At 43.9% G+C, this 72,089-nt stretch overlaps 1 protein-coding gene across 2 annotated transcripts; it reads left to right on the top strand.

The window, feature by feature from the left end:
* The first annotated feature begins 28,201 nt into the window (after nt 1-28,201).
* SV2B (synaptic vesicle glycoprotein 2B) lies at nt 28,202-59,295 on the top strand. Of its 2 annotated transcripts, XM_009986713.2 has the most exons (12): nt 28,202-28,718; nt 40,875-41,055; nt 41,669-41,820; nt 43,653-43,786; nt 44,513-44,602; nt 46,693-46,803; nt 51,246-51,334; nt 51,980-52,144; nt 54,722-54,855; nt 55,541-55,741; nt 58,012-58,171; nt 59,112-59,295. In XM_009986713.2, exons 1-12 carry the CDS (start codon nt 28,202-28,204, stop codon nt 59,293-59,295), a joined length of 2,118 nt encoding a protein of 705 aa, XP_009985015.2. The 2 variants fall into 2 exon arrangements, with proteins under 2 accessions (XP_009985015.2, XP_086476306.1); XM_086620180.1 differs by lacking the exon at nt 55,541-55,741.
* The last annotated feature ends 12,794 nt before the right edge of the window (nt 59,296-72,089 follow it).

Below are 72,089 nucleotides of genomic sequence, written 5' to 3'. Positions count from 1 at the left end.
TGAATATTACAATATGCTAGATGTACAGATTTTTATAGCATCCCGACGATATTTCCTGAGAGATGCAGATTTGATGTTGGGAAAGTGAAGGACGGATCCTAAAGTCTTTGTCTCTGGATGGAAACAGATTTGAATGTGCTACAGAATGAATGAATGTTGACTTCCAGTTGAATTTTAGTCTTTTCTCATGGGCATTGGAGCTATAAAGGATGGATTTCCCTTGTGAAAAAATCCCTTTGGTAAGGGCAGGGAGTCATATGAGGTCCTAAATGAAGAATGCTCCAGATCATTCCTCTGAAGACACTTGGCCTCAGTGTCATTATCTCTTCAAGACAAAAGTAATCAAGGAGATGGAAGATGAAACCTTTCTTTGCCAGAAAAACTTCCACATTATTTGATTGAAATTGGAATCCAGTCACCTCTTGCTTGTCTCTCCATATTTTTCTTACCACATCTGCTAAATTACCACCAGCTATTTGCGTTTTAAATGAGGGCTTCCTCCCGCACAACCCATCTGCTCAGCCTGTTTGTTCTTCCCATGCAGTCACGACTTCATGATCATGTTTATGTCAGTAGAAACACACTGGTCTTGGGGAGAGAAGGAAGAGGGGGAATGAAGTGGCCTTGCGGATTCCCTTGGCTGGAGTTTAATTTGGAAGAGGTGTTGGGTTAAAAGAGGGGGAAGAACCTCTTATGGAAGAGAATTAAGAGAATTAAGCCAGGGTGAGGGAGCCAGGAAGTTCAGGACACTCTGAGGACAAATCTTCTCTTTTTCTAGTACTATCCTAACAGATCCTTCTGATTAGACATCATAGACTCTCCCATGTCTAAGGTGATATAGCTTACTTGGGAAGGAAGAAGAAATCAAAGTTTTCTTGCTTGCAGATGGCCAAAATGTGAGAGAACTTTAAAGTATTTTACTGTGCCTCATTAAAGTGGAGAAGCTACATGTTTTCAGAGATGTTTTCTGCTCACCTTGATGTGACAGACCTGGGGATATGATTATAGATATGGAGGGATATGGTAGAGGTCTACAAAGTTGTGAGTGACATGGAGACAGTGAGTAGGGCTGTTGACTATTTCTTTCCATCCAAAACCCAGGCAACATCAGAAACAGCTAATAGAAGCCAAGTACAGATCCAAGATGCCTCTACCTGACCATTCAAATGTGAGGCAGTCCTGGCCCATAATTTAAATTACCATCTCCAAATAAGCACTGCTATGATCAACATCGCCTCCAGACCAGAACTGCCCTTTGTCCAACCAGCTGGAATCTATCTGTATCCTTTATATAGATCAGATATAGATACTGATGGTGCTTTGTAAGACACGCCAGAGAAAAGAAAAGCTGGATGTACTGAGATGTACTCAGCTGTGTTTTCTTCTCCCAACTCTTACAGGAGGGCAGGAGCAAGATAGCTCCCACAGCCATCAGGGTCCCAGAGACTGTGTGCCAGAGATTTGGGGTGTCATGACCTGGCTTAACTCAGCTTATATGGCAGTTTACTCATGCCTGGTGTGCATTTTCTATAATGAGAAGAATCTATAATGAGTGGGATCACCCATGGCTGAAAGCAGCTGTCCTTTAGATGGAGTAGAGCAGTCAGGAGAGCAGAATATGTTATATTCAAGAGTGGAGATGCTGGGAAAGAATAGAAAGCAGTATGTGAGCCCCAAAGCAGTACTTTTGACTGCAGAAATTGCTTGTGATGGTCCATGTGTGGACACGGCCATGTGAAAGACGCCCTCTCCCTTCTCCTGCTTCATGGTTACTGTTGTCCTGCCTAGGAGAGAGACCCAGCGTTTTGGTGTGAGGACTGCGGCAGGCCTGACGCTGTGCAGGTCCTGCAGGAGATGCTGCAGGACTGTGTGGCAGCTGGTTCTCGATGATTCAGTGTTTCCAGTCAAACTTGGTGTTCTGCTGTGATTGATGGCAGCTCTTGTGGGAGATGTGTTTGGAGGAAGCTGGAATTCACCCGCCCTCAACTGGGTGATGGATGGATTTATTCAAGCTCTGGTTCCAACTGTGCTGTCAGCACAGCAGCTGCCTCCTTGGCCTCCCGTCCTCCCAAGCCAACAGCAAGGGAGAGAGAGGGTGTCCTCAGGACAGGGCAGCCTTGGTATTTCCACCCAGCACCAGCCCTGGGCACCATTGCAACACAGAGAGTTTCCCAGTCCTGTCCTGAAGATGATCCCTGTGGGGTGTTTTGTAAAACACGAGAGGTTGAGTAAAATCCCTGCAGGAAATTTTTTGACCGTTGGGAAAGCACAAGGGGAGCCAGCCCGCTCCTGCATGTGGCTTACACCCCTCCTGCTCTCAAGGACTGAACTCTGGTACTGCAGTGGTGACCTGAAGGCAGGTCCTCTACCAACACACGAGTGGTCACAGCCAGGTCTCGGGGACTGCTCCCACCACATCCCTCCAGGCTGCAGGCAAGAAACTGCCTTGTCCTGTGGGACGTTTCTCTTGCCCTTTATGGCAGGTGGTCAGGCTGCTGCAGATTTGCCATCTTTAACTGCTCTGATTATTGCAGCTTACAGGTTCCTGACCTCCTGAGCTCGTACCCATGTCCTACTTGGGCGTGTGCAATGCTCCTGATGTTTCTGCCATGGTAACCAGAGAAAACCCCCACAGGGACAATGACAGGGGCTTCTTTGGGGGACCCCATTTATGAAGCAGTCCTACAAGTAGTGATGGTCCTCCAACAAGCTTGGTGACTTCTAGTTTTACAGTTACCACCCTCCTCTGAGGCACATTCTCAGGGGTATTAGCACAGCCAGAATACAAGGTTAGAGACAGATTGAACTGGATACCTCCATGATGATGATTGAGGGATGGGTGAGGTTTAGGGAACAAGAATGAAAGTATGTAAAAATACTGCTCTAGCTGTGCTTGGCACAGAGGATCTATTGCACTGGACACTCGTACTGATGGATAAAATCTCCTCTAGGTTTACAAGCTGTCTCTGGGTGAGCAGATCCTGGTTTTAGTCTCAGGGCTGTAAATCCAGTAAAATAAGCAAAATTCCTCTGGACTTAAACCAGAATAAAAGATACATGGGCTATTATGAGTGTTATGGCACCTCATAATGTAATGAACACAAAAAAAGTGATCATTCTGCTTTTGTATGTGGGGCCCAGGGCTCTGTCTGCCCTGATAGATGGGAGGGAGGAGAAGAGGAGATGATTTGGGCTCCTGGCTACTTGGGGCTACAAGAGGTGTGGGCTTTTTTCAAAGCCCTGTAACAACTGAGAACTGGTTCTCAAATGCTTTTGGCCCTCTACAAGGGAGGAAATCTGACCCAAATTCTTCTCATCCACTTCCACCGAAGCTCAGAGTGGGCACCAGTGAGATCAACCACTTCTTGGGGAGTACATTTGTCCTTCTGCACTCCCCCACCACATGCACTCACAGCCCAAACTCACAGATATTTTAGCAGGGCTGTCTCGTTGCAGGGATCCAGTGTGCATTAATTATAAGCCTGTGTAGATGAGATGTTAGATGACTTATGCACAGACCCAGATTGAGAAATCCCAATAGTTTCTTCTCCTGATGTGTAGCCGCTGTTGACAATTAGTCAAGCTTTCCTGGCATTCAGGAGGAGCTGAGGAGTCTTTTTGCTTGCGATACAGACCCAAAGTTGCCAGGTTTGGTGGAGGCTGAGCCTCCCTGGTGAGCCAAGGCTAGCAGTGACCCACATGAAAGGAGCACGGACCTCATTTCCAGTGGAGCAGGTACATGCATGACAAATCGTGCCATTGCCACTGCCATTCAATAGTCCTTCTGGGGCCTGTGATGGTGCTCTGACATCAGGCCACCCTTGGGAACATGGGGAATGCCTTTTGCATTCTCAGAGCCAGAGAATGACAAACAAAAGCAGAGTAATTTTAATTAATCTTGTGTTTATTATTTATCACTAATGGAATGTGCTTTCAGCACTTTTCCCCCTTCTTTTAGATGAGGGTGTTTAGGGTTGATCATTAGTATCTATTTTATAATGCTAGCAGGATAGGATCCTTTGTTCTTAGGAGCTCAGACACTGCAAATCATCAGAGATGCTGCTTTTGCTGCGGCCGTGCCTGGCATGGTGCCCATGGGTGCCGGGCAGGCCGGGCACCTCCAGCTCAGGGTGACCAGCAGCGGGGAGGGAGAAGCCAGAGCCTCGCTGGGATGCTGGGGGTCTGCAAGGGGCTGGGGAGGGTGCAGGACTCAGGGGCTCTGGTAGGAAATGCTCATGGAATGGACCATTTCTGACCAGAAAGCGTTTGGTATTTTGACAGTTATGTTTTTGAAAAGCCAGCCATGACCACTGACTGTAGCAGGACACTTCAGGGACTCCTTCTTACGGCTTTATTTTAAAGCAACACTTTTTTAGCATGGGGGCTAAAAGCAGAGTCTGCGTGGAATGCTGTAGAGCCAACCCACTGAAGGATGATGTACTTTCAACCCTCCTAATCCCCCGAACACACACAGGACAGGCACTAAGGGAATGAGGGAAGATTAGGAAAAGCCTCAGTTTGCCCACACATGCTGTAAGTTCTGCGAAGCCCTGTCTGTAGCCAAGATTTACACCCTGCCTCCTTTAAAACCAGAAAGAAGTGGGAGAGAGCTCCAGTCCTGCTGACTTACAATTGCAGGGCGCCGAGCACAGCAGTTTCCCAGCCATCAGCAGGAAAGTAAGATTTACACCTGGAAGGCAGCTGAACAGTTGAAAGAGAGGAATGAAAAATAAGGTGTTTCGAAGCCGCGCTGTTCGAAAGCTGCCAGGGCTAAAGCAGCAGCTGAAACGGGGCTGCCGTTCGGCTTCCTACTGCAGCAAGTTTCCGAAGGAGGCAAATGCTCAGGCTGGAGAAAGGCTTGGTGAGGACAGGAACACTCACCCCTCCTTGCTCACTCGGTGCCAGGCAGCTGCTGCCGGTCCCCACTGTTTCAGGCCACGCAGCTGATTAAATATTGAAAGTGTTTGGTTGCTGTTGCTTGAAAGCTTCTGTCTGGATGAAAATCAAGTTCTGAGGACAAGTTTGTGCTGGTGCATTTAGTCTCCGTTTAAATATGGCTGACCATAAACAGACCAGAAATTGCTTTGTGGGTTTGAACGTCAAGGCAGTGTTAGGACGTGGGTTTGGGTTACTCCTTTTTGGAGCCAAGGTGTGGGAGAGCTCAGAGAGGGGGGTATTGCAGAGCAGGGGTCAGGCTGAGTTATCAGAGAGACCCTGTGACATTCAGAGGCTGGTACGGGTGCTCCAGGGGTGGTTGTGATGGGAGTTAATGTCTGAGGTTTGCGTGTCTTGCTCCAGGTTCACGTCCCACATACTCCCGGCACCCTGGGTGAGACGGTGATGGATGGAAATGCAAGCAGGGAGAAGGGATTTGTTGTGAGTTATAGGATTAGGCAGAGGCATCAGGAGAGTTGGGATTATAGGTAGGGGCCAAAAGTGTATGGAGGGAGAGATGAAAACGGTTGACATTTCTGAGAAGCTGCTTATAAACAATGGGAGCACTCTATGGAGAATTGGGCAGTGGAAAAGGAAAGCCAAGGGTGGAGGAAGAAGGTCCTTTACTGACTAGTGGCACAGCCAAATCTCAAAGATAGAGAGGAACTGTTGCTTTCAGGTGGAAGTAGAAAAACTGGCTATTTTTCTGCTCCCCAGCCAGGCCCACTGTCGCGCTCCCATCTTCTGAGAAGACGTGAAGGATATTTTCTGGCTTGTTAGCTGTGCACAGTCAGGAGCTTCCTAAACTTTATGGCTTGGTGCCTTCCTGACAGAGCACCGAAGGGACCAGCCTTCATGGTCCTCATCAGTGGGTACTAGAGATTTCACATCACCTCCCTGAGATTTTGGATAACCTGGGTACTGGATCCACCCATGGACGTCCCAAAATTGCTAGTAAAACCCATTCATGCTTCCATGGGTTTATACAAAATTGCTTCTTTTCTGCACCCAGCCCCAGTGAAGATGCAGCGATTTTGATCTCTCAGTGGTCTGTACTGCAGGGAACACCGCAGCAGGAGAGCGGCAGGGCTCAGCTCAAGACATTTGGTCACTTCGAGTCGTCAGAGAAGACACATTTGAGCTGGAAAAGAAGGTTCCCTTCATTGTTTGAGTGTCCAAAATAGATGTTCAAATCTTCTGTCCTGTCACCAAGGGAAAACTTTGGAAAAATCTGTCTGATCTGGTTAAGCATAAATATACCCAGAGAACAGTTTCCCACTTGGTTTTAATGTTGCTGTAATCTGCACAGATGCCGGATAGTCTGCGACCAAAGCACCAGAAACCCAGGAGGCAGACAGGCTGTCCAGCCTGGGGGGAGAGGACGAGCTGGGTAATTAGCTGCTGGTCACATGGGGTTTTGGGCAGAGAAAGGAGAGAGCATCTCCATCCTTCCTGCAAGGGTGAATTTGGTCCTTGCATTGGACTGCATTTGTTTTAACAGATAATCATAACTGAAAATTAGTTTCTGGTTGTTTTCATCTATAAATTCAGTCAAATCCACTGTAATTTTCCTGAATATTTCTAGAGTTTGATCGTGGCATCCTATGATAAGAAGTCCCGTAAAAAAGTCTCAGTAAACTGAACACTATTTGCTAAATCCAACAAGGAATTTAGCAGCTAATTTTTTTCAGTGGTGAGAAAAAAAGAATCATATTTCTCTTTCTTCAGACTAAGATGGCATGCCTGCAGCAGAATTTGCTGTTCACATTTATGTTATTCTTTAGAGCTAATTGCAACTTGATTTTAAAAATTACATTAATCGGTTCAGCTTATAGTAGCCATTGGTCAGTTCCTAAGTGTTTTTTAATGGTGTTACATGGCAATTGTTAATTGTACTTGATTAAAAGAACGTAATCACAACAAGGCTGATGGATGGATTCTCAGCTGAGCAAATCTGGATTAATCTGAAGTTCTGATCCATAAGATATTTGAAATAAAATTAAAACTCCAGTGTTATTAGAATGGGATGTGTGTTATGGTGAAAGTCATATGATAAAATTTTGGCATTTTTTTTGTTCTTTCAGAGCGTCTAGTGTAGCTGTTCAGTTTCAATTATCTTTCCCTAATTGTTATAAAAAAGTTGTCTGTGCACTGGGAAGTATTCCATCTGGAAGACTTCCAAAACAAAATATTTCCTTTGACATTTAAAAATCAAATTCTGAAAAAGATTTTTTTTTTCTACTAGATTTAGATAAGCCATTTAATTAAAAACCATCCAGAATTTCTGTCTCCAAGCAGTGTACTGTAAAATACAGGACCTGATAGTAATTATTTAATTAACCATTGTTGGGTTGGTTTTTTTCCCCTTATACCTGCTATGAAATAATACTATGATTTTGGCAGGCTTACAACATCTGAGACCAGGTTGCTTGGCAGAAGTGTATGACACATAAGAAAGGAAAAGCAGTCTATTACATCTGTGCTACATAGCTTTTCCCTCAAATGGGAAATAACACAGGGTCTGCCAACCCCAAAAAGTTGCAAAGAAGCTCTCCATGCCAACGGTTGAGACTTTTCACAGGAGCCTTGATCTCCTGTGCATCTTTCTTGCCCAGGACTAGCTGAATGAGAGGATTTTCCCCTTCTGATGCTTTGTGAAGGCACCAGCTGGGGTCTGTGGGATGGGGGCTCAGGGCAGAAGCTGAGCTGGGCTCTGCACAACCGACTGCTCTCACCCAAAGGAGCCCTTTAACGCTGGTGGAGGATGTGGCTCTTGAATTGTAAGAGACAACCTTTGTATCTTTTCGGTTTAGTAAATCTAGTCATTATTCTGCTCCTTCCTTGCTTTCATTCCTCCTTTCTTTCTGTTTAAAGTGCGTGGGAGGGACCCACTGTGGGGGGATCTGTCCTGGGTGGGAAAGGCTATGGCAGAGGGACGGCTGCAGAAGTGATGGGGCTGGGCTCGGGGCATCCACCCACAGACATCCATCTCTCCACCAGGGACCCAGCGGGTGCTTCAGTGGCCTTTCAATGGCAGCAAAATGAGCAGCTCCTCGCTCTGCCTTTGCGGCGGGCTGGGCAGTGGCAGCTGGTGGGTCTCCACCCTGTGGGGGTACAGGAGATAATGGAGCTGCTTCCCTGATTAACTCTGGCAGCGGCTGCTGAGTTAATTAGTGGTCAAATCTAAGATGCTGGCAAAAAGGTATTACTAATTTGTCCACGAATGCAGCTTGGAGCTGGAAGGGTTTGGAGTGAATTTCATCCCCACTGTTAGTGAAAATAATTTTCAAGATCTGTTTCAAAATGAGTGTGTGAGCAGGAGATGCCATGGCTGTTTCCACTGTGAAATTCCATCATGAAATTCAATCTACGTGAGATTTCAGTGCAGAGTCTTCCTACATGGCTTCATTTTGCATCTGTCTGACCTCATTTGCTCATGTCTGGATGGTCTTGCCCTTGCCAGCAGTGGTCATTCAGGTTTCATCTTCCCATGGAGAAGGAATCTTGTTTGCTCCAAGTGAGGGAGATCAGGTTAAGCATGAGAGACTCCTGAGAGGTGCCTAGAAATAATTCATTCACTGTGGTTGCAGAAGCAGAAGCTTGCTCTGACCAGCCATGCATGCTTAAAGCACGTAAAGGCAGAGATCTCTCAGGATCCAGCTCATGTTGAAAGCACAGACGGGATCCGCGAAGCCTTTAGTAATTTCACAGGGAGCAACCATTCAGGTTTGCAGGCACTCAGAACATCCCAGTGAGCATGCCTGTCCCTGCAGCTGGAGATGAGCTGATAACAAATGTTCATGACAATAGTAACCGTTTAGCCATTGGCTCATCTCCATGCTAAGATCTGTGCATCAGTGACTCTTTGTTTACTGCTAGTTCCAGGTAGGCAGCTGTTTTCTTTGGGGGTGTTATGGAGACTGTAAATGGTTTGGATCAGGATATTGCGTCTGTGCTGTGTCTGCTTTCATCAGATGCTCTTTGTAAAGGATGTTGGAGATAACAGTCTTCTGAGCTGGTGATGGAAAAAAAAATATGGAGTTGCTTGTTCAGTTGCTGGGCACAGAGGAGGGATTTCTTTCCTTTTTCTCTTCGATTGCTGAGTCAATTGTGCACATCAAAGTTTACTGAACAAGCCCTTTCTGCATCCTTATGCAAAACATTTCTTGCTTGAAGACAGAGCCAATTACCGTGCACATATTTACCCAGCTCTAGGAGCCTTACTAGCTCCTATCTATATTTCATGAGTCTCGACACTCCCTGAGGCTGCCGCACTCTGCTCTGCCTGCAGTGAAGGGCTCGTCGACTTCAAAAGCAACAATGACTCAAGAAAAACGCACAAACAGATGAAGCTCCCTGGATTTACCTCCCCTGGCAGCCTCGGCCTTATCTCCTTAATGCTGGGTGGCATTTGGATGCTGTTTCAGAGCCCGCCAGTAGTCAGGCACATGCGGTAGCCACCAGCTGGTGCTCCATCTACCTGCCGTTGGGCTGATGTAGAAAACAAGCTGCTCCTCACACCCTATGCAAGTTGGTAGCCAAGAACACTACTAACCCCCTCCTGTCATGCTCTGGTGTCTTTTCCATCTTTAATTCATAGAGGGGCTAAAGCAAAGTCCCTGACATCTTCTGTCTCAGCTGCACTGTCAGCGTGGGGTTCACACTTATGGAATACTTCCCATCAGTTTGCCTTTGATTTTCAGCAACCCCAGTGATGAGTTTTCTGTCTTTCCCCCTGAGATCTTGTCCTTCAGCCCCATAAATATTGCTGTCAGGAAGTTTTGGCTAGACTTCAGCCTCAGTTTGAATTTCAGGCTTTCACATCTGCTGCAAATGTCCCAGCACCTGGCCAAGCTGATCTCTCATTCCGTGGAACTGTGGATAGATCAGTGGGAACACAACACTCTAGCTCAGTCCCGTGTACAGTCCCCGTGCAAACCTAGCCAGCTCTGTTTGAGAAGTAAGGTTTTTTGACTCATTTATTGCTTGGAAACTTTCTTTTTATTCCCAGCTGAAACATCTTCCTGGCCAGTCCATGATCTCCTTGTTCTTGCATTCACGTTGTATTAAAGAATATTTTTTTCCTTCATTTTCCCTTCCACTGCTCTCAGCACATCTAGGTCCAGCTGGACAGTATGGACAGTCCATTTACACTATTCAACGAAGCCAATGGGTTAATGTAAAAGAGAAGATTCCCATCTGTCTTTGGAGAACATGCTCCTTCCCTCCAATCAAAGAATGTTCATCCAAACATTTTATTCTCAAAAGAAAAAAGATCTGTTTTCGACAAATGAGAAATGTTTGAGAAGCAAATGTTCTCTTTTGTCCATTTTCACTGAAAATGACTGAACCCATTGCAGAATTCTGAATCCTTGGGGAAAACCTGCCAAATTTTGAAGAAAGATATTGGATGATAAGAAGAAAAAGTTTATTAGCATCTCTTTTTTTCATAGATAACTAGACTATTTTTGACCCTTTCTCCCTGTTTTGTCTGTCTGATGACAAGCAAGGAGCAAAAAGCACTTCAGACTCATTTTTTTAAGATTCAAGGTTATTCCACTAGTTTCTAGTAGATTCCCTGTTTCCTGGGCTCTCTTAGTCAGAATCATGTGGAAGAAACAATGTCTGTTCCTATCAGCAGAGCTGTATTTTTAGAAGGCATGCAGTAAATAGAGGTAAGGTTGGATTCCTTTAAGTAATATGTGGGCTTTCCAATGGTGCTCCCCTTTTTTTCTTATTTTGAATTTACTTTAGGATTGAAATAGTGTGGGTCTCGACTGGTATTTGAACCCAGCTGTGCCTATGTGATTTCTTTGTATTGCTTTTATTGCGGAAAGGACAAATGACACATCAGAGTTAAATCTTCAGGCGTTGATAGTGCAGCTTGCTATTCTTCCAGTTGGGATCAAGCCAAAGGAATAATCATGTTTATCTATGCAATGCATATCTCTGAAATCTGCAGTTCACATTGCTCTGGGATCCAAACCCAGGTGATTTTATGACAGCTAATAACCACTGTAATTAGGAACCTAATTAAACATCCTCTGATCTTACCCTTCTCAGAGTCGATCAGCTCAGTGGGCTGATTTGGATTCTCCGTCTCTCTTTTCACGTGATCTCATACAGTAAGTAAAGCACAGATGATTTTTAGCATCCTTTGAAGTATTAGATACTGTTCACCAGCGTTCCGGAGCTCAGGGATGAATAGACCGCAGCATGAGCCGATAGGGCTAGTAAGTTCCTACAAATTATCTTAAATGTGTTAAAAAAAAAAAAAAATCACACAGAATGACTGAGCTAGAGAGGAGCCAGGAAGGGCAGGAAAGCTTCGCCACCTTAGAGCAGAGAAAGTCAGCGTTGCCTCAACCATCTGTAGCAGCGCAGCAGGCGATTTGTCAGGTTAGTGTTAAAACGACTCTGAGAAGGATCTAATCTGTGGCTGGGGGCAGGTGCTGAGGGTGCTGTGCAGAAGGATCAGCACTTTTGCCTTCACTTGGCAGCCAGGGTTACTCTACCAGAAGAAATCAGCGCTGTCCATGAGCCAAGGGAGCTCTCTGCATGATGTCATGCTGCAGGGGAACTCCTTGCTGCAGAGACCTGCGGGCAGCGCTCCCCTCCCGCGACGCACACGAGATAGATGGGAGGAGCAGAAAGAAAAGAATTGAGTTATTTGCCAGAGAAAATCCTGCTCATCTCACAGTAAAATTTCAAGGTACATCGCTTGCAAACAGGAAATGTCTGTAATCTTCTCAACTCTGCATCAAACTCTGGTACCCCAAATTCAGGCACTGTGCAGCTGGTGTCCAACAGAGACCTGCAGAGCTTGGATCTCCACCAGCCTTGGAAGGAGAGTCTTGATGAGGACAGCTGGGCAGGTGACACTTAGGAAGCAGGTAAAGCTGTCACCTGTACTCTGTAGAGGATGGACACTGCTTTTAGCCACCAAATTTTACGAGAGGCATGGCTTTACTAAAAACAAAAAAAAAATTGAAGGATGTTGTATGTGACTTGAGTTTGTTTGGAGGTGTAGTGTGGGTTGGCCTGTTTGTTTGCTCTCCAGCCCTGCGGGAAAAATATTGTGTCTGGACCCTACATGGTGGTGAACAGACTTACATAGCAGTGTATGGCAATGGAAAGCAGTGAGCTGTGAATATCCGTGTGTCGAGTTGGGGCAGCTGTGGCATGGAGCCCACGAGTGCCTCCACTAAGGGCCATGGGCCAGTCCTGCAGGAAAGTCTGGGCACCAGCACGACAAAGCATGGAGGTCTGGGCAGGACGCAGTCACGGTTTATTAGTAACTACGGAAGCCTCCACTATCCAAGGCATGTCTGACCCTCTGCTTCTCCACAGGGACGCAAGAAATGTGTTTTATTTGGAAACAAAAGATCCCTCCACAGACCAGTTTTAAACCCATCTCATCCCAATCACAGCAGCAAACCCATTTACTGCTGAATAGAGGCAGGCAGTTCTTGGCCCTTTTCCAGCACTGAGCTTAAAACACAACAGACACGTCAATGCCATTTGCTCACAGCTCTGTGCCCATCACTAGATCCATTTGTGGTTCTCACGCACACAGGAATTGCAGAGACTCAGAGCTGTCCTCATTCCATATTCATTACCTGGATTCCTCATATCTGTGCCTTGCAGGAGAAAACTGACGAGTGAATTTAGTGTTCAGGCAAAGCACCAACTTTACAGCCCTGAAAACCAACCTCTACAGCAGTTTTCTGAAGCAACAGCATTTTGGTTGCCCTTGTCCAGCTGAGATACAACATTGTCTGCCTCTATTCCCAAGCATCTCACCGTTTGGTAGGTAGAAAGCACTCAATCCCATTTCCAAAATGGGAAATAGAGGCAGAGATAGCAGACACATGGAGCCTTACAGAAACCCTGCTGCAGAGAAAAAACTTTCTATATGAAATGTCCAAAACTGATATGTTAATCTTGTCTTCATATTCCTCTTCCTACCATCACTTCCCTTCAGGATCTCCAAGCAAGAGAGGAACTGGGCAGCTCTTGCTCCTTCTGCTTAGCTCGTAGTGACAGGATCTGTTATTGTGGGCTTCAGTGCTCTGGCTGCTTGTTCCTGGATAACTAGAAAGATTTTGCAACCACCAGCGGAGTTTGCATTTGTCATTAAAGTGCCATCAGAAAGCAGTCTTTTTTCCCAGCCAGTCTGGGTTAGATGAAAGGCTTGATATCCACCCGCCAGCTGCAGGCCATTCCCTGGGCTCCCGTCAAGTAAGTCTGATGTTACACTTTGATAAATAACTTTTGATCATTGTCTCCTCCTTGCCACTTTCTTCACCTGGGATATTCTATCCTCTTTCCCCTGAAGAGACACTAGCATGATCTGCCTTGAAGTATTCGTTATCCCCTTGAAATTTGCCAGCTAATCCCCCCAGGCTCGTCATCTGGAGGACACCTGCTCTCACGCTCCATTTCTTGCCTGCCTTCTCCCGTATATCACCCAGGATTCCTGCTTCTAGCAAAAGTCTTGAATTTGTTTATCTCAGGTTTACTCAGGGTGTGATAGACTGTACTTCTTTCTTCCCCCTCGGGAGCAGAAGCCATTGGCTGTGATAGCACTACCTTCTGGTGTCATTTCTGTGTGAATAGTCCCAATTTAGGTGGTCAAAGGAAAGCCATTTCACAGCCTTCCTGTTACTGCTACTCAGGATCGACCACCCAGGGAACCCTCTATCCTGGGATCCCCTCTCTGACAGTGGACACCAGCAAATACACTCAAGAATCTCTTCAGTGGACAGTTACAGAATAGCCTGCACCAGGGTGAAGTTGTCTTGACATTTGCCTGATGTCTTGGAGAAAAACTTATTTTTCCCAGTAGAAAAAAAGGTTGTAGAAACTCAAATGAAACTCATATTCTGCTTTCCCTTAAATACACCCAGTCCCCACTTGCAATGCTGCCAAGGCCTTGCCTTTTATTCCCAGGAGCCCCACAGGTTAGTGTGTAGGTAGGAATTTCCTTGGGCACGATTTCAGTCTCTTGCCTTTCAAATTTCCTGAAGGTCCTTTTGTCTGCTATTATGAGATCGCAAGTAAGTCCGTCTCAGTTACTGTTTTAGGACAAAGAGACTGACTTGTTCATTTTCTTCCCTATTGCTTGGAAACAGAGCCAGCACAACAGGTAAGGAAGGCAGATACTTACCAAGCCTGCTGCCTCGTCATGCCTTCCCTCCACTCAGCTGGGGCTCGGGTGCGTGCGGATCTGGCAGCCGCGTGGCCGCCAGCGCCGTCTGCCAGCGGGTGATTTCACCCAGTCCCGAGAAGGCGTCTTGCAGAAGTGTTGCCAACTGACTTGGGGTTGAAGGGAGGAACGACAACAGAGCTCTGCGCGGTGGTGCAGGACGTGATCTCTAGAGCTGGGTGGGGATGGATAGTATCAACAGTAGGAGTAAGTGTGATCAACACATTTCAGGCTGCACTGGGCTTCACACTCTGCCAAATTCAGGAGTTCCCCTGCAAGCACTGGGGAAAGCAGGAGCTAAAGGGAAGCCCGCACTCCCTCATCCTACTCGTCTGCTCATCAAAATCTGGAAGGAGGGACAGTGCTGTGGGGAGGGTTGTCAATAGGTGCACCCAAAGCCCAAATCCTGGCAAGCAGTCCCTAGCATGCTTTTCAAGAGCATCTTTCCACGCTCTTTAAGGGCCGTCGTGCCTGGTTCTGCAGGACACAGAGCATGGCTGGCTCTCCTAAATGTCAAGATTATCAAAATGACAGTGCAAAGGATGGGCAGTGAAGATGGCCCTGTGAAGCCTGATGAGGTTTGATCTCAGCACGTCAGGACGTGGACTGGAAGCTGGATAATAACATGCTGACAGATGAAATCCTCAGAAGAGGCCAAGTGCACCTGCCCACTACAATATGCCTGCTGACAAGACAAGCCATGCTCCAGCTGAGGTTTAGAGAGGCATGAAGGGGAGAGGGTGTCCCGGTGCCAAATAATGTTTTCACAAGCAGGCTAAAGAGAAATGGAGTCCAGCTGACTGTGTGGGAGCAGACAGCCTGGAGTCCTGTTGGTGACATACACTAGGGCGCCTGGGGACAGCAGTGGTGGGATGCAGTATGTCCCTGACTCCCATCAGGGAGGAAGATGCCGAGTTCCTCAATGCTTAAATCTTGATAAAAGCCATGTTTCACCATTAAAGTCACTTCCAGGCAGATTGCAGCTGGAATTTCTGCTGTATAGCCCCTTGACAGCCTTGAGCTGGGTCAAAGAGACTGGCTTTTGGGAGTTGGTAGAGGGATTCCCCTTATTTCAGTACCTGCAGGAAGGAGCACGCTTAGACAGGATGATGAGGACCAGTCCCCAGGTCACAAGATCCCTGCCCTCCCCAGCTGCCAGAGCAGCTCCTTTGCATGGGGACACCAGCGTTTCAGGATCTCTTTCCATTGCCTTTCTGATTTTTGGGAAGTCTGAGGACTATTGGTGTCTTTTGCATGTCTTCTTTGGGTAGAGCTGAAATAAGGGGAATGGAAAGAGCTATGAAACAGGCTGGAAGCACTATTGCTTCTGGTTAGAAACAGCACATTGGAGGTCATTCACAGGAGACTCTGTCCTTGCAAGGATAATTTGAAGATCGCAGTGGTTTTGGCAAGGACAATCTGAAGTCCAGAAAGATGAACCCTTAAGCTCTCCATCAGCAGTTACAAGATTCACTTTTCAGTTATGCGTGTATTTTCCCTACACAATCTCTGACAGGTAGAGAAAATAAGTTATTACAGCTATTTTGCAGACAAGGAACTAAGCCTAAGAGTAACTAAATGTCTTATCTAAGGTTAATCAAGCCATTCATTGCATTACAGAAAACTGTACAGAGTTCTTGGTGCTGCCCAAGACATCAAGCCATTTTTTCTCTAGCCAAACTTGCCCGAGTCCTGACAAACGGCTGCACAGGCACGTATTTCACAAACTGTTGTCTTACTCTTTTCCTATTTTACAGAAGAATTACAGGTAAAACATAAGCAGACGTAGCCTGAAATCAACTCTCCTGGCATCAATTAGACTGACGACAGTTTGACTTTAACTCCCATCTGTACTGTCGCGCCCCTACCCACAAGCATGAGTCACACTAACAATAAATAACAGCTGAATCCGTCTTCTGCCTCGACAGGTGATTTTGAGGATTTTCCCTCTGTGTACACTTGAGCTATGGTGCTATAGCCTGATGATCTATTGTAGCTATTAATTTTGGGAGATGAAGCTTTTTCATCATTAATGTCCAACATCAACATAGGAATTTATTAGGCTGTTTGGGAGGAAAGCGCACAGCCTTCTCTCCGCTGTGAAGTGGTATGCATAATTGTTGTGGAGCTTTTTCCCCTTTTACCGGCTCAAGGCAACATTAATTTCCAAGACTGGATTCTTCAGCTACTGTTATGTCTTTTCTTCTCCCTTCCTTTCTGACCTTCACCCTCCCGCTCCATGCCTTGTCCTACCTCCTTTGCCATATCTCATGCTCTGCTGTTGCTTTCTCCTGTTCTTCGGCTCCTGAAGTATCTGCTCCTTGTTTCATTGGTTTCCTCCTGTCCTCCTCTTCCTCTCCTATTCAATAGAGGCATGAACATCATTTCAGAAGACTGTGAGACAATAGATGACCTGTGGCACAGCTGAGAGCCACATGACTTTGGGCTGTCAAGATACTGCCCAAGCTTACGACTCTGTGCAAATGAGCTGCTCTTGCAAAGAGCTGTCCTAAAGACTCCTGCAGGAACCAGAAAGGAGTATGGGATGCTTGGGAAAAAATAAAAACCCACTGCCAAGCAATTCACCTTTCCATAATGTTAGGGGGCCCGCTGCTTGTGCTCGAATTAGCCATACTCCTCTTCTGCTGTGTAGCTCACAAAAAACTGCTGGGGGCTCTTTTGAGTTGAAAGCCTCCATATGGGTATAAAACATGAGTATAAATGTAGTGTTGCTATATGTGAGGTCTCATGTTACTGTTAAGTCAGTGCCAATATATTCCAGTCCCTATGGCAATTTTAGTTTGTGTATCTAGTCAATGAAAAAATAAAACCTATTTCTGTGATTTTCTGCAAGATGCTTGTTTCAAAAGAAGGTTCTTCACAGATCTGGGAATCTGAGATATTCAGGGTGCAGTCTCCCAGCTCAGACAGGCTTCACAAATTGCCTTCTTACAGAAAAAAACATCGCTTTTTGAGTATGTTTTGTTTGTGCTGCAGTGGTATATGTGATGCACATAGTGAATTTGATAACAAGATAATGGAATCTGTTGAATGATCCTGGATGCTGCAAAGTTCAGGTGCCCTCAGTAGTGTTTCATATCCAAAAAATGGTCAAACTAATCAAAATGCTACAAAAATGGTTGGAGCAAAAGCAATTGCTCCAGTATTTTCCCTGCTAAATAACCTTGAAAGGAGTCTCCGAGCGAACATCTCTTTAAATCTGCTGCTGCTTGCAGCAGTATTTCTCCACAGGCAAGGTGCATAATGAACACTGCATTTGCAATTTTGAAAGTGCTTGTGGCCACAAAGCAATTGTACTGGAGGGCTTATGCAAAAAAAGGAAGAGGCTGAATTCAGCTTGAGAACCACCTCTCTTATTTGATCTCAATCTTAGCATTGTAATAACCGTGCTCCTCAAACTTCATCGCTGAGCTGTCCCGAAGGGAAATGTAAGTAACAAACCTATCAAAGAGCATGATGGAAGCATAAGGTTGGCTGCGACTGTGACAGGCTGTGGCACAGGGGGTTTCTTGGAATGAGCCTGAATTCTGGCATGGCCGGTGCTTTGGTACAATTCACTGGAGTTGGCAAGCGACTGTCTCTAGAGACTGATGCCTGAGCATCCGGGGCTGGGAAAGAGCTGTTCCCGACAGCAGGAACTGTTCCCTGCAGGGAGATGTCTCAACCTGTGGAAATGTCTCTGCTAGAGCCCTTTCTTAACACACTCTGATACCACGGTGGAAAACAGGAGACAGCAACCCTGCAAGGGCTGTTGTGAGGCACATTAAGTGATTCGTCCTTCTGCCTTTGGTTTGTGGGGAGGTTTTTCGGTCCCCCAGCAATGGGAAGGTGGTCATGGACAATAACTGATGATGCTTTTCAGTACCTGAAACACCGCAGCCATTTCCCATTTGAGATAGAAGATGATGAGATGTTGCATTCTGGCCACAGGAGCGTGGTAACTCTGGGCAAGGAGTGATTTTGTGGCACAACAGATCACCAAGAGCGATTTTGAAGACACCTTGACTGCGTGGAGCCTTGCCAGGCTTCAGCAAGGCAGAAGGGTGGGAAGGATAAAAGCAGGGAGCGCTGGGTGGGGAACAGACACAGCAGACATTGGTACTGCTCGATTAGCTAGAGGCAGGAGAAAGAATGAGGTATTTAATAAAGATACTTGCTCAAATAAAATCCCTTCTGAAAGCAAGCAGTATTTAGAAATCACTCAGGGTTGAGTCTGCTTTCATGACTCTGTCACTGGAGCAAATCTATTCATCACAGCCGTGTATTAATGAATTAGTTAATTAAGTGGCTCGTTATTTAATAACACAGATTGCAAGTGTGATGAAATAAAAGTCCCCTTTGTAGCTAGAGGCACTTCTTTGCTAATAAGTGAAGCAGTTTGTAGTCAATCAGGCGTGTTTGCTGTCTGACACAGGCAGAACTTGCTGAATTGCAGGCAGTTTATTTCCAAGGTTATTGCTTACTCTCATCTCTGGGAGCTTGTCAGGGCCTCCAAGCCCAGTGAGGTTAGACCTAATAAGCTGTCCAAGGGCAAACACACATAGAAATGTTCAAACTCATTACTGGGCACCAGGGCATCGTTGTTTTTGAATCAACACTGAATTACTATTGGTTTATGCTGCCAGGTGCAATGCTGACAGAGAGGGTGGTTTATCAGTAAGCGGTAAAGCCTCAGAGACTCTGATTCTCTGTGATACTTAAAAAAATAAGGAGATAACAGAAATACGGGCTGGGCATTTGGCACTGATACGACTTCCCCAGGTGATCTTGGAAAAGCTTCTTGATTTACATCTGCACTGGGACATGTGGGATTACTCCTGGGTACACAGGTCAGAGTTGGAGCCTCAGCTCCATATTAGGAGAAGATTCGTGGGGCAGCAATGCTCACCTTCATCTTGGTCATCATGTCAAAGATATCTTAAAAGGATATCTTGGCTTACTGGTCTACAAGGGCCCACGGAGTATGGGACACAGCACATAGCATTTCCACTTCAATGCCCAGATGAAGCTATAGTCTTCCTCTGCCTGGGATCATGACGTGTAAAACAAACCTAACAACTTTTTAAAACAAACCTAACAACTTTTCCCTGCCTTGAGGGGGAGCTCTGAACACTGTAAGCTGCTTACGTACTACAGTAATGCAAGAGAAGGAGAAGAGGGAATGGATATCTAGGAAAGGTTTAGAAATCATGAGTATTTTCTCAGTTAAAAGATTGTTAATCTCAATAAGATGGCCAAATTCCAGTTCAGACATATGCATTTCTAAATTTTCTTTGGGTAAACTATCATCTCTACAAAACTCTGGCACTTGAAACCAGACACTCCTCTCCCACTAGTCCTCCTGCTGTGATTCTCCCCATCCTCCACGGTTTTGTTCTTTTCCCCTTCACCACCTCCCCTTCACTAAGCTCTCAGCTGTGATTTCTCCCTGCTTTTGCTCCTTGAAGAAAGTCTGCTCATTATTTATTAGCTACCATACTCTTATACCATCTGTCTCAACTCATTATCCATATTCAGCTTGTCAAATTGACCTTTTATGGCCTTTCTTTGGAATCCTAATGTGTAGTCTGTCCCTCCTTATATAGCTTTGTGCTGCTAAGCCATTGCTTTCCAACTCCTACTGTTAAACATTCCTCTCTATATCTCAGGAACACCCAACTTGCTAGTCTGTGTCCTTAACTTCAGAAAAGCTGTTTATTCTGCTTGACTGATGCTTGTTCCTTATTTCATCTGCTACACGTTCACTGTGCCAGCATGCTGCAGCACATGCTGTCTTAGATATGACCTTTAAAGCATCTGCACCAGCAGAGTAGCAGGCTTTAAGATATAATCTCCCCTTAACAATCTAGGGGACTTTCTGTCCCTTAGATGATAACATAACATGGTGGATTGCAAGTTCAGCCCACAGCCACTTTGTTGGGAAAGTCAGCACCACGTAAGGCAATATATGCCCAATGTGTTGGAAATGAAAACCTTCCCTAGTGTCCTCGGGATGGGTTAGTATGAAAAAGTGTAATGGCATTAGAGCAGTGTAGCCAGGTTCTTACTTAACATAAATCGAGATAGTTCAATCAAACACATCGGAACTATTCGTGTTCATGCCATGCCCAGCTCTGCCCTCAAGTTCATGAGCAATTCTAAATGCCTCATCTTCAAACAGTATAGCTTCTCTTCCCAGAAAACATGTTGCTGTAGCAAAGTAATGCAGGACTCTAGGACCACATTACACAGCAGGTATTTTTTTGTGGTGGAACAAAATATACACAGTGTGCACCTACACAGAAACGCGTAAAAACCACCACAGATCAATAGACATTATCCAGAAACTGTAAGACGACTTAAGTTCAATAGACTCTGTAGCAGAGAATTTTGAACTAAAATGCTTTCTCTGCTGAATAATTAATCTGATCTTCTGGTAGCACACTAAATTGCTTCAGCTCTGTTTTCCCTGCGTTTCTCAATATATCAGGGCTGCATGAGCACTGATGATCTTCCAGTCTACAGCATGGGCAAAGTGAATAAATGAGTCCTGTCTCAGAGACCCCAGCAGCATCTTAGAATAAATCAATGATTTTTACACCAAACAGAGGACTTTTACTCTATGTGTCCTACCTATACTACAGAGGAGCAATCATCAGGTGCCATCTGTACTGCTGAAAATCAGGTTTTTTTTGAACCAAATGATTTCAAGTCAATGACTTTCAAACATCTTGCTCTTTTTTTCACTCACAGCTACTAATACAGAATCTGTGGCACAGATAGCTGGCTTAATAAGCTCCATGGAGAGCTTTTCAACCTGTGTTACATATCTATCAAATAATTTCTTAATAGTAAAAAAAAAAAGTCCCAGGAGAAACTTGTTTTTATCTTGAGTTTTCACTTAATGCAGCACTCTCCTCTGATGCCACAACAAAAGACACCTCTTTATCCAGAGTTCAAAGCAAACTCTTTTCAAGGTGGGCCCTGCTACAGACTTTGATTTTTGAATCTCTTGTTGTTCAGACCCGGTTGGCCTCCTGTATTTGCAGCCACAGCTGGTTGTTGTAGCCATTAACGCATAACTTTGCACCTGAAAACCATATATTGACATATCTGCACACATATCATGGTGTCTTTGGCAGCAAAGCAGCTGCTTTTTGCTTCCAGCTACCATACCACTGATAAGGAAAACTCATATACCCCCCTTGATTTTTCTGAATAAGAGCAGAAAAGACACCTAAGTAGTTATATCTGGAGCTGACATTCCTCCAGATGCCAGGGGTTTCCAATGTGGGGCTGTGATATGGTCCTCTCTCAGGAATGCTTGATGTTTCAAGGACAAATTTTATTGACAATCCTGTGAGACTGGAGAGGAAATGGAAAGAATCAGAATGATTTTTTTCCTAGTGGTGTATATAGCACTCCTTTACCTGCCTACAATCATATATAAACTTGCATCCCAAGGGCTGACCTGTATTTCCAAAAAAGAGCCCAGGTCTTCAGCCGATTAAATTACACTGATTCACTGGCCAGTGTTCAGATCTGAAAACATCCTACTGGAAATTCCCCAGGGTCTCATTTCTTATCAGCACCATATGATTAGGATATTTGATGGAGAGACAAAGTAAGGAAAGTGACTGCTGAAAACCTGCAAGAGGTATGACCTATTTTGATATAATCGCCTCCTTAAATAGTAGTCAATAATTTTTATTTTTTTTTTTTTTTGTCAGTGTCATATTCACCACAGCCAGCTTCTTCTGAAAATGTTTTGGAATCCTATGCTGTGAGACTTTTCTCCTCTTCTGGTTATTACTTTGGCAGTAAAAGAGTTGCAAAAAGTCAAGTAAGAATTAGCAAGGATTAGGGCTGAGCTCTAACAGAGATGGCCTGAGATGGTTTTATAATCCTTAGGTATGAAGGTGAGAGCTGCTGTCGTTACTAACGGTATATGTCATTTTCTTCTCCCACAGTTTGTGGATCAAATAAATGTCAGGGCTTCCATCCTTCCCTGGCCATTTCGCCCCTTACTCCAAGCACGATTTGAACCATTAATCCCTGTCCCTGCTCCTTGACTCTTGTTCGCTTGGTTTCTACCTCTCTGCATTAGAAGCTCCCTCATTTCCTTTTTCTAACTTCACTCAAATGTATATTCTCTCCAGATCTTGTCACTTCTCCCTCTGCAGGATCCTTGCCAAGAACTCAGCCTTGCCATCTGTCCAGGAAAATGATGATATTGCTCAGCTCTCTTCTGGATGTTGAATCGTGTGGCTGCAGCAGCAATGCTAATGTTAGCATTAAAAAAAAAAAAAGAATAATCAGAGCCTTGTGGAAAAGCCCTTTTCTGCCTTACAGCATAGAGGTCAGATACTTTTAGTCATATGCATATACTAGCAGGATTACTTTTCCTATATTATATTTCTCTACATTGCCTTCTTAAAGATGCACCTGAGAGAATATTATATCCATGAGAGTAAACTGGAGAGTTTTGGATGCAATTTTTGTTGACAAGAAAATGCCAGTTTTTCAAAACCTGATTTTTTTCAGGAGAAAAAAAAAATCAGCTTCAACAACTGTTTCTAATAAAAAATGGATCAAGCAGCTGACACATGGCATTTCTTAAATTAAATGTTTGTTTTTCAGTTTGAAACAACTCTTCATGCACCTGATTTTTATTTTTTTTTTTACACCAATAAAAAGGGCAACCTTTTACGGTATAAGATGAAACATTTTTAATGGACCTGATCTGAAAGTATTATTTTTGTGAATTATGGAGTTGCAAGCTAATGTTTTAGATTTCTCTTTTTTTTTTAGTTTATGCTCATTGGAAATAGGAGAAGTTTCAAAATTTTCCTGAGGGAAAATAGCAGTTTTCTTGGTTGAAAAAAGGTTAGATTGCAAGAGTTCAGTGAAAACCTGACAAAGAACTTGCTTTCCCTGGGCCTCAGCTGTGAAGAAGGGAGTACAGGGATCTCTCTTCTCCAATTTCTGGTTTATCTAGGCTTTTGAGGGCACAAGTTGCCATCTATCCATATAGCCAGAGCTGCAGGGGGTTTGAGCAGCCCATCTGCAGTTCACACCAGAGGAAGGCTGTGCTGCTCCCACGTGCAGTTGGAAGGGACACAAAAACACCAAGAAGCCAAGGGACAGAGCCAGGGGTGCTCAGCCTGCAGCACAGAGCTGCGTCCCAGGCACTGAAACACTTCACCTCCATCTAGCAACACAGTGATCAGACCTAGCTACAGAATTCAGTCTGTCTAATAATATTTATATAATCGTTGGCTGCCTGAAATCCAGGATACTGCTCCCCTGGGAGCTGTGAGTTGTTAGGCATCTCAAAAATCTGTCCTTCGTGCGTACAAATGGAGCCATTAATTGCATCCTTATTAAGAGTCTGAGATTGGAACCAAACAAAAACCTATTTGCACCATTTCCTTTCTCCTTTCAGGGAGGAAAATTTCCTCTCAGGATTTTTTTTTTTTTTTTTCCCTTTCACAGTCAGCTTTGTGACTGCGGAGTGTCCTTATGGTCACTGTAGGATCTGGGCATCTTCCCATTACTGCCAGTAGAAAGCTGCTGAGGGAGTGAGGATGTTTTGCTAGAGGAGTTGTCCTTCAGGCAGAATATGCCTGATCTGCCATCTGTTTTACAGGAATTATTCTGGTGAATGTTAAGGTTCCCTTGAAAGCATTTTTACAGCATCCCTGTACTGTTCCTGTCCTTAGCATTTGTGTAACCTCTGCCTTCAGCTGTTGACTTTGAGAGCTTTCCCTTTCCAAGCATGCAAAGGCAAAAAGAAGGATCTGGATCTCAGCCTTGGCTCTCCCCACTGCATACATACATGCACCCACAGATCCCTTTGGCTCTGGCTCCCACAAAGCTGCATCTTTGCCTTCTTTTCCAGAAACACCCTCACGCCCCAAGATTCAATGTATTCCATAAGAAATCTCCTCTCTGTAACTGCCCTGCTCACTGATTTCCTATAAGGTCTGTTGCCTGCTGAAGCTCAGCTCTCTAACAAGCCCTGGACCCTCTTCATTTAGTGCCAGGTACAAGAAACTCACCCTTCTCTGCATCCCTTCCAAGCTCTGCTGCCCTTCAGCCCACAGTTTGCCACCTGAGCAAGGCAGGTACCTCCCTTATATGCTCTTTCACAGGAGCAAACACAGGTGTTCAGCTGCTTTTCTTAAAGGTCCGTTTTCCTAAAGTAGATATGGTTTCTGTCCAGAGTATATCCAAGACTTCAGGTTACTGTTTTAAGTTGCACAGCTGAAATGACTGAATTCCTGGCTGAGTATGCAACATCTGAGCAGACTAAAGAGCTAAGGAATGCAAAAAAACTGCAAGGTGAATAGAACAATTAAAGAGTTGTTGTTAAATAAACTAATGTGAAAAATGCAGAACTAAGCGAAGGATGCTTGCTAGCATTAGGATAATTGATGAGATAGACTGGTGTGGGAAGAAGATTATGGTAAATATCAAGCAGAATATAGAGGAAAAGCTCTAGTGAAAGAATTACTTGGAGAGAAAGAAAAAGCAAGGTAATGTATTGAGAAATAAGTACTGTGCTATGGAGAATTACAAGCAAGGAAAGGAACTGTGTTCCCAGGTACTTTTGTTTTTAGTGTCCAAAGCTCAGTTTAATGGGCTACTTTAAGGAGACCCAGAATGAGACTTTCCTGCCTCTACCCTTCCCTCCCCTGAAGACTCTGCCTTAGAGAGTCTTATATGTGTCATGTGCTTTATCCTCATTTGCATGTCTCAGAAAGGTAACTGTCAGGTTAAAAGGGCCCAAGGTTGTAATAGGTTCCATGAGATGTTTATATTTGTCTCAAGCTCTCATGCATCACTCTGAAGGGTAATCGTAGCAATCCAAGCCTGCAATCTTCATGAGAAGTCATGATTTTGCATCTAAATGCTAAATGAGGCTGCTAATGTGAGTGAGTGCAGCTCAGCTTGAGTGAAAGGGTGTTAAAGAATCAGCTCTAGAGTGCATCAGCCTGTGATATGTGGCAATGAATGGAAACAAGGTGTGTGAAGTATCAAAGTAAAGCACTCAAGAGTCCTAAGTTACAGCCTGCCTCTGGGCACTGCCCCTTCTCCTAGGGTGACCCCAGAAAATATCTGTCCTACCAACTGAGTGGGAACCAGTGGCTATTATGTGCCACAACCTTTTTTCCAAATTACACATTATTCTTGACACAAGTGCCTGTCACTGGTCTACAAGACTCGTCAGCTCCTGCCATTATTTCCTATGCTGCCGAAGGTGTAAGTGGTCCCATATAGTAAACAACAATCTTTGTGTATCAGTGAAAGGGCACTGATGCTTCAGTAGATCTTTTCTCAGTTTGTGATCTTCTTTGGTCCCGTTATTGTGGGAGGCAAAGAACCCAGCTTCTAACCTTAGCATCTTTTTAATAGAGAATGAAAAAGATTTCCGGTGCTTGGTCTCCAAGAACATACTTTTACCTTTTGCCAAAGCAGGTGGAAGGCTAGGGTAAGGTCTGTGGAGACCCATAATCTGATCAGTTCTGTAATTGATCATTAGCATCATTATTACTTCATTTCCTAAGATGAGTTTTCAATCCACTTTTGTAGCAATCAGAAAGAGATAAATACAATGAGGTCAGCTTTATTTTATCGGAGCGCTTCCTGCTCCGATGTTTGGGGTCACTTTGAAACAAAATCTGTCAACACATGATATTTAAAGATTTCCAAAACAAGGTCTAATGTGCCTTAGCACATATTGTTCTTTTTTCTGTTTTTTTTTTTAAAGAAAAGGCCCTTTCCCCTACTTCTCAAAAGAAAATATGTCTCTGTGGAACTACATTTTTACTGCCTTGGAGAACACGATGTTCAGTCATGACACAAATCTTTGTGTAATCAAGAAAGTTACTTCAAGACTGGGAGGTTCTGAGACTCAAAAGTGCTATTGAGTTTTTTAACCATTAGTGGTGACACTCCAGCATTGAAACAAGAGCTGTAAAACCCACTTAAGTGCTTCTGATGGCTGTCAGATGCATTATCTCCCCTGCATGTTTAACACCTCCATTGCAGATGAAAATGCTTCTCTTTACTGCCACCTGCACTGTAGTTTCCTGATCTTTCTAACCTCATCAGCATGCCTTTGGGATTTTTTAATTTTTTTTTTTTTTTTACTTTATTGATTGCTTTTTTTCAGCCCTGGAAGAATGCCCTGCTGCCTTTTTAACTTCATGCAAAATGTATTGTGTGATTCAGCATAAAGAAAGGGAAGAGGAAACATGTTGAATGCAGTGACAAATGGCAGAAGGGTCAGAGAAAAGGAAGATGCTCTGGCAGGGCCTGCAGAGACCATGTCGTAATTATATGCAATAAATATATAGGTAGATAACCAGAAATGAAGGAGAAGCTTTTTATGAAGTTTCTTGGAGCAGCTTCCATGAACAGCACAGGCAAGGCCTGGCCATGACTTCATGCAGGGAAGTCAAGCCTCTGCTCTTTCCTTACACTTGGGCTGCCAGAAAATCACAGCATTTGCAGGAGCGATGCCTTTCTGAGCATTTTGTGCCAGAGCTTCTACTGAATTTCTCCTCTGAAGTCATTTTAGCTGCATGTTGTTTAAACCCATACTGGCTGCCAAAGAAGATGGCAAAGTGCAGAGGTATCTCTGTTATCTACTGTGTGTGCATTTGAGTACACTTCTATAGGTCAACTGACTGCATAGGTACCAAAACCCACATATATACAGACGTGTGCCTGCCCATGTCATTTCCTAGCTCATTTGCACTTTATTTAGACAAGTAGCTCCAAGCTTAAAGTGCAGTCTACATTTTGTGCATGCCTACGCTGTGCTGGCTCCTCCAACGCGACTCTGCTCAGTTTCCCACGTGAGTCGCCTTTGAAACTCCTTGTTTACAGCTGTGTGCGGGAACAAACACGGGAGAACACTGGAGAGCCAGCTGGCTGAAAACCGCTTGAAAAATAATGGAAATCAGGTGTCCGAAGTGAGAATGTGTTTAGATGTGACTTGGCTTCCCTTGGTTTTCCCTGCAGAGAGCAGTGATTCCATGTCAGCTTTGGATTTTGCCCTTTGTGAAAATCATCCTCCGTTGATGGTTAGATATGGGAAGAACAGAGCTTGGTGTGACGTTCGGTGACTTTATCTTGGCAGACACTGCATGCTAGTTGTACATCTGTCATACAGATGGGGAGACGCTGGGGAAAAAACGAAGCCGTTAAATAGAATTAAGTTTGGGATGTAGAGGAAAAAGAAAATCAAGCTCATATTTTATGTCATTATGACGTTAGTCAGTTGTAGGTACCAGGGTTGAGTGTGCTCTGAGTAGATGAATAGAAACATATTTAGCAACCTGAGAGCTCTGTTCCAGCAACTCAGCCAGTGCTGTTCTGCTCTCCGTAGAAACCAGCGCCACATGCAGGAGGCAGGACTTCTGGGAATGACAGAAATTGGGACCGCACATTACTTCACATTCTCCTTTAGGTTCCCGATTAACTTGGCAATTTTTGATAGTCTTTTTTGTTCTGAGGCTTTGGGTTTTAACAATGCAAAAACATTCCTCAAACACTCTGTTGCCTGTTTTTTTTTTCAACTGAAAAGTGTGTATCGAAAATATTGGGCGTTTAACTCAACAAATGTGGGCTTGCAAGCTTGCTGCTGTCTCATTGCTACTATTTCCTTTTTCTCAGGACATGACCTTCACCATCACGATGAATCAGGAAAAACCTGTCCGATCCTCCTAGCTCCCTGGCTGTGCAATTTACTGTTCCCTTGCTGTTCACCAGACAGCAGCTCTTCCCACCCAAAGCACAGAAGAAGCCAGCAAGTCACAAATGACAGCTGAAAAGTGAAGCATTATCAAAAGCTGTGTGAGACTCTGTCAGAGAGAAATTTTATATAGTAATTCTCCTTCTGAGCCTGGGAAGCTGTTTATCCCATCAGCTCCAAAGAACAGAGAGAAGATATGTTCAAGTAACCAAACCCCGAAATTGCACAAATCAATACGTATATTACAGTATCTACACACAGTGATCTACAGCATTTAGAAATCTCTGTTCAGAATGGATGATGGATATAGAAACACAAACCTCTATCAAGGGGGCAGAGAGGCAAACCAAGTCTCAGATGACTACAGGTACCAGGATGGTAACTATGAAGGGTACGCACCCAATGACGGCTACTATCGTGGAGGGGATGAGAACGCTCATGAGGAAGATGCCCAGAGTGATGTTACAGAAGGCCATGATGAAGATGATGAGGTCTATGAGGGGGAGTACCAAGGGATCCCGCACCCAGATGACATTAAAGAAAAGCAGAAGAAGCGAGCTCCTGCCGTGGCTGATGAGTACAGAGACCGTGCTGACCTTATGGCAGAGAGGATGGAGGACGAGGAGCAACTTGCCCACCAGTATGAAAACATCATTGAGGAGTGTGGCCATGGACGCTTCCAGTGGACCCTCTTCTTTGTTTTAGGATTGGCACTGATGGCAGATGGGGTGGAGGTGTTTGTGGTTGGATTTGTTCTTCCCAGTGCTGAGAAGGATATGTGCTTATCCAGTTCGAACAAAGGGATGCTAGGTAAGTGCCGCTTGCGAACAGCCCTTCTAACGCAGTAGGCAGTAGTTAGAACATCTTTTTCTAGTGACCAGCTGATTTCAGGATCTTCTGATGACTGTCGTCTTGTGTTGTATGCCATGCATAGTCACAGCTGGGTGGATCTGACTCAAGAGGGGTTTGCATGCTGCTGAGAAGGCAGCTGCTTAAAAGCAGCAGAGGTGCACAACATCTAAGCTCACCTTATGAATGTACTGTGGCTTCAGTACAGGGGAAAACTCATAGGAGTGTTCCAGGACAGAAAAGTGAAAGGTTAAAGGTGACTTTTCCTGCTTGAGGACCTAGTGACTCAGATTTCGATCCTTTTAGAAACTGAACTGTAATGAGAAGTCCACAAAGCAGCATCATTCAAATATGATACATAAAAAAGACAGGAGTCTGTTTGCTCTGGATCACTTGGCTGTTACATTATGGCTCCTGATGGTTCCCTGCTCTCCAAAGTTTTCCACTTTGCCCAGGTTCCTCAAGTCTTTAGCCCCAAGTCCCGACTGGCAGATCAGCTGTGCAGCTGGTTCCTCCTGCACACTAACTTCTGGGTCAGAGCAGTTTGCTAATACATACTGGGTCAGAAGTAGCTGATGGAGGTTTCTTTGTAGGTCTGGAATGCAGTTAATGTGCTGCGTGAGGATTGAAGACTGAGGCTACTGGCAACATCCCCTTTGCATCACCGTTGACACCTCCCTGTGGTCAAAATACAAAGGCTTAGTTATTTTGAGTGAGACTGGATGGAAAGGTCTGGACGAACAATTTTTTCCCTTGCATGTTATAAGCCAAAGTCGGCAAAGTCTCCAAGATCTCCAAGAATCAGGAAAGCGTCCAGCATGGCCCTTAGTGAGAGCCAGCCGTGCAATAGTACTGCGCATCTGGAAGGAAAATAAAGCAGCTCTTGGAAGAACTGCTTTAGGAGGGGGATAGTATGTCTGGATGGATATGTACTGGGTTGTGGTGGAATCATCAGAGCCTGTAGTTCAAATGTTCTGGCCCAGAAGCCCTGCCTGATGCAAAGTAAATGCAGATTTTGGATTAGACCCCAGCCCTTGTCTCTGTTCTATTTGCATTATTTTCATGTGTCAAGGGCAATAGATAATTATCCTTATATAGACCTCTCATCTTGGTGTGTTGAGGTCCTAGACACTTTTCTCTCCTGTTTCGTCTTTTTTCTTCTCTGAACTTGAGGATCAGGGTGTTTATTTCCACAGCTAGCTAGGTTGGTGCTTAGTTTTGTGCCTTAAAGAGTTTGCTATCTTTTTTTGCTTCACAAACCACTTAAAAATTCTAAATTGAAATATCTCAGCTAAGATATCTAAAAGTAAATCCCTCACAATTGGATCCTGATTTCAAAGGGACTTCCACATTCACTGGCTCTCTATGGGACACCAGGCTGCGTGCCTTTTCAGTGATGAAACCGTTTTTGAAAAACAGGACATTTATTTCGGTGACTACATGAAGGCTGAAATTTTCTGAAACTCTGACCCCATAAATATCTGTCGCCATGGAGCTCAAGCTCTGGCAGGCGCCTGAGTCAGAAAACTTCAAATGTCACAAGAAAATCCATCTTTGAAGTATTTCTGGCCCAACCACAGGTAAAAATGAACAAGAAATCTCCCCAGAGAGCTCGTTCTGCTTTTTCCAGCTCGGTATTTGCAAGGCTGAAAGTTCACGGTGTTCTGATAAGCTCTGAATAAGCAAGGAGACATTTGGGTCTGTCTCCAATCCCAGATCCAGCCTCCTGCTCACTAACCAAGCTAATCTGGAACTTCTAATTAGGGGAAGAACACTTTTTCCACTGCTTTTCCTGCCTACTTCTAAAGACAACTTTGAGAACCTGGTTTTGCGGAATAATTTCTTCCATCCTTCGCTTGTTTGTTTGGGGGATCTGCTGTCAAAGCTTTTATTCACACTATTTTGTGTCTTAAATATGAGGAAAAAAAAGAATTTTCCTAAAATCAGTAAAAGTTGATTCATCTTAGTTTGAGGTAGTGAGGAAAGTGGATATTTATGGTAGCACTCAGTTGTTATCATTGGTGTTGCACCTGAGGCAAGTCTCTGAGTCATAGAATCATATCACAGAGCAGTTTGGGTTGGAAGGGACCTTAAAGATCATCTAGTTCCAATCCTCGCGCCATGGGCAGGGACACCTTCCACCAGATCAGGTTGCTAAAAGCCTCATCCAACCTGGCCTTTCACATTTCCGGAGTTCAGTCTGTCATATCTGTTAAACATACTTTCTTGCCTGGTGGATATTTCTCTGCTGCAGGTTTCCTCTTGGATCTGCGATTTGTGAGATGATGCTTTGTGAAAATGAATTAAGTGTGGCTTAGAAAGCCTTAGCACTTAGAAAGCGGTGCACTGGTACGAGTAGTGAATACCCAAAGGCATCAAGAAGTGAGGGTGTGAGGAGGCTGGAGCAGGTATGGGGCTGCTGGAGGACATGAGAGGGGAAGAGTGCAGATCTCTGGGTCTGGAGAGGAGGAGGAGGAGGAGGAGGAGGAGGAGGAGGAGGAGAGCTTTCTGCCAGACTAAGGGCAGCAGCAGGGAGGGGAGGGTGTTGGAGGTTTGGCAGGCAGCGGGGCAGTGCAGGGACACAAGATCTGGGTGCAGACCTGCCTCCAGCACAGCCTGGTGTCCCAAGGACTGCCCCTGCAAGAGGGTTTCATCCCTTTTCTGAGCAGCTGTGGGTGCACGGCATGATAAGGACAGACAGATATCAGCTCCTGGAGGGAAAGGCTGGGGAAGTGCTCTTGATGGAAACAGGAACATAATCATCCTCAAAACCTTTCCTGGATTAGCTTCAGCACCCTTCCACCTGCAACTAGAAAAAAGATACCTCCTGACAGAGCTCAGAGCCCCTGACACATCCTCGTTTCCCTTGGGGTTTTCATTCCCTCAACGGTCTATGGATTGTGCTATCACAAATTGATCTTGCTAATACTCAGGGTTCAATGATACTTAACAGGTTGACTCGGTGGCAATCCAAGAGCTCCTCACCTCAATTCCTGCCTAATGTGCAGTGACGATCTCACAAGAGTGTGTTGGCACAGAATGAACGGAGGTTTGGTTAGAGAAGGTACATTTTTGCTAAGGAAACATAATCAGGTTTCCCAGGTGGAGTTAAGGTTGCTTCAGGCAGCTGCTAACATTTGAACACATGAGAAGGTCTCAGCCATAACAAGAGAGGCCAGGAGGGAAAAAATGGGGAATAAATCAGATAAGTAATCAAACTCTTGCAGAAATAGGAAGGGACAAATCAGAGAACTAAAGTGGATACCCCCTAAAGACCAATTTAGTGAAGTTCAGCTTTTACTAAAAGGACATTTTGCATTAAGTACTCTGTATATTGCGTATTTTTCCTCCCTCGGAAAGCAAGCATGGAAAAATATCAAGCAAATTATAGCCAATTTATGCAAAAATTACAAATAAACAGATGCCCACAGTGTTTCATGAAATGTGTGAAATGAATATGACACATCTTAGAAAACGTTTACATTTTGTTCTGAAAATAAACATTTCACCATCAGATGCAAATTAACAGCTATTTTAGCCCTAAATATCCCTAGTGGGACAAACCACATATTTGGAGTTTTTTTATTATGTGAAATGCTATTTTGAAAGTGATTGCAGGGGTATTACAAAAAAAAACATAAAAAAACCCAAAACACGAAAATAACTGTATATATTTTTGCAGTTTGATTTCATCAATTTTTAACATGAGTTATTACGAATAAGTTTGGTAACTTGTAACAAGATCATTTTTCCATATTCATTTGATAAATCTGCTTTGCTGAGCTTTCTCCAGCAGTAATCATAATAATAATTCATTTCTTAAATTTATTGAAACAGAATATTCCTTTTCAGTATAATGCACCCTGTCAGAAACAGAATATTTTTTGATTTCTTATGGATAATCATACAAAGAGCCATCAATTTTCTATCCACGTATTTGCTGAAAGGCACACTGCATCATTATTTGGAGAAATATCATATAAATGTATATCTTCAAGTGCTTTTAATCACCTCTCAGAGGACTGAATGTTATATTTGCAAGCGTAAGTACACAGCAAGTATAAACGATGGCGCCATGGCAATGTGTTAAACTTTTTCACATCCTGCTTATAAAAAACTTGAGGCACAGTTAAAGCACCAAGACCTCCCAGACCCCAGAGCTGCAGTTGCTTTGTCGTCATTTCACAGTTCAGTTAACTGAGACAAGAGAATTTCTAAGGGCTTTGCCCGTAGCTGCGAAGCAGCCACACCAATGTTGAGAATAAAACCGGTCCTTCAGGTGCACAGCTCCCTTTTTCTTCTTATGATTTAATAATAATATTTTAAGGAGGATATCATCTTACAGACTCTTAGCCTCGTAGTGTCAGATCAAAAAAAAATAGAAAAAAGATCCTATTAGTAATTATGCAGTTATGTAGCAATTCAAGCTTGGCTGTGTGAGTCAGGTTAAATAGGATGTGTAACAATAACCTTGCTTTTAGTTGTGTGAAGAGGATGTTTTATTATCAGCTGGGATAAAATCTGGCCTCAGCTTCTCATTGACCTGAATTCACCTGATATGACAGTAAATCCTAATCCCCTCTGCAGAGCTCAGTGGCTTTTCTCCACTTCTTTTTTTTTTTCCTGGATGGGCACAGATGAGCCCAGCCATGGCTCCCTTGCTCTACCATGGCTTGTGGCTGCCTGTTTTGTACCTCCATGGCTGTGGACCCCTGAAACAGCAGCCAGCTAAACCCTGATGAGACCTGCCCATGGCCACATCCCCAGCATCAGGCACAAATTCCTGCCTGCAAATTTCCTCTTGGGCAGAAACACTCCTGCAGCCCAAAGAGCATCATCACCCCAAGTGATAGGGACATGCTAGAGGGAAAAACTGTATTTTTGTGATTTGGAAACCCCCTGCACCTCGTGTGAGTCTGATACGGGGATGGCTGCGTCCCCATTTATAAGCACTGCGGGAATTTCATCTGACGGGAGCCAGCACGAACAGGTTTCTGTTTAACAGCAAAGGATTTGTTTGGCTTCCTCTGCTGGAAACTTTGCTTCAGCAGAGGGGTTGGGTGGGGGGAACCAGATGGTCCCATGAATATTGTAGTGATGGACAAGTCCCGTGGGGGGACTGTGAAGCTGGCTGAGCGTAAACAGCCACCCACGCCGTGCCGGCGGTGCGCGCTGGAGTGTTGGCTGTGCGTTGCCTCGCCGGTGCTGCGTCAGAGCACCCATGGATTCACGCATCCACCTTTGGCTTTAACATGCAGAATCCCCACGATCTCAGCAGGCGCGTTCATCCGGTATCCACCTCCAGATCGCCGAAAATGGAAAGCCACCTCTCACATGCGCCATCCGCTTCTCAGTGGCAGAGCCATTAGCTGTAGATGAAGTCTCTCTGCCGGTACTTAATCAACGAGGCAAGCGCAACGAGACTGCCCTTTCCTTTGATTTCCATTTACAAGGTCAAGGAGATTCATGGGGAAAGCACTAATAAGCCTACAAGCAAAAGCAGCTAAATTTCAGGAAGAAAGGGAATAAAGGCCCCTCGGCCCTCACTTCATCCTCTGCTGAGACCATTCCCTGTTCTGGGACTGCCAGCCATCACTACAGTACAAGATAGTCAGGACTACTGGGTTTATTCCTCTTTTTAAATCACTCACGCACAATTGGATCCCGTGCATTGCTTCATCCATCTCCCAAACTATCCAGACCTATCTCACAAAATGTTGTTTGTGTCCATAAACCGCATCCATGTGTAACAGATGCTACATCGCTAAGAGTGTTTGGGTTTCGTTTTTATTGCAGCTTGGATTGCAAGATATAAAAGGCCCTAATCGTTTTCTGTCACCCAAATGCTTTCCCTCTTCAAAAGCCTTCTTTTTTTCACCATACGGCGGTACTGGTGGTGATCTGAGCTTTGAAGGCAGGCAGGAGCTTCCACGTTTCTGTGGTTATTGGCTCCGTGCAGACCCATTAGCAGAGGTGAAACAATCCTACACCTGGCCCCACGAAGGCTCCTCACCTTCCTGACAGCCCCAAGGATTTTGGGACTAATTCTTCCCATTGAGCTGTTTTTTTCCTGCTCAAATTTTCCATTCATTCCCCAAGTCCTTGTCCTGACTTGAAAGGGATTATTTTCAGATGTGCCTCATTTTTAAGAACTTTAATCCCATTAACTGTCAATGAAAGAAATTCATGCTTGTGATGGAGATTTAGTTAAACCTTGAATTTTTTGTTTTCTTTCTGAAACCCTTATGAGTCCACTTTTAATTATATTGAAATAGTAAAAATACTGTTTAGCCCACACATAGCCATGCACTGTATCCACCTTTCCTTATTCCTAGAATTTCAGCTTTCAAGTCCACAATTCCTATCTAACATGGAGCACACAACTTCAATAAAGGTTGATAAACTTCTTAGCATGAAAATCCTGTATATGTTATCTCTTTTCTAGTAGGAATAAGCCCAGTCAGCGGTCACATATTTTCCTTATAACTTCAGCATTGGATGAGTCACAACCTGAAATTTATTCTTGGAATTTCTGCGCTATATTTTTCTACTGATTTTATGGGAAGCTATTGCAGACTTTCCCACAGGCATTCATTATGCTCCGTTACTTGTGGAATAGTCTGCAAATAATGTCTTATTCAGAGCTGCCCCTAACATTTCACCCAACCACTGCATGTGTTCATTTGGAAGCTGAGACCTCCTAGCACAGTCCAGGTCTGCATGGTTTGAAGCCGAGGTTTGAAGTCAAGTTCCTGGTACAGACTGTTGTAATGTTTGTTCCCCAGAATATTTGTTGGACAGAAATAATACAGCAGAATCTTGGTCTGATTCTCCTTAAAACTTAAGTTTCCTTGATATGAGCTGGATCTCTTTCAGAGGTAACAGTCATCACTGTGTTGTCCAGAAGACTGTCTCTCCTGCATGGAGACTTTATGAGTAACTATTCCACTCCTCCCTGAGTCCCTGCCACCTTGTTCTTAATCCAGGACGCAGGAATCTGCAAAGCCTGACGTTGTTCTGCACCTTCGGTCCCAAGATCTATCAGCTGACAGAGTGTTTTATAGCAGCTGCCCAAAAAGTTTTAATGTTATTGGCCAGAACATGCAGTCTTCCCAAAAGAGACCTCTCCATCATAATAAAGTGTCCTGCTGATTTTGTTTCAGCCCTGAAGTACACATTTCTATAACCAGGATACTTCCCCTCAGAAACTGGTCAGATGGACAGTCTCTAGTCATCCCTGAGGTTTCCTTTACTACAGATTTTGATTGTTTTAAATTTCTAATGGACAATGCATCCATTGGTTTATCCCATACAATAACCAATTAAAGCTGCATCCTCTGAGTGAGTTCATGACATTAACAGCTCTGCTGTGTTTTATGTTGCTCACTGTTTGATGGATGCTGTGTTGCAGAGATATAATCTTCCCTTCCATTCCAAGTTTGGAATCTTCAGTCAGAATCTGGACGAGTTTGCCCAGAAAAGCAGCTCTGCTCTGCTTCTTGATGCCAGGTTTCACATGCTGCCACATTCCATGCCAAGCCCACCCTTCCCCTGGCCAGAGAGCCAGACCCCTGCCACCAGCCAGGGTACTCAGCTGCAACAAATCACTGGCTAGAAGATGGCAACAACTTCCTCCATCTCCTCCTGACCTGGGATATTTTCTGTTGTTAAGAGGATTTGGATGAACATCTGCCATCCAGGGATTTTGTCTGGAAAAAAAAAAAAAAAATTAACTCTGGTAGATGATTTTTTCTTCCTCGGTGGGGTCTGGCAGCGTGGGCTGAGCTGTGCTGAGAGCTGCTCCCACGGTGCTGGCTCACGGCAGTGAGTAGATACAGGGCACATCACCACTTCTGTCTGCTGGCTGCGATCAGAGATGCTCCACTGAGTGTAGCACAGGAGCCAGAGTAAAGCATTAAGCCTTACAGCACTGCAGGGCAGGGAGTGCGGATATGGATTGTGCAGGGCCACACGCTTACGGAGGAGGTACAATCGCCCCGGCAAAATCCTGTGCCACAGCTCTGGTACAAAGGCTGTTAAGAGGGAAAAACAGAGTTCTTGCCTTTGACACACGAACTCCTGATTGCCCATTAGACACTGTGGATAGAAAAGAAAGCAGAACCATTCACAGAGAGGTGACCCCACTGGCCTGCCATGGAACAGGGACATTTCAGGAGTCCGAACTTTTCCGCTTCTGATTAACGTGAGACAAACACCCTTCAAATGCTCCAGTGGCTCTCTGCTGCATAGCTTTTAATTTAGCAATGCATTTCGGACCAAGTGCAGGCGTTCGCAGTCGAAAGGAGACAGAATCAGCTGCCAAATAACTCTCTGCATTAGTCCTTAGCTGGCTGTGCTGGATGGCCCAGAACAGCCCTCAGCCGTCAGACTGATCGTCTCGTTCAAACATTAACCAACTGCAAAAACATTCATCGGCACCTTGTTTCCCAAGTGATGTGTTTGACAGAACAGGTCCTGGGGAAGATGTTGGCTCGAGAGAGAAGTCAACACTTGGTTCAAGGTGAGGATTGACCCTCCAAAAGGGTGTTTTTCAACCATTCCTGAAGAATGTTTCTTTTAGCTTCATTTCTTCATTCAGTAAAGAGGACTGTTTCCTATTAAGGAGGAATATCTACTTGCTCAGCATCCTTTGCCTCCATTGAGGGCCAGGGAAGCAGGGAATATTGCTGCTTTTCTTGATTTACAGTGTTTACTTCAACTCCTGCTCAGATGGGTCTTGTACTTGACATGCCTGCAGTCTCCAAGCATCTCCAAGCATAATTTTTTTCCTTCAAGAAATCTCTGCACTGCAAGATCTACTTTTCAGGAAGCAGATATTCCTCCATCCTGACATAGTTCAGTCCTCTGGATCATATCCAGCCATGATCAGGCCCCATCAGTATCTCCGCAGCAGGACTGTGCAGCCTATAGGTGTAGACTACAATCCTGCCTATGGTATCTGAGATGATATAGTAGGTGTTCTGGAAACAGCCTCTTGCACCTCTGTGCTCCCCAGGAAACACAGCAGTTGCCACCACTTTCTTCTGAAATGTGGTGATGGTGACACTGCTTCTACTCCGTGGACCTCCAGCTTGCAGTAGACGGCTCTGAGACATATGCGGCTTAGCAGCCAAGGAGCTGCCAATGCAGTAACAGCATGCCCCAAACCCTTCCATGTCAGCAGCTGGCAGAGCCATCAGGGCATGCAGTAAAGTCATCTCATCATCAACTGTTTTGGTCCTGCAGTGCCAAGGCAGAGGCAGCCACAGCCACACACCACAAGTGGAAAAAAGTATGAAAGGCTTTGTCTTCTGCACTATGAAACTCAGAATAACGTCTGTAGCACAGATCCAACTGCTGATAGTTTGTCTCCTTGTGGTGTTGCCTCATCTGGGCTTTTCCAGAGGGGCCTTGGAGACATATGTTCGTGCCCAATCCCTTCTCTCCTTAAGCCTTTCCCGGCTCAAAGGAATGAACAGAGATTTATTCACAGACAAGCCTAAAACAAAAATCTGGAGCCCAGAGGCCGATATAGCCTTCAAAGACTTGGTCCGTGTGCTGCCAGCTGCTGGACTGATCAATTCCCAGATGTTATTCCTTAACAGCAATGCAAATCATTTCACTCTAGCTGATCAATTTTTCCAACCCTCCAGCACTGATTGCTGTTAGATTTTTGTGATAGTTTGATGTGTGGGGGGTGTTCTGGTGGCAGGGGAGGGGATTTGCTCCCTGTGCCACCAGATCTGAGTCCCATCCCCCCCGGGGGAGGTTGAGCCAAGGCGGCGCCTCTGCGAATTGCCCTATTTAAGTTGAGACAAAAGGGGCGGGAAGGGCCTTTTTGCTCAGGAGCGAGGAGAGAGCAGGAGGGCGCTGCCCTCGCTCCCGGCTCCCGGCCGAGCGGCCGCTCGGGCCCGGGCCCGGGCCGGCGCCATGTGCTCAAGATGGCGCCGGGGAGCCGCATGGGGGACTCGGTAAGCGCCCCGCTCCCGGGGTGCCCGCCGGGCCGAGCTCCCCCAGAGAGGATTAATATCTAAGAGAAGACAACCACAACGACCGGGTCAGCAAAGATGGAGCAGGAGGAGGTGTACTGGAGCTGAGGCTTCCCTTGCAATCGGTGTGAGATGGCAGGCGGCCCCCCTGCAGCCAGGGTGTACTCGGCGGAGCAGCGGCCCACTCGTGGCCTGTGGAGAAACCCACGTCGGGAAGGAGATGCCTGAGCCCAGGAGAGGTCGTGGAGCAGGGGATGCGCGACCAGGTACTGTTGATAATGGGGCATGGAATGCACGACGAGGTCGTGGAGGCATCTGGAGACCGTGGGACGACCCACGCCGACGCGAGTGGCAGCAGCTCCCTAAGAGGCCGAGACTGGTAAAGCCCGAACTGGTGCGATCCATGGGGAGGATTGCAATCCTGCGGGCAGGACTTACTTTGGAAAAGTTTGGGGACTTTTTCTTTGTGAGTAGGGGATCCACCGAAGCAAGGGAAAAATGGTGTAAAGACTCCTCCTCCTTTAAGAAAGAGGCGGCAGTGAACAACATGGATGAACTGACCTGTACTCCCCCATTCCCTGTCTCCCTGCGCCGCTGGGGGGAAGACAGAGCCAGGAACGAAAGGAAAATAGGGGGTGGGGAGGTGTTGTTTTAAGATCGGGCCTTGTTTTCTCTTTTCTCCTCTCAAGTAACCGGTTTCGTTCCCTTTTGTCTTTTGTTAAGTAACTGTTAATAAATTGTTTTGTTTTTATGAAGAAAGCCTGAGTCATGTTTTGCCCGAGACCATGGTTAGTGGGTGCTCCCTTTTTCGGTTCTTGTCTCGACCCTCAGTCCAAAAAAAAAAAAACCACGACAATTTTAAACACTTAATGCCTGAAACTGCTGTCCTTTCATATGGGAACTCTTGCAGGCTTCAACAGGAATTTTGCCAGCAAAAGGACCATAGCTTGTGGTTCTTCCTGGGAGTATTCTTGCTCACTGAAGTTTCTACATCTGAAAAGTAGATAAAATAAGCGAAAAAAAAAATCATGGACCTGTAAACATGATTAATTAGTGCTATTTACACTGGCACCCAGATAAAGGAAAAGGTAATATAATAGGTGGCCCTTCTGTTGGCAGCGTCAGTAGAAGAGTCAAGGACAACTGCCACGTTTTCTAGGCCAAATTTGCAAGCACATAGTGAGCTGCGTACAGGGAGCCTATACGGAGAAGAAAACCATTCTCTTCTGTTCATCCTGGCACTAAACATAGTCACTGAAACTGTCTTTTGAGGACTCCGTGGTAGAAGATCTAATGAAGTCAAGTTAAAAGAAGATTGCATTTTTTTTTAACAATGTCAGAGTGATAACTCTATAGACCAAACTGTGAAGACAAGCAGTAGGTTCTCTTTTCTCCTGAAATTTTCAGATCAAGACTATACTCTTTTCTGTGAGTTGTCCTTTAGTTAGATACAAAATCTTGGCTCAGTAATGAAGGAAGAAGCTGTGCTATGCAAGGTGAGTCTCAGTAACAGACTGATCCTTTCAGATAAAGCTAGGAAAAGCAGAGAGTGAAAGAGATTATATCCTGCAAAGGAAGCATGAATAGGATAGGTAACCTGCAAAGAGATTTAGCCATGCTTTACCACTCTCTGCTCACAGCTTTCTGAGTATAAACAGCAGCCCGAGAACACCTCCTCCCTACACATCCTCAGTCCCATTGCGCTCAGGGCAGGTAGCAGAGTGAAGACATCAGACTTCTGTTGTATCGTTGGTGGCACATAGCTGGGACACGTGTATCCTAAGCTGCTTATGTCTGGCCATTGCTTACGTGCAGGGGATATGTGAGCAGCGAGGTTGGGAAAGAAAGATGCGGGTCTGGTCAAACGAGGGTACGTCTACATTGCATGATGCAGTGCAGCAGGGGGCAAAGCAAGCTCGTGGGCAGAAGGTGGGGAAATTAGTTTTCACCAACAGATAGAGCTTCTGGCACTTGAGATAGCTAATGTGGGGGAACAGGTGTCTCTACTTTATTGCACAGTATACTGGGTCGACATCAGCTGCCATATGGACACTTTAAAACCTACTTCTGCATTGCAAACTATTTCTACCTGGTTACCAAACTCACTGTCTCTCTGTCTCCCTTTCAGGCTTGATAGTCTACTTAGGAATGATGGTGGGAGCTGTCATGCTGGGTGGCCTCGCTGATAAACTGGGAAGAAAGAAATGCCTCATCATATCACTTTCAATCAATGCTGCCTTCGCGTTCCTCTCCTCCTTCGTCCAGGGATATGGGTTCTTCCTCTTCTGCCGCCTTATCTCGGGCCTCGGGTGGGTAACTGGTGAATCTGTCCCATGTCCTGGAGGAATCTCATCACAGTTTGAGTGTGTGGAGTGGGAGAAGGAGGGCTGCTCCAGAGACGCAGCTTCAGTACTGAGCCAGGACAGCACTGCTGTTTAGCATGTGTGGTTGCGTTACCTCTCTCTTGACCCTGATAGTGTTAGTGGTAAGAAAGTTTAGTCACTGACGTTCTTCTGGTACTGCTCAAATTGTGCAGAAAGATAAGTGAGACTGATAAACATCCACCTTAGTTTACAATCCTCCAATGAGACCCTCAGCCATCCCCATGGCCTGCCTGTATTTTGACTCTCTACAATGAGTGATTACAAAATAAGAACAGAGAAGATGTCTAGGTGAAGAGCAGGGCATTACACTGGCTTTGTATAAACTGGACAGGAAATTCAGCTTTCAGAGCATGAGAAGGATTTTGTTTATCTTTGATGCCTAAGAACCTTCAAAGAGAGATTTACGTTTTTCCTACAAGTCTCACTTTGGTGCAGCACAGCTGTGAGTGTGACCTTCCTTCTTTATTTATGCAATCCTAACTACAAAGACATTGAAGAATACTCTTATTCTTCCCATGTGCTGTTTTTTTCTCCTCAGTATTGGGGGATCCCTCCCCATCGTGTTTGCCTATTTCTCTGAATTCCTGTCGCGTGAGAAGAGAGGGGAACACCTGAGCTGGCTTTGCATGTTCTGGATGATTGGTGGCATTTTTGCTTCAGCAATGGCTTGGAGCATCATCCCACATTACGGTAATTGGTTTGTGCTTTTGACTTTTGACAATATCACATTCCTGCATCACTACACAACTTCAAAACCCCGCACAGGTAGCATTATTCCAGCATAAACAACACTGAAAATAATAGCCGAAGTGCACACAAAGGACTGATGAAGTGACTGTGTGACTGATTGACTGATATTAAGGCTGTAAATAGGACTGATGAGGGCTGCTTTGCCTCAAAAGCTTCTAATAAACCCATTGAATTATACTGCCAGAGCCTGATCTCTTAATCTAAATGTCAGTGCATTCAGGGAAAACTGGACTGAGATTATATTGCAAAAATTGATCCAGTTATCAAAAATAAGTAACTTTAATCAGGGAATTACTGCGTGCTATGAATGATAGCAGAGAGGACAGCTCTTTTCCTTAGCCAAATGCCAACACTCTCCGGGCTGTGTAGCTGGTGACACGTCTCCCCAACATGCGATGGGCTGGAGTCACATCTGACTTCAGCTAACAGGGCTTAGGAGTGGAATGGGTTCCCTGCCCAGGGCTGGAAATGGGAGAGAAAAAGTAGATGGATGGACTCTGAAAAATGGTTGTGCTTTGAGGAGCAAAAATCTGCGTGTCACATGGTATTCCTTGTAACTCACGTGTGTATCCTAGGAAAACATCAGAAGCGAATATCTACTGGAAAAGATTAATTTTCTCAGTATTCGGTGTCACCAGCTGTTTGCAAAATCCTGTTTGAGGAAAGTAGGACAGGCCACAAAGACCATGAAGAAAACCACCAACATTTATCTATCAATTCATTTTCACTACGCTTAAAGTATACTCAATAAAAAGAAATGTTCATGCTTTTGATTGATGACAGGGTCAGTTGGAATGAATAGGAAAACTTACTGCATAGTGATGTCAGGTTGAAATAATTCTATTATCTGCAACATTTCCTTTAAAAAGCCCTTATGTGTTTACATTACATTTATTTTTCAGATGACTTTTTGATGTTGTGCTTTTATAGTTTCTCCGTTTGATTTCCCATGTTCCCTTACTCATGAGTGTTCATGGAATGAGTAGAACACTATGATTGACTCAGATGAGATCTCTGCAAAAGCCATTGCTTGAAGATTTCTTTATTCTGTGAATAAAAATGTTTATAGAAAAAAATGGAATTAAACATTCCTTCTGAGATTTGAGCCTAGGGAAAGTAAATGGAGCAATTTAAGAACGATGCTCTACTTTCTAGTCCTTAGCAAGGGAATACCAGACCTGGTCAGACACCAGGAAAAAAGCAAGAGAGGGGGAATCTCAAGGATTAGGGTCTTGATTCTTTTAAGTTTGAATCACAGCTCAGGTTTTGTAGGTCTGGAAAAAAATAAACTTGCTTTCCTAGCTCTCTTCCATAAAATGTGAAATACATGTGTGATGTACAAGATGGAAAGGAGCTGTCACCAATGTGCCTCTCAGATCAGAGAAGATTTAATCTTTGTAAACTTTTTATAATGTCACCAAGCAGCAATAAATTATGGCCCTGATTCCCCTACCCTTTCCCAGCCTTACTTGCCTACAGCTGCATGGAACTATTCTTATCACTAGATGATTTCTAAACTCGAAGGTAAAAGAAGGTTTTTTAAAAGGCAGAGCCTGAGCAAGCGTGATCCATTTTCTGTAATGAACATGAACTCACATGCTGTTATCTACTGAGCATGCTATTGAGCCTCTAAGAGCCGTCATTACTAAAAATAGCAAACTTTCAACCTGTCCCCATGTCACACAGAGCTGTAAAGTTCAGAGCTGCTTTAGGAGAGAAAAAATCAGAATGCCTGGTCAGTATTTTTACTTTTTGGCTCTTGCTGTTTCCAGGCTGGGGGTTCAGTATGGGAACCAAGTACCACTTCCACAGCTGGAGGGTCTTTGTACTTGTCTGCTCTCTGCCCTGTATCGCGTCCCTGGTGGCACTGAAATTCATGCCTGAAAGCCCGCGGTTTTTGCTGGAGGTAAGATGATTCATGTGAACATTGCAGTCTGATATTAGCAGAGGATAGCTGGTCCCTAATGCGTCACCGTCTGTCTGTCTTTGTCCCATCAAACACACATAGCACAAGCTCAGAGGCAAACCCACTCCTACACGTCTGCACTAGCTCCACTGATTGCTTAAACTCCAAAGACTACGGGGTCAATCAACAACGGTTAGTGTTTCACTGCCAAATGTGGTACAGAAGAAGGTGGTGAGCGCTAGGAGTTTTCTAAGTCCAACAAAGGCATTTTGAAAACATCTCAGAGTTTCGGCATATAACTACTGAATCCTGTTGGAAGAGCAAAGGACAAAGTACATTTTAATAAGTAAAATGTATAAACCTCAGAGCTCTTAAGCAAGTATTCTTGCTTAATACTTAGCTCAAGTTAACCCTGCAAGTCTCTAGCAGAGGTGGGATTAGAGCCCAGGTCTCCTCATCCATCTCCTTTTCTTTCATTTGATTTTAAAGCTCTGTTCCTGACTTCTCTCCTGCCTCAGACAGTTTTAGGGTAACTCCTTTCTTCAGTGCAGAGATGCTGCACTCTGTGAACACAAACTGTGCTTTCAACTCTTTGTGTTTAATGCAATTGGTGCAGTATGTGTGCTTCTCCACTGTATTGGACCTCCAGAATTGGTTTCTCTATGCTTGGGTAAATTACAGAGCTGGGAACTCCAACATTTGTTTTCCTTTCTTTGGTGTTTTCAGATAGGCAAACATGATGAAGCCTGGATGATCCTCAAGCAAGTCCATGACACCAACATGCGGGCTAAGGGCGAGCCAGAGAGGGTGTTTACGGTGAGTTTAACACAGCCATCGGCATGGACAAAGAAAAGCTAGACATACCTTCCTTGGTGCAGCTCAGCACCAGTTTATTCTTCCTCAGGACTCTTTCAACATAACTTACCCCAGCAATCAGAAAAATGACTCTCAGATACATTTTGTGCATTTCAAGTTAGATGCCACTCTGTTTTTTCCAAGAATTAGTCAATCCTGTGAACTGCAGTGAGTACTCTTTGTTCCTCCTTCTACTACTATACAGTGAATAGACCAGTGATTTTCTAATTACACACGGGCTTAATTGGTCTGCTTTAAGAGATCAAAACCAAACAAGAGAGATATTAGTCATGTGGGAGTCTGAGTCACTCATTTCTCCATTCCAGCTTCTAATCAAACTCTGATTAAACTTCACGTACCTTCTAATGAGCTTCCCAAACTCCACCTGCCTCATACCCAATCTTTAATCTCTCCAAGGGAAAGTGAGATGAGTGGCTATTACTCATTAGTCTGTTGCTTGTTGTGAGAAAGGTCACACCAGTGGACTTCGTTAATAGTAAAATCAGGTAAAAGGTGTAAGCTGGGGTTAGTTGCAAATTGCTATAATTTGGTCGTAAACTCCCAGGGATCCAGCCAGGGAATAGCTCTTGATTTATGCTTTTAAAGATGAGAGGACGTGCTCTTAAAGGATGGAGAAAAGGCTATATGGCTGTGCGTAAAATGTGCCTTTTTTTAACAAGAAAGACAGCAATGCTCCGTGTTCAGAAGAGTTGTCACAAAACAGGACCCCTCAGGAATGATCCTTCAAGGAAATTAAAGATTAATATCTGTACATGACAATTGTGTGCAGGTTCAGGTAGGAACTTATTGAGCATGTGTTATTTTTAGGATACCAACCATTTGACTAATTGCTGTAGCACTGAGCTGGGTTGGCCAGTCCTGACGTGTGGTGGGGGAAAAAAAGCACAAAGATTCAAAAATGTGTATATCTCTAAGTAGGGCACTATGAGAGCCTGAGCTGAGTAGGAGAATGAAGGAGCAGCTGTACAGCACCCGTTACTGCTCATTACTCCATCCAAGAGTGTCATGACTGCTGCGGCATGAGCTGATCTCAGTATCACACCTCGAGGTATGGCGTGACGGCAGAATCAAGATCTACTGACATCCATTGGCACAGGCGGATGATCAGTGTGGCTGGTGTGGCACAAACTGTCAGATTTTGTGTTTTTCTGATAGGCCAGAAGTTGCCAGTTTGTGGTGAGTCACCTGGTGCCGGGACAGTTCCCAGATCTGACAGTTAAACGGTGCCAGCAAGAGGAACACAGAGACTCCACAGCCGAGCCAAGGCACTCATTCATACTCAGATATTTATTCAGTAAATTTTCACCTCCTTCTCATGTTTACAAACAGATCTGTTCTCCCTGAATGTGTCCTTTATTTCAAACACTTAGCAAATATTTTCTGGGACCCATTTTTAAGGTTTCTCGAGCAGTCCACTTCAGGCATTCAGTGTTGAAAATTCAGAATGTTTTGGTGGAGCAAACTGATTGCATGGTGTGGGCTTACTTGATGACAGGATGCGTTTTCAGATGCAAAGATTCCCATCTATACATTCTTTTGCCACAGAAGTTCTGCCAGTGGTACTTAGAAGGTGCTGAATGAGAAATATTCCTGCCAGATGTCTCTGAAAAAAGAGATTTTGAGGGCACAGTTAGATGTGGGTACAAGTGGCTCATGATGGAGATGTTTTTTACTATAATTACCTAGTCCTAATTTCTAGTGGTAATCTAAGGGATAGAGAAATTAGATAGTACACAGGCATATTAGTCAATAAATGAAAGACTGAAGTGAATGTGATGCACTTAAAATATTTCATGGAAGGAGAGAGAGAAAGGATGGAGGAAAGGAATGAAGTAAGGCAGGCTTTTTTCTATAATAAAATCTCTTGATGTAATTAAATAACTCAATTGCTAGTGATAACATTGAAGGAAACTATAGTAAGGAATATCGCGTGGAAATATTGCCCACAAGACAGTGGAAATTAAAATCCACCCAAGATCAATTCTGGAAACTTCTGTCCAATATTTTTCTTCTACTTTTTCCCCCCTCAGGTTTCCTATATCAAAACTCCAAAGCAAGTAGATGAATTTATTGAAATCCAGAGCTCAACAGGGACCTGGTATCAGCGGTGGCTAGTCAGAATCACAACTACTTTCAAACAGGTAAGAGAAGAAAAAACATCCCACAGGGACTTTTGAGCTTCAGGTTCCAGTTCCTCACTGCTTCAGGTCATTGAATCTGGAAACCCTGACTCTCACTCAAAGAAGTCTGGTGGTATTTGCAAGGGGCTGTGATCTGCTTGCACTTTCTGTGCAGATGTGTGCATCTGCAAACTGTGAAATGCCCATGCAAGCATCACAGTAGTCCAGCTGTGCAGAGCTTCCAGGATGAGCCACAGCCCCAGAGCTTGACTTTCCTTCTGAGCAGATAAATACTGACTCCCTCTCCCCGAAGCCTAAGCAAATTTACCACCCACAGTGGATTGAGAAGAGTGTTTGCTCCTTGTTCCTGCAGAGATAGAGTTTCTAATGATGTTATATTGTCTCTTCAGCTGATTTAACCTTTCACACATGCTATGCTGCTTACCTATGTCCATGCATAACTTTGTGGAAAATCTTGCTAGATCTTCCAGTCTAGGAGGATGTGCTTAAAGTAAAGGAGAATCTTTCTTAATTAATAGCAATGCAGGTGCTATACTATTACTATATTTATGTGGCCAGTTAAGAGCATGAAGGCTACCTGTTTCTGGCAGTATTTTCTGCAGCAGGTCAAGAAGAGCACATCTTGGTCTGCCTCCTTCTCTGCTTGGCTTCATCCCTGCCTGAGTTTGTCTTACCCCTCCTAAAGTGCCAGTTGTGTTTGGGTTTTTGCTCTTCAGTGAGCTTCGGAGCTCATTTTGAAAGCACTCCTGAGACCATATATATATTTGAAAAGACAAAATTGTAAGAGAGTCTGAGAACAGGCTCATACCCATATTTACTGATATAACCTGAGAGAGACACTACATCATCCCAGCCCAGTCTTAGCCATGCACTCCAGTTCATTATAGAGGGTTCAGATCAAGTACCCTGGCACATAGCTGGATAAGTGACTTTTTTGTAAGCCATTTATCTTAATAAATATAATTTTGAACTAACACTAAATATAAGCCACACATCTGACCTTCCCCCAATGAGCCCTTTCTACTGACATTAGATTTATGATTCACTCAGAAATTAATCTGTCAAGTGTCTGCTGGGGTGTCCTTGCAGCTAATTCCTTCTTGTGGGTAAGAAATTAGATGAAAACCCCTGACTGTACCAAAAGAGAAAGTCCCAAATTTGTGAGCTCTTCTCTTCCCCATCCTGCTTTGGTCCCTTGCAGATACTTTGACAGACAGGCTCATACTCCTCCCCTGTGAGGGGCAGGGGTGCTGTATAGACTGTACCTTGGATAGTGACTGGACCATCTTTTTTAGTCCGTTTTGGATCGTTCGTAGCATGCATGATCCTGTCTAGGACTAGGGCCTCTAGACATGCTATTGAAGTTTTATGTGGTTACATTGCACATATGTTCCTCCCCTTGGGTAGAGAAGCAGGAGAATGCAGCTAGACAGGTGGTGGAGGTTTCACCATGTCCAGTGATGCTCCAAGCCCAGCTGGCTGCAGGCAGTGAGCACAGTTGTTTCCACACGGCTCCCATGGTATGGCAGCTCCTGTCTTTCCTTCCAGGTGAGCAGCATCACCAGGATTTCTCAGCACAGACAGCCCCTCTTGGAGCAACATCTCCATCTGCATTGAAGTTTGCAGCTGGACTTTGGTGGTTCCTTTTGTTTGTTTGTTTTAATATTAGCTTGTCAATTGTCCTAAAAAAGAAACCTGTGTTTGTTCTTCTAAAAATAACAAATCCAAGACAAAACAAAAATTCCAGAGAAAAGAATGGCCACAAACTTAAGAGAGTTATAGGAGGATGACAGGATCACCATTCTATGAGCCTTCCTCTCAAAGAAAGGAAAAAAGATAAGAAAAACCCACCCTCTCCTCTAGAGCGAGCTGCTGTCCTGGAACTGCTCTAGAACCAACAAGTGACCTAGAACCTGCTCTAGAACTTGATCTAGAACCAACAAGCGATCTAGAACTTGATCTAGAGCCTTGAACCCTGTCTAGAGCCCTCTTGCTACCGAACCACCAACTCTACAATTTATCTCTGATATTGGGAACAACACCAACACCACCCTAGATGAAAAACAGACTGAAACACATCTGGACCCAGACTCTAGGGCCCCAGGTCAACAGCACGGACATCTCTTTCTCCTTTTCAAGCAAAAGTATTGGGAAACAGGCAGATGAATGCTGATATTGTCTGCCAGAAAAGTAGGCAGCGCCACCCCAACATTGATGGTAAATATTTCAACAGGAAATATCTACAGGCTGTAGAAAACAATAAAGGCAAAAGGTTTTACATTCCTCAGGTCAACAACTCCATCATGTATTTAGCTACATTTATAAATAATTAGAACCAACGTGACTTGGCGTTAGAATTTTAAGTCACTTTTGGGGTTTTTTCATATTTTACAGCAAGTTTTTCATTTTAGCCTCAAGACGAGGACTGGTAACTCTTGAGTCTCTAGTTTCCCACAGTAGTTAGGAAAACGTTGTTTGGATTAGGCATTCTGTAATACTATCAGTCAGATCACCAGGCCGATTTACAAGATGATTATTCATTTTCCTTGCAAAGTTCAATGTTTCTATAAAACTTTCATTTAGTCATAAGATAACGTTTACCCACTTGCACTCTTGGTGCATTTCATAAGCATTACAAATTCCAAACTATACTGAAAAAAAAAGTAACAGTATGACAGCATTAACAACCTATTCTTGATATTCAAACACCAGGAGATGATTTCACATCATTAATTATGCGGGATTGCCAGGAAATGTCAAAAACATCTTTTGAAACCAAATCGATGTTTTTACCAAATAATGTTTTGTTAAATAGATACATGCTAATGTCTCACAGCTAAACACATCCAGAATTTTTCACTTTCTACGAAGTATGCAGGTACCGTCATGAAATAACATCTTCAACAATGTGCTCAGTTTCAAGTACACTACAGAGCACAAATTTATGACAACAAAGCTTCTGTTTTGAAATTAATTAATATTTTTACTAAAGTTAGGCTTTTCAACCAAATTAAGGAAATGGAATATTTTCTATTAGCTCTCCAAACATTTTTGTAATGTTTCTTTCTCTCTTCTCAATCACTTAATCCCATGCTTACATGGGGTTGGATAACTTTCCTCGTGGTATGTACTGCAGAACGTCCAAATCCACAGCATATGCCACAGAGTAATCAACACAGCAGCATGCACGAGAACATAAAAATGCCGGGTACATTCCTAAGAATCTCTGCTTCCACTGAATAATAGTGCATGCCAGGGTGCATGCCAATAATTAGAAAGACTCAACTTCTGCAAAATATTAATGCTGCACTGGTATGAAAATGCAACAAACTAAAGAAGCTTCTAGAACAGAAATCAAATCTTAGTGGCATTAAATCACAGTTGTTGTCTTCAAAAAAAAACCAACAAAAACAAAAAACCACAAAAAACCCAAAACACCTCATGTGCCATATATACATAAAATCAGTATTAAAATCCAGTTCCTTTTTTCTTTTGTAAGAGAATCAATAGGTACAAAATGGCCTTTCCAGCTAGGATGGAGTGCTGAATCCTTGAGGATTGCCTTCTGAGTATTCCTTTGTAAGCCTCAACAGGAGAGAAGTGGTGCTGCTAAAGGCAAATCAGGAGCTACAGAAGGTGCTAAAAGTTAGAGACCACAAAAAGCTTTCCTAATCTGTCCGCAGTTTAAAACTGGGAGGATGAAAAAAGTGAATTTAAGCACATTATGGTCTTTTCCATTCATCTTAGTTCTTTTTCTGGGACTTCGTCTCTTTTAGATTTTGCAGCCTGTGAATATTTGCAGGGGATGCTTTTGGTGAGGCAATTAAAGGTTTTCAGATTAAAACGTAAAAAGTATCAGCCATTTCAGGTGACTCAGTTTGCCAGATTTTAGACTAAAGCACTCATTTCTTTCAAGCAAAATTAAGCTCTGGAGTCCCCAATGCAAGAAGGACGTGGAGCTGCTGGAGTGAGTCCAGAGGAGACCACAAAGATGATTCAAGGGCTGGAGCACCTCTGCTATGAAGACAGGCTGAGAGAGTTGGGGCTGTTCAGCCTAGAGAGGAGAAAGCTCCTGGGTGATCTTATTGCAGCCTTCCAGTACTTAAAGGGGGCCTACAGGAAAGCTGGAGAGGGACTTTTTACAAGGGCGTGTGGTGATAGGACAAGGGGCAATGGATTCAAACTGAAAAAGGGCAGATTTAGATTGGATATAAGGAAGAAATTTTTTACATTGAGGGTGGTGAGGCAGTGGAACAGGTTGCCCAGGAAAGTTGTGGATGCCCCATCCCTAGAAGTGTTCAAGGCCAGGTTGGATGAGGCTTTGAACAACCTGGTGTAGTGGAGGGTGTCCCTGTCCATGGCAGGGGGATTGGAACTAGATGATCTTTGAGGTCCCTTCCAACCCAACCCATTCTATGATTCTGTGATTCTGTGATTTGTAGGTCTGGGACAACGTGCTATATTGTTTAACAGCCCAGTACAGGATGAACACACTGATGCTGGCTGTGGTTTGGTTTACAATGGCCTTAAGGTAAGGTACTTCTTTAACTTTTTCAGAAAACTAGAGGGCCCTCAGAATTTGAATAATTATTTGCGCATTTAAATAAACTATTACGAAATGAATCCTGTTCTTATTTTAAAGACTTTTTGTGTACTAAACCTTGCTCTCCTACAAACTATTCATCAAACTGATTGTTTATATGAGAGTACAAGGTGTTTTGAACAAATCAGGACTTGAGAAGTGGTCAGTAGGGCAGTAGCATATCGACTTTCTCACCTCTAGATCTTTCATTTGATCTTGTCTACACAAAAAGAAAAAGGCACAACCCTACCTGATTCTCAGATGTTCCTTAATCTAGATCAAAACTATTCAGATGAGTCTAAATCTAAACTACAGGTAAACTTTGTCTAACTTTTACTTAAATGCCATATTTGCAGAAATTTGCCCTCTGGGGAGTTTCCAAATCTCTTATTGCTCTGCTGGTCTTTTAGGCAGCAAGGATAGAACACTACTGCATTTCCCAGACAAGGAGTCAATGTCACTAAACCTTCAATGAGTTGTCCTGCTTTAGGTGAACAAGTTTGCAAATTATGAAGCAGATCATTGGAAAAACAATGCGATATTTGCAGTGCCAGGATCTTGTATCCCTAATGTATTTTTCCCATTCTGCTATAGTTACTATGGCCTTATTGTCTGGTTCCCTGACATGATCCGGTATCTCCAAGAAGAGGCATATGAATCCCGAGTGAAGATCTTTGATGAGGAAGAAGTGTCACACTTCACCTTTAATTTCACCCTGGAAAACCAGATCCACAGAAATGGGGAATACAGAAATGATAAGTAAGTGAACAGATCTTGGTTCAATGCATGCGAAGTGAAACACATTTCTATAAATCTCTCTCATTTTTTTAATTTTCCACCAAGTTGAAAAACTCTGTTGTTCTTTTGAACACTCAGTCTGTATCTCTCAAATCCCAATGGCAGTTTTCCCACAGACCAAATATCCCTTTCTCCTGCTTTTCACACATTCTGCCTCAGCCACTTACATCTCCAGCCCCGAGAGGATGCATGTGAGGAGTCCTGCTTCCAGCAGCCCCTTGTTGGGAGCAGGGCGGTGGGTGCCCACCTCGCTGCTCCGGGCAGCTCCGGATGCAGCGGTGGCTTTGCTTTCCTTAGCACAGACTGACATCTACTGGTACTGGGCAGCAGAGACGATCACTTGTGATGAAACTGCTCTGCTGGTGCATTTCCAAAATAAAAAGCTATTTTCGCTTTAAGTCCTAGATATGACTTTGGTCTCCATCCTGCAGCCCATTAGTGCAGGTTGTGTCACAGCCAGTTGTACTGGTGCACTTCTCCCACACCAGCTGGCATCTCCCCACAAAATGATTGTGTCACCTTCTCTTTTAGTGCTTTGAAGTCAGCGAAGTTACTCTAGCAGAGCATCATTGTTTTCCTCCCTTTCTTCTCCTGCTTGGACTGGGCCTGGTGGTTTTTCTTCTGTGTTCAGCCTGGACCTCAATCACACTGTGTTCCATAGTGATAAAAATCTTAGTGATTTATAGCAGGCCATTATTATTCTTCTAAATCCCAACAAAATGCGTGGAAAAATACCCTTATGTAAATTCTTTGGAGATTCCATCACCCCAGACAGACTAGGTGTTGCTCCAGCTGCCTTGCACTATGTGGGGAGGTCCCACTGGACCTTCAATGTTACACAAAACACTCACTGTTTTCATCTTCACAAGTGAAATTGTACCTCGTTGGCCAGGCAGGTTGTTTCTCTCCTCTCGGAAACTATTTGTCTCTGTTTCCTTGGTGCATATCTGACAGACATCGGCGGGAGACCCCAGTACATGTCCCCATGTTGTTCCAGAGACCTTTCCTGGAGCAAGGAGCTGTGCTTGATTTGCAAACCTAGCCTCATAACTCCTATTCTCCTGCCTATCAAGCAGCCAAACAAAGTCTGGTGAGAAGTGGATGGTGGTCAAATCTAGGGATTGAGGACCTTTGTCTTCTGCCCAGAGGAGCTGCTCAGTTTTCACTGACTTCATTGGGAACTGAGGACGCTCAGCACCTTGCAAGTGCTGTGGATCACTATTCTTCTGCCACGGTCCTCTCCAATTCAATAGCTCAAAACCTGATCAAGCTGCACTCCAGTAATGCCCAGAGCATATCTCAATATGATTTACAGCTGCATTTTCCCTCCAGCCTTTGGCTGTGCCTTAAAACTCCATCGAACACCAGGCCATGACTATATGACTCTTTTAAAGATGGATGTTAAGAAAGCAAACTGCAGGAAAAGGGCTTCTAACAGCCTTTGGGAGTAAATACATCACAGGCTATTACTGAGCAAATGCAGAACAGCTCAAGTTTTGCTGTAACCTATGAGACCTTCTACACGGAGCAAAAGACGTGAACAGTCGTCTCGTGGTATTTCACACATTAATAATATCTGTTAGCAGCTTCAGTTAAGAAGCCCTGCAGTGCTCATTTAATGGTGTAAACAGCCGTCATGCGCCACTGTGTTGAAAGTGCTTGATTCAATTAGGTTTCTGGGTATATGTTAGAAGGCTTTTCATTTGGTGACAGTTGTGGCCTCCATAACTACAGCGATAATGCTTGCTCTTAATAGCTCCTTACATCTTCCAAACATGCCTGTGCATTAACTAATACATCTTCTCAGTGTCCCTGCAAAATTTCACAGGTAAATCAATATTGTGTCATCCTTCAGGCAGGCAGGTCAGACATGCCAGGCTTCCCATCAATCACCTGACACAGTTGATTATTTTTAGTGTAATCTGTTTTCATTACATGATAAGCAACAGTCCTTGAACAGAGATGGTTACAAGCAGAACTCAGATTATCTCCCTACTCTCTCTAGAATCCCTACTGCATTTTTGCTTAAAAAAATCACTTTGAGTTTAAACGACTGTCAGAAGCCTTTCACCAAATGGCTCAATGGGCTCCTGATAATGTCTGGTTTTATTTATGCTGGAGGAAGGGGTGGAATACGGAAGGCAGCAAGGTCAGTTCACAAAGAAAATGCCATGCGCTAAGTGAAATTATATCTGCTTCAGAAGGACTAGTACTGAAAGTGAGAAGATTTGTGTCCACTCAGCCTTAGAAGCACATTTTCTTAGATATGACTATTTTAAGAAAGAGAAAAACTGCCAGATATCCTAAAATGTCCATGCCTCTCAAAAAACCCCACTCTTCAAATGCATCTCTCCTACTAAAATACAAAATACGTAAGCATTGGGTTGGAAGTACAGTTGTGAATTCAAGCAACACCTTTTCTGTAACCGACCCTAAAAATGGCCATGAGTGCTCTGTCTCTTGAAACGGCCATTACTTGCTATACAGTGTAGAAAATACCTCAAAGCACAGAGTGAAAGTTTGTTTCCTGCCCCACAGATTTATTGGCATGAAATTCAAAGAAGTGAGATTTGAGGATTCATTGTTTGAGGAATGCTACTTTGAAGATGTGACATCCAGTGAGACCTTCTTCGAAAACTGCACCATCATCTCTACTGTCTTTTATAACACCGGTAATGGGATTCCTGCTATGCTCTCATCTCTGTAATTAGGAACTATTTTATCAGATTCTGGGAGAAAGGATGATAGGGATCTGTTGGTGTTTGTGTGTGCTGAGTAATGAGAGAGATGATGGAAAAGAGGGTGAAGCGTTTGGAGGGAGTCTTCAGGTTGCTCCAATCCATGTTTTTAACCCCGTGGCTTCTGGTGCCATTGGCTGCACAGGAAATGCAAAAGTCTGTGCTCAGACCTTGGCAGGTTAAAGTAGTGGCAAAATGCCTCCAGTTTAACAGCTCAATTCAGCAAATTTGGCCTAAAGTGTGATTTTAACCAACCTGTGTTTGATGATCATAAGCAGTAAAATATTCATTAGTTTATCGTGAAAAAGCTTTTCACTTCTGCTCTATTAGAGCACAAACCACAATGCCATGAAAGCAAGAGCCTGCACGGCCCCATCCTTGTGGCGTGGGGATAGTGGTCCAGGTGACTCCACAAATATAAGGAGCGCATGAGATTACACCCACCAGGCACCAAGCATGCAGCTAAAGTTTGCCACTAAAATAAAAACTCCCTGGTCATTTCCATTTGAAGAGGAGCTCCTCTCAGATCTTTGATTTGGTTTTGATCCTGACTCCTGTTGCTGCTGTATGAAGGGAGATCAGCCAAGCTGGATCAAGACTTTGCCTCTTTCCCTTGCAGATCTCTACGAACACAAATTCATCAACTGCAGGCTCATAAACAGCACATTTCTGAAGGAGAAGGAAGGCTGTCACTTGGACTTCGAGGAGGACAATGATTTCCTGATCTACCTGGTCAGCTTCCTGGGCAGTCTGTCTGTCCTGCCAGGCAACATCATTTCCGCGTTACTCATGGACAAAATAGGGAGGATAAAGATGATCGGTGAGTGGGGATGATGGGTGAATGGTGCAGGTCGTGGGTGGGAGCATGACTCTGCAAAGAGCCAAGGTGAGTGTGAAGGTCTCACTGCATCTGCACACACCAAAGCAAGCCCAGATGGCTCAGGTGGGGGTGAGTCATTCCATAGCAGCAGAGTGAGGGTGAAGCAAGTGATCTACTCTGTGGCAGTGGGCAAGTTACCTCCTCTCTGCTTACCCACCCTGACTTTCTGTGACATCCTCCTTTTTCCTCTTTATTTTGAGTTTTATTCAAAGCCTGTATGTTTATCCAGTTCTCAGTACAACAGGGTCGGAACTGAAGCAGGACCTCTCAGTGCTGTTGAGTTGATGCTGATGTCCGTAGCACTCTGTATAAATAAATAACTGCTTTGCTTGTAGCAATGAATATTCACAAAGATTATTTGCAATGAATATTCACAAAGATTATTTGATGCAGCTGCTCGACAGCCCAGGAGTTCCCTCTTTTGGTTTTCTGATTTTCACATGATTTTACAAACAGCTTCAGAGAGCATGTGGTAGATCAACTGACCACGTCACAGTCAAGAAAGATGCCACCCTTCAGCATTATGGGGATAAGTTATCACCTTATCAGCTTTATGATTACTTTGGGAATTTCTGGTGTTGCTTCCTCCAGGGTTCAGGCTTTGCTCTCCAGATACTGTGAGAATCAAGGGACAGCCAAGTCAGTTTAACAAAATCAGAGACGTGGCTCAGGGGTAATGGATGACTCAGTCTCTTGAGCTCTCCTACCTCCCTCTTCTGAGAACAGGGAGAAGTTTAGTTAGCTTAGCCTCACCATCAGGCAGGTTAAGATAAGCAAGATAACTCCACCACTGTGTCAGGAACGTATGCTGGGGACGAAAATGAGCCTTCATGTAGTTAATTTGGAAAAGACCCAAACAAACTAGAGGGTCTGTGGGAAATTAAATAAAGTTGAATGGGAATCAAATTGTCCACCCTGCAAACATGTCAGCATTCCAACATTTTCATCTGGAATTGAGATGACAGCTGGAATCCTAAATGCTTATTTCTTCTGCAGAATGAAAAGTACAGGACAAAAACTAGTAACGACACGCTGAAGCGTTTCACTGTGGAATTTTTGATCGAAACAGCCTTCTGGCATCCCACCCATATCACTCTTGAACATTTTATTTCTGGTCAACTTAACAAGAAAACTGAATTTTGCTTTTGTGTTATGTGCCTCACTGGGACTTCAATCCAGTTTTATCATGTTCTGCTAAATTCTCTCCTGTGTCAAATGTCAGATCTCTTGGTGCATGCATGGTGACCCTAATGCTGCACGGTACCTCTTTAGTAGGAGTTTGGCCAGGTACCATGGAAGAGAAGTGGATATGGAGTCCTGCACGGCAGCTTTCCATAGGCAGGGCACCACAGTGACAAAATGCAACACAGTGTCCAAAATGAAGCATTTTAGTTCCAGTTCAGCTTCCAAATCATTTCTGATGGTGTTAAATTGATTCAAAAAACCCCGAGCAAACAAAAAACCCTGTTTGGTTTTCTGGCAGTAAATGGAGATATTTCAGCAAAAGCAGAACTTTCCAGTGAAAGATACTCCAATTTTGCAAAAAATGGCGTCTTTCAGGTGAAAATTCCCAACGGGGTAGAAGGCAGTGATATAGCCATTAATATTTCTGAATCTGAACTGTGCCTAACTAAGCATGAACGCTCTCACTTTCTCCCTCCGTGGTGTTCATAAAATTATGGCTCCTGTGCAAATGTGCCATGAAATCTAATTATGTTCTTATAATTAAAAGAGACCTCAAGTGCTTCATACAATTGGCTGTAAATTATCCTAATTGAGACTATAAATGTGTCAAGTGATTTCAATATGATATGAAATGCACCAGCTCTTCACTCAAAACTCAAGTTGGAAAACCTTCACAAAGATTCTTCCTCCTCATTGACTTTCATGTTTACTTGCCTCTGCTGTTCCTGGGTCCATCTGGATATCTGAGATGCTGGAAACCTGCCTGGAAAAGCCTGTCTTCAGAGTCTCCATAGAGCAGGACTACCAGCAAGATCAGATGGTCATTGAGAACGTTTTCAGGCTGGTTTCCAGCATCAGAGAATGACAGATAGGCAGCATCAAGGTATTTTTGGATTCTTGCAGATTTAATTTGTTTTGGGGTGAAACACCATCACTTGAAAGCCATCTTTGTCAACGAATGTGTTTGCTCAACTGTGGACAGGGGAAGCTGGTGCCAACGTTTTTCTCTTGGTTTCCCCCCGTAGGTGGCTCGATGTTGATCTCGGCGGTGTGCTGCTTCTTTCTCTTCTTCGGCAACAGCGAGTCAGCAATGATCGGCTGGCAGTGCCTCTTCTGCGGGGCCAGCATTGCTGCCTGGAACGCCCTCGATGTGATCACTGTGGAGCTCTACCCCACTGATAAAAGGTGCTCAGAATGTTTCTCCCTTTAGTCTCCACCCTCTGACTTTAGCCTCTCAGTTCCTGATGGGAAAAGGCAATGGTCACTCTAGATACATGTAGATGAGGAAGGGGTATTTTTTCAATTTTCACCAGTCCTGAGGGGTTGGGTAGTCCTGTGGCTATACTGGATCAGCACAGACATTTACAAGCACAGTTCTGCATGTGTGGTGGATTGTACGTAGGGAGTCACGTGGGTGTATGGAAATTACGGGCAGGTAAAATATGGAGTCCCTCATTTCCATGGATGTACATGGAGGTCTGGCCTTTCAGACTGTATCCCCCAGCCTATTGTCGTAGTTCATCACCACGACAGCCTTCCCCTCTACTACCTGGAGACAACCATGTTCATGAAATGGTTTGGGAGGTGAGGCAGCACAGGAAACTTTGAGAGAATGTGCTGCAGATGAAATCTTTCCTTGTGACTTCATTTTAAGACATTTTTTTTGCCTTTTTCAGGCTCTTGGGGGAAGTCAGAAGGGAAGGAGAAGGACTATGCTTTAAAGGCAGCCTGCTTTTAACTGCTGAGTGCAGCAGGATTTGGAGGAGAGCTCTGGTGGTTTCTCTGGTGACAACCCATTCCAGCCAGTGCTTGGAAGGGCTTAGATAAATTCTAGGACAGGTTGTCTCCTGCTGTCTTTGGGAAGGGCAAAGGCTGTTCTAGTGGGCCACTCTAGGGCTAGGGAGAAGCTGAGATGAAAAGGAGAAATGTGTACATATAGACATTCTCCTCATTCACACAGACATGCAAAACAGTGGCATCTATTTATTTATTCTGCCTGGCTTTAGTTGCTAGAAGCATAGCCTGGGCAACATAAGAGCATTCACAAAATTACCCATCCAGACCTTCTGTAGTTATGCCAAGAACCTCCTTCCCAACCATTGCTTTCTGCTCTTCCTCCCCACAGGGCAACAGCCTTTGGCATCCTCAATGGGCTTTGCAAGTTTGGTGCCATCCTGGGGAACTCAATCTTTGCCTCCTTCGTGGGGATAACCAAGGTGGTTCCCATCCTTCTGGCTTCCTCTGCTCTGGTTGGAGGTGGCCTGCTTGCTTTGCGCCTGCCAGAGACTCGAGAACAGGTCCTGATGTGAGCAACTGAGGCCAGGGGGTCGGGGGGGAGATGTAGAAGAAGAACAAAAAAGAGCCATGTTTGGAAAAAATCAAAATGTCCATTTCTATACTGTTCTGTCGATACCTCAAAGAGAGAGGGCGAAGGGAAAGAAGAGCCCAAAGGGATAAAACAAAACCCCTAGTTTCTGACCTTTTTACAGCCACGACTGGTGCATGCAGCTACTACACACCCCTTGCAGAGCTTGGGTTTAACCTTGCCTACGCTGGGAGTCTGCCCTGTCCCTCTCCATCCCAGTGTAACGACACAGGACACCAACAGCGGCTTTGTGCATGTGTGTGCCTGCGTGGGTGGGGGCGTGTCCGATGGGAGAACAGATCCTGGCCCCCTCATGCCTTTGTGGAGCTCTGAGATGCTGCACACCTTGCCCAGCACTCCTTGGCAATCCATATCAGCTGTGCTCAGACACGAAGGGCATCCGAATGGGAGGCAGGTGACAAACCTACTGCAGGTGAGCTCCAGCAATAGGGACAAGAGCTACAAATGTGACTAGTGGCCCTGGCTCTCTTGATTTTGGGGTGACCACCTGAACCACCTGAAAGAGTGAGAGTCCTGATTTCTGGAGGATATGAGGGTGGGTGCTCAGCTCTCTCAGAAGAATCAGGATTTCAAAGCCTTTTATTGTCTTCACTTGGGCATAGAGAATCACTAAGCACCTTCTTGGTCTTGGAGAAAAATATATACATAATTTTTTATATATATATATGAATTCACACATACTTGTAAACGTGCATACACACATTGAAGTGATCAGCTATTGAAATTTATAATTTTCAATTTCTACACCTTTAAGAAGATCTTAAGAGAGACACTGAAAACTAATCCCACTAATTCAAGATTATCTGTAGTCATGACCAACTTAGTGACAGATATTCAGTCTTTATATCCAGACACCAAATATTTAAATGTATTGATGGTTGGGAATATATATTTCTATGATGATTAAGAGGTTTTTTCCTATAACATTTGCAGAGGAGAAATTAATATGATGTTGGAGCAACCCACATACCAAATGTGTACATATTATCCAGTGTAAATAGAGGACTTTTTGTCAAATACCTGAAGTATCGTAACTGTGAATTTACCAGCATTTTAGCCATATTATTTAAAGAATATGATGCTTGATTTTCTAATATACTTGGGTCTCATCGAAACACTGTAAGCACAGTTACTTAAAGCCATTTAACTTGTTACACAGGGAATGCACGCAGCAAGCTTTCACTGTACAGAACATTAAATTCTCCATTAAGTGGGACGGTTAAGTCTGATATCCTGTAAAGACCATTTTTGAAATTTATATACTGTTCTTATCATATAAGTTAAATTCTGTTGCATCTAGAAGCAAAGTGAGTTGTACATTTTTGGATATACTTCCTTGGGAAGCAAGAATGAAATGCATACTGTTAAATAACACACCAATGCTCCCAATTGACTAGATAGTGCTAATTACACCCTTTCAACGAGCTCAGCAATAGACCAGAATTGATCAGAAACTGTCACATAATACAGGAAATTTGTCTCACCAGGATATTTTGTGACATAAAAAGTTCTTTTGTATTTTTGCTAATGACCTTCTTATTTATCTTTCTCTGGATCCTTTTTTTTTTTTTTTTTTTAGAAAAACAGCAGGGCTAGGCTGAAATCCAGCAGGGTTGAAGTCCAACACCTCTGCCTTCAGCCTGCACAGAGGACACAGAGCATGGTTAGATCACAAGGAGCAAATCCTTCCCAATGAGGCAAAGCCCTCTAATAAGCATCATTTTCATCATTGTGTCAAGCAGGGATAAACACTTACGGAGCAGCTAGGCTACAATGGGCTATTTGGGATTTTTGAGATTTATTCTGCGGTTTATGAAATTGATAAAATCACAAGCTGCTGTAATAACCGAGCTTATTATGCCTCATTTCTTCATTTTATGGGTAGCTTAGGGCCTTTTTTGGTTTGTCTTCAAAACAGCAAGGTTCCTTCTCTAAGGTACGAGTGAATGTAATTATGTCCCTTGGCAGCGGTTCACAGCTTCTGTTGAGAATCATAGCCCAAAATGTGGGGTTTTTGTTGTGGTGTTTTTTTTTTCCTAAGAATGTCTGATCCTTTTACACGGTGAGAAGCAGCTAAATATGTATTTTGACGCAGAATATCACCATGGTCTTTATGTTTCATCCATTTTGTTGGGCTGTGCACGCCAATTATCCCATTGCAATTGGGGGAAAAAAGTTTAATTTTCTGGATTATTCTGTTGTGCTGCTCTGTGGAGCTAGAACTTACCTTTATTTATTTTATGAAGCACTGTTAGTTACATATAATCCAGTGCTCTGACAGCAAACCCAGCTATTTGTGTTCTCCGTTGACATTGTACAGTGACTCTAATGACATCATTTATTTTGCAAAACTTCTCGGTTAATTTTCTGAGAAGGAAGAAATTGAGGTCTTGAGGACACAGAAATGGCAAGGTAATATTAGGAAATATTATCCAATCTTAGAAACCTTTTTTCTTTACAGAACAGCTTTCACAGGCTGCTAAACCTCACCTGCAAGAGATTAGCTGGGACAAGGTAAAAAGCAATAGGATCTTGATTTCACTGTTACCTGCGTTACCTACGTGACTGTAGAAACTCTTTGCATCCCTAAAATCCATGGGTCAGTCACTTGAGGGCTAGGGCACAATGCACGTATGTTGTGACAAGGCTCCTAACTCTGACATGACCAGGGAGTTCATGACCTAATAGGAAAGGGCAAACACACACCACAGCTGGTACACAAGAGCCTGGGAAAGGACAATGATGAACAGAGAAGGAGGAAAGGAAAAGCTAAGGAGAAACTATATCTCCTAGCCTTAGACACCTACAAGTTAGATGTCTGGATCTGAACTCATCACCCTGGGTTCCCTTTCTCAGTTGAAAGATACAGGCAACATACGTGACCACGCTCAGGCACCATGCTGAGAAGAAGGTGGGTTGCCCTGGACAGCCCTGCTCCTCTCCTTCCATAACAGGAATCCAGGGCAACAGCTCCAGCTCAGGCATTTGCCTTTGTGACACCTGGGCTGATGTCTCCCATCCAACTTCAGTGTGAACATGGCTTAGTCAATACTCCTGATGTGTTTGTTTATCGTCCTTGTCATGGTGTAAATCAGTGCAGGCTTCACACTATTGCTTTCCACAGCAAAATGATTGATGAGTGCAGTCCCTTCAGCATTGGCTGTGTTTTGATTTGGGTCTCAGTTTCAAGCAGTTGCCTACACGCTAGACTGAATCCAAGCCACAAAGCCCTGGAGCACCTTGCAGAGGGAGGTTTCTCATCAGGCACCTCCTCTGATGGCTCAGCTTTATTTCTACTGTAAAATCATCATTACACTGTAGTGCAAGGGCCAGCGTGCTTCCTCCAGCGGTTCCACCTGCCTACGTTTGCCACAGAGAACAGTCTCCTTGTCTTGGATACAATGGACCATCCACAGAGAAAACTGCTGACCACAGGTCCTCTGAGGATCTCTGCAGAGCACTATTTCCTCAGATTCATGAACTTTACTGCAACAAGGGCACAGAGGACCAAGACAGGGGACTTGCCTTAAATCCCAAAGACATCTAGAGAACAGCTGGACCTCTTCATGCATGCATGGCACACTGGTACAGCCACTTAGCTGGGGACTTTGTGGCCTGGGAAAGGTGAGTCTAAGGAACATGAACTGGCCTGTTGTGACTTAGCTGCACAGCAGTGCAGTGGGGATCGCAGGAGGAGTTCATCCCTGAGTTTCTGAGCGTGCAGAAACAGACATTTTGGGGAACACAAAGCACTGTTGATGTTATTATAAGAGACCAGTGGTGTCATGGTGGGCGTTCTGCCTCCTTATATTCCCTGTTGATTTAACTGGTTGTTGTATATTTATTCCTTTACTTCAGTTGTGCAGGACATCTGCCACTGCCTTTGGCTCTGCTACATCCTACAGGTGGTGGCTGCAGCTTGGGCTGGGTGGGGTGATCCCCTCCTTGCCCATATGATCCTCATCCCCTTGAATTGCTATGTGACTTATAAACAGTGATGTATGGATCTTTTAGACTAAGAAAAGGGTCACTCTTGGAAAACCCACATACAGAGCTAGGTGTTCTGCACACTGGGGAGTGGTCAGGCAGCCCAATGTCCTTCAGCGATACTGGAGAGGTGCACCAAGGGATATTCCCTGAGCCTGGGAGCAGTCCAGCTCCAAAGCTGGGTTCGCACAGGGACACAGAATGAGGCTGCATGGAGCTGAGCTTTCTACAGATGTGCAGGTCTCTTTCAGGTCCTGCTTTGAGATCTCCAACAACAGAGTATACTCTGATAATGTTAAGGAGGTCCTAGATCCATTTATGTTCCCTGCTTATGTCCTTTGACTTTCCAAAGGACAAACAAAACCAGAGAGTGTATTTTTAGGTTTATGTAGATTTGAGTCTCATACATTATATTTCCACCAAGTCTCTCCCTCAGTTTCTCACCCTTGTATTAGCAAATGCTGCTTTTAGGAAAAATCAAGCCTGGGAACTGCAAAGGAAACAAAATGAAAGAAATTTCTTTGCTGTATGTGATGCTAGTGCTGTATAAATGTACACACACTGCAAGTTCCACTGTAAATAACACCCAGTGTCGTGCATTTAATGAAACGTTTCATTTAGATGTTCTGTCAGCTCTGTGTGTGAAATAGTCAATTCCAGTCCCTTGGTTACTCTTCTTCATTGGAAACCTTTCTTCTTTCTTTTTTTTTTTATTTGATCTGTGTCTGGTCGTCACTGGAAATTGCAGCTGTTCCAATGGACTTTGTTTTTGTTCTCTCTGTCACATTAAAAAGCTGGAAGAAAAAGAATCACTCTTATAGTGTTTGTGTTTAATGGGCGCTTTGAGACCTTTTACAAGGGCTGTCGTGGGTAACTTTGTACTGTGACAATGTGGGGGCTTCCTCTGATGTTTGCTATGTGTATGTCCTTGCCTTCTCAAACAATCCCACCTCAATTAAATCTCCCTCCTGCCACCATTTTATTACACTGTGTCCTTCCTAACACACTACATGAGAAACTCTATATCCTGAAAAGTTTTCGGGTGGAGAAAGCACGAAATATTTTTAAGTGCCATGTAAAATTAGAAAGCTAAACTCTGCTTTGTAAGAAGAATATGTCCAAAAAAAATATTTCTTCTTATATCTAGGTACACCATTTGACCATAGCATACACTCTTATGGATGTATTTCTAAGGATGTATGCTCTTTTTTTTTTTTTTAATTTGCAGCTCTTTGTATAAATCTAACTATCCACCTCATGCTTTCAGAACAGGATGATAGATATCTGCACAACATCAACTGGGTGGGAAGAGAGCTCATGGCGTAAGCAGTGGAGGCTGGTTGTCAGACTATGGGTTTTATGCATGAATTTCAACTTTATGTATTCCATAAATGCAGCAATGTTTCTTCACTCAGACCCACTGAAGGTCAGTAGACTTTTGATTCTGAGTCAACCTTGGCTTGTTGATAAAACATCCAAATGCTGAAAGGCTGTCAGGTCAATCAGTGTTTAGTCCTCTCTTCACGTACACTGCATAAGCAACACGCTAAAGCTAATATTCGAGTGTGAGATAAAGAGCCAGAAGATACTGGAAACATACTAAAGGAATCATGAAGGCACCTCTGTCATCAGGAAACTAAATTGGGCCTCTTCCCCCACCTCAGGTTCAGCCACGTCCCATAGGACACGTCTGATCTGGGGTGCGACTTGGTGAGGAGCAGCAGGCTGGGGGAGCTGGTAAGGATTGGTCTCAGGTGGGAGCTGGTAAGGACTGGTCCCAGCTGGGAGCTTCCAGCCGTGAATTTTGCGATGTTTACGTCCACCTGCGAAGTACAGAGCTATAGAGTCAACAGCCCTTAAGCCCCTTCTGTGTGTTCTGCCTTTCTGTAGGAAACTGTGTATTAGCAAATACTGTCAAAAAGCATTTCTAAGAAGTGAGCTTTTAAGTAAAGGTCAGAGATTTACACTGAAAGCCTTGGAGGTGCTTTTGAGTGGTCCTTACTCCAGGCTAGGTGACATTCTGTTTAAGGCTGAAATCTCAGTAAGGAGGAAAAATCCCATCTTTGAACACGCAAACAAGATTTCTGATAAAAACTGTGCATTAAAAAATAAAAGCAACAACAAAACAAACAAACATAAAAAACCCAAAACCAAAACAAAACAAAAAAAAACCTGACTAATTTTAAAGTAGGATGCAGGGAATTGAAGAGCTGGATTATGTGACATGGCTGCCTGAGATAGCATAGGATGGACTGGATGATAAAATCTGTGTTCCTATTTTTCCATATTGGTGATTCTACCTTGACCCTCTCATGTTCCTCACTATGTGGAGTTTCTGGCACAGATTCTCATAGCTACCAATAAATGACCCAGATTCCCTGGATGTGTAGGTTCACCCAAGCTGTCACAGAAGGTTACCCGGTGGAGGAAGAAGGCTGGAAATGCCATCATTTCCAGCAACCACTACATCCAGCAATAGGTCTGAGTGATGCTTCTGATTTGTGAAGCATCTTGACACTGGGAATATGATTTGAGTTAGATGTGGTAAGCTGGCCCATCATTTTGTCAGTGCTCCTATATCTCAGACCCTGGGTTTGGGACTCAAAGTAGAGATTAAACCTGGCAAATTGAGTTCATGTTTATTCAAAATTCAGGGGAAGAGCAACAACTTGGCCAGGCACTTGGTGCTGGGAGATGGAGCTCTGTTTTTCCAGCTTGTGGCAGAAAATACTGGAGACTGAGCACCCTGCCAATGCACAAACACTGACACAACTTTGTGGCTGATATCAAGCGAGTCTGTGTTTCTCAGACCAGTTTCTTCTAAGCAGATGTGTGTAAATCAAAAAGAACTTATCAAAGAAGCTGCCACAGATTTTTTTTTTTTTTGACTGTTCTCAGTGAGTGAGGAGAATTAACTAAAGAACTTGCAGCTGCCTTGGCCTATGATAATGAAAACAGCTGGAGCTAATTTTTAACACTTTAAGTATATATCCTTACTACTGCACTAACCCACAAAGTACTATTTGAAAAAAAAATCAAAAGTGAGATATAAAATTATCAATCAGCATTTATTTAACCTATAAAAATATGTGTATATCTATATATGCACACATGTGCGTTTATATGTAAAATTAAATTATTACACCTGACACTGATTCTGCCTCAGCTTTTTTGGGCCCGAAATTAAGCTCAAAAGGACCAGGAGATGGCAGCAGTTGTACACGATATAGATTCCTGGTTCCTGCTCCCCAGTAGCTGCAGTGCTGGCTGCAGGAGGCTGCACCCAGGACCCGGAGCCCTGGCCAGGACTCGCATCAGGCACAGACAGGATGCTGCAGCAGTGCCCTCAGGTACTGGTCACAGGGGTCTGACCCTCGGGAAGGGAGATAAAAGCAGCAATTATTAGAAAGCTTAGAGATGAATGAGCCCTGTCTAGTGCCAAAGCTTTTGAAGCAGGAGTTGTGAAAACCTGAAGCAAAGCAAATGTAATTACAAGGGAGAAAATAAGAGAGTTTCTGCTTCAGTAGTCTAGTGCAATGGTTTTCAAGCTTTCTTGGCCTGCAGCTTCTAAGTATTTTCCAGTGGAGATGCAAATCCTTTGTTAAAACGTGGTGAGACTCCAGTTAGAGAAGAGCTGTTGGCTGGCCAGAGCCTTGCCTGCAGACCTAGGAACAGGTCAGCACAAGCAGTGACTCCTGGGACAGCCTGATGAGATGCTGCAGTGAATAGGTTTTGTAGACAAGGTCCCCAGCCCAGCTAACCATTGCAAGACATCTCCAGCACTGCCCCATGGGTTCCTCCTTCTCTAGCCTCAAGTGCAAGTGGAACCTTCTGCAGTTAGAATTTGAGCTCTTAAAAGGAGAAGTCTCTTCCTAGAGTGGATTTATGAACCTGTTCCACATCCCTGTATTATATATATAACATGAATATAATAGAAGGGACAACATACATGTTTCTAAGTGCTTTGCTTATCAGCTCAAAACAACCTGTGACCACAAATCCTCAATGCCTTCCTTCCCTATAAGGATGGTAGGTGATTCAGATGCAAGGACAGAGGCTGCTGAAAATTAATGGAATAACACCAATGAATGTTGCATTTGTCCTTACAGCTTTGTAGAAGTCATGGAACCCATCTTGAGACTTGTGATCTAGTTAAGTGGGGCTTTACCCTGCCCTTGCTCACACCATAGCGGAACGCAGCTGCTATCCACCACGGATTTTTAGTGATGGTTTCTCTCTGAGAACCAAGAGGTTGTGTTTCACTGAAAACCTTTTGATTCACTATAGAAACCAAACAAAAGAGCAATCTAGTAAATATAAACAGACCTAATTGCAAGGAAACCAAAGTCAGATCTCAGGAGACTTCCTTCCTCTCGTTTTTTAACCCAACAAAGTAAAGAGACTTACCCCAGAGAGGAGATATCTTCCCAGGGTTGCAGCTCAACTCTGTTGTGGAGTGCCTCTGGCAGGACAGCAGCTGGAGCAGGCTCGGCACCAGCTGTAGGGTTTCAGAAGTTGGCAATATTTCTCCAGAGGGAGCCCTTACTTAGCCTTGAAGTCTTCTGCTTCGGACTGGGAAGAGAATATTGTACTCAGCCTCTCAAAACATATCTTTGAATAATAAATTCAGTGGTTTTTATCCTTTCTTTTTCAGGATAAGAGGTTTGAAAACTTCCCAGCAGCCTTGTTCCTTCCCTTAGACCTCTGAACAACAAACTGCTCTGCAGAAACCAGCCGCATACTGAGCCCTTAGGCCACTAAATATTTCAGAACAACCTTTTGCAGCCCTTATTTGACCTTATCCAAAGAGACCATAAAGACTTTGGAGCCCTGGCTGTAGGACCCTGCTAAGTCACTTTGTCCCCTTTCATGTCCCACCTGGAAGAGGACAGGATTAGTGTCACCTTTGTCTTGGTCTCTGGGACAGATCTCTTGCTCTGTATATGGTCACCCTTGCATTAGGGGTCTGAGAGACCTTCTTTGGCAGACCTTCAGAGGCTTTGGGGTGCCAGTTACTGTTCAATGTCCTGCAGCTCTGTTACTTATACTGGCATTGATGTCTGGTATTGCACTATGTTCCTCCTCCAGGTCAGTTAAAACAGCTTTTTCTTTTAAGTGGTTCAAATTCAACCCCAATTCATCAGTTTGCCTATATCTGTAGGTCAAGGTACAGAAGAAAGCCTGAGTGGGAGAAATGCTGGTTAAGGAGAAAAAAGTGATTTAGGGTGAATGCTACATTCACCACAGAGGAGTTCAAGGCTGAAGTTAAGTGTATCCCTAAATTATGACCATGATTATTGCAACCTTCTGACATCCACTGGGGATGAAATAATGCCTTAGATGGGCAGTAGAGATAAGATTTCACAAGGAGGAGAAATGCAGAGGATGTGGGGAAATGTTAAATAACCAAACAAAATATCCAATTTCAAACCCAAACTCTTCTCTGATTGTTATCTGGGCTTCAAACTGAGTTTTAGCAATTACAGCTTTTCATTGTAACTTCACTTTTAGCCCTGAGACAACTTCTTGGTGGGAGATTTTGACACCCCAGTCAGCTCCTTGTCAATGCACAGATAGCCTAAACTGCCTAATGATACTCTTCTCTGCTCAATGAGCAGCAGTGAGGAGATAAACCTCTTATACCCTGAGAGACAGCCCAAAGTTTATATCCGCTGTTTCAGGAGTAAATGGTGTCACAGACAAGTTGAAAGACTTTCCCAGCTCACACCCTGCACTTGTAAAGGAGAATTTGTGGCCCTTTGCTGGAAATCTTGTTCACACGGGGATGGTGTTCTGAAGAAATTAATTGACAAGAAGAATAGCTTTGAAACTAGCTCCACTCAAGCCCACACTGAGAGGAAACTCAGAGTGAGCTACTCAGGATGTGTCAACAACCTGCAGTCTACTACTGTTTCTTTCTTAGGGCTGGCTTAAGACTTGAAGTCAGATTTGCATAGGAATTATAACGTGATATTGTCTGGGCTTTATCAGAAAAATAGAACATTTTATTATCCAGGGTTGTCTTTTCAATAGCATTTGCCAGCACAGAATACTGAGTCCTTGGAAAGAAATGGAACAATCTCAAATGATTTCCAAGAACCACAAGCAGCATAGACAGAAAGCTTGTATGCATGAGATAGCTGCTTCAAATGAAGTGAGCACGTGATCTTAAACAGGGTAGCTACTCTTGAAAAGTCTTCAACCCAATGGTCTTGTGCCGAAAGACACACTAAAATATGAGCAATTACCAAACTAATTGGAAGACAATAATCCTCTTCTGACCACTGGCATCTGTTTGATGTGAGGCATTGTAATGGGCCTTTCCAGTGGCTTCTCCCAGTACAATAGTGGTCAAGGTGCAAAGCAAAGGCAAAACCCTCGACCTGAATCCCTATAGTCCTGCATGCAAGCCCCAAACTGGCAGAGGTGTGGGTGGCAGGTTCTCTGAACGAAAATCAGGGTGGTGTAGCTCACTGGAAAGCTGACAGCTTTTTCTCACTTCCTAAGAAAGACTTTCTGAACTGGGTCTCTGAGGTGATTCACGGCACAGTGAAATCCAGGAAAACCACCTTCTGTCTCCTTTTCTTTCTTGGTTTTATTGCTTCATCTTCATATATGACTTTCCCAAGTATCCACTCTTGTTTGATGCAGTTGAAATCTAGTGATATGATGCAAATGCAATGTTGATTTTTACATAAGATTATGTAAATCCAATATGTTCTGTCGCTGTAGTCTTGGGAATTCCTTTATCATGAATATAATCATTGAGAATTAATTCCTCCAGTATGTGAGATAGTGGCAGGGAAGGAATAATGGCTGGACTAATCACCAGACATACCTCATCCAGGATTTCTTCATGCATGACAAGGAACCAGCACAAGGTGAAATGTTTATACAACAAAGATTTCCACTGCGATGGTCCTGCTTTCCAAAGGGCACAGCAGGCATTCTCATATAACTGCACAAAGCATTAAAGCCACTGTGGAGGAAAATACAGATCTTTCTGTTTGCCATATAATGACCTTGGTCGAGTTTGGTGTCTGCCCTTGAGCTGATTTAGGGATAGGGCATTACAGCTTTCTGTCCCGAGCTGTTCTGTGGTTGTGATCCTAAACTATTACTTCTTGTGTTCCCCTTTCCCTCTGTAATAAGAACTTGTTGCCTGACATTACACCTACAAGTAAAGTCCTTGGATGGAGGTCTGATTAATTTAATTTCAAAATGAGGCATGAGGGATGATGCTGTCAGAACCTGTATTATGTCCTTGTCTCTTTCTTACTACCTATCTTTGCAATCACAACTCACAAGTGACTACTTTTTTTCTTTAGACATAGTTCACCTTTATTTATTGTCATTGTTGTTATTACTATTCATAAAAGAAATTATCAAGGTAACCTGGCTGATGGACTTTCAAGCATGTGGTAATGATTCTACAAATCACAAAGAAAAATATACCTTCCAAACTGAGGCATAAGCAAAAGCAGGGCAAGGTGATGATGAGCTTTGAAGAATAGGTGTCCTTTCAAGTCAAAGATTCCTTCCAGATTGAGATTATAATGTTGTAAATAATGCACCCGAGTCTTTGAGAATAGGAAACAAATTTACCCGGTTGCAAATATACTAATCACTAGCCTAGCAACTCACATTATTAGCTGAGAATAATTATTTTCTCCAAGGAAAGTATAGACCTTCAAAGGAGATAACATCTTAAATCACAGAAAATTTTAATTTAAATTCAAAGTGTAGGAATGCACGTAATACCCCATCTCTCTGTTATCTGGCTGGGATGGTGCCATTATAGTGTCTTAAAGACAGCCCCAATCATTGAACTAAATACCTGCAGCCTAACACTTTGCAATTTCATTTTCTCCTTGTCAGACTATGTAATTGATATTTGTACTGGAGGTAACAAAACAGAAAATGTGAAGGTGTTGATAATTGTGCAGTTACTGTCTCTTAAACTGCCTGAGAGATGGTGAGGACTGGATGACAGTGAGGAACTGGTACTTTTATATAAGGATATAAAACCATTCACATGGCCTAAGCCTGTACTCGGTGCCTGCTTGGATTGGGATAGGTATGTGATCTGATAATGACTACATCTAGTGTGACCACTTCTGCTAGCAGAAAGCCCAGTCTTGCAAAGAGCCAAGTCCATTGACTTCAGCAAGATCTCAGCTTGCTGCAGTATGTGACTGGGGATTTGGAGATTCAGCTGCTGGCAAGTGGCATGAAATGGGGCTCTCCCTGCAAACATCCCCATTTAAGATGCATCTTCAGGGACAGATGGAGGAATCTGAAATGTTTGCAGTTGACTTTGCTGTCTGTTTTCCGTGATTAGTGGTGTCTCGAGGACTGACAGCTCCCATCTGCAGTCCTATATGGGGAAGTGACCAATTCTGTTCTCCTTGTCCCCAGCTCAAGGACAGGGTAACTGGATCTGTTTCATGGACTTCTTGCTGAGAGTGAATCCACCAGGTGAATTAGAGTCATTTTTCTGCCTCTATAGGAGTTCCATTCCTCCACTGAATGGCTTGGGTTCAGTTAGAGCACTTCTTCTATGGAAACTGCTTCAAAGCATCAAACTACAGTGAGGGTTAGGGAATTAGAAAGCTTTTTGCTGAAGAAGACTCCAAGAGGCAGTTCCAGAAGATTTTCACAAATGTACATCTGAAATTACACAAGCTACACACCTCACTCAAGATACTTAATTACACTCACATTTTATTT

The sequence above is a fragment of the Tauraco erythrolophus genome, chromosome 14, assembly GCF_009769465.1.
Source record: "Tauraco erythrolophus isolate bTauEry1 chromosome 14, bTauEry1.pri, whole genome shotgun sequence".
Lineage (NCBI taxonomy): Eukaryota > Metazoa > Chordata > Aves > Musophagiformes > Musophagidae > Tauraco > Tauraco erythrolophus.
The sequence above is the reverse complement of the archived record's forward strand: the minus strand, read 5'-3'. Positions and strand labels throughout refer to the sequence as shown.

Bases quoted from the DNA above. Each gene is read 5' to 3' on its own strand.
- SV2B (XM_009986713.2), top strand. From the start codon at position 28,202: ATGGATGATGGATATAGAAACACAAACCTCTATCAAGGGGGCAGAGAG. The intron at 44,603-46,692 runs GTGAGTTTAACA...TTCCCCCCTCAG, and splicing joins AGCCAGAGAGGGTGTTTACG to GTTTCCTATATCAAAACTCC. The intron at 54,856-55,540 runs GTAATGGGATTC...TTTCCCTTGCAG, and splicing joins TACTGTCTTTTATAACACCG to ATCTCTACGAACACAAATTC.